Source organism: Benincasa hispida, chromosome 11 (genome assembly GCF_027475165.1).
Source record: "Benincasa hispida cultivar pf3 chromosome 11, pf3_genome.v1.1, whole genome shotgun sequence".
Taxonomy (NCBI): domain Eukaryota; kingdom Viridiplantae; phylum Streptophyta; class Magnoliopsida; order Cucurbitales; family Cucurbitaceae; genus Benincasa; species Benincasa hispida.
The window spans coordinates 18,058,529-18,130,617 of NC_143488.1; the positions used below are offsets into that span (position 1 = coordinate 18,058,529).

Consider the following 72,089-nt stretch of genomic DNA (forward strand, 5'->3'; position numbering starts at 1 on the left):
CACTGTGTATTAAAGAAGAGATGAAAAATGATTTCATGTTTCTCCATGCATGCATGCTTTTCCAATACCTTGTGTTGGAACTTAGTGAATGCAAATATCTTTGCTTACATTTCTAACTCAATACTGTGTTGAAATTCACCTAAAATTTAAAACAAAAGAGCAGAAAAACAGTGTTGTTGAAGCTGCTAAAACAAATTAGCCTCCTTAGACCTTCATATATTCTTTTTGTCCCTGTAAAAGAAAGTAAAAATAAAATCAATTATCAACTGATTTCTCCTTCCCCTTGTAATTTGTGAATATAAAAAGGGAGAAGAAAAATATTGATAGAGAGTTAGATGAAATTATGGAGAGAACTTAGTAAAAGAGAGGGAGTGTGGAGCTTATCTTGAAATTACTCAATTAAGAACTTCTAAATGCTTCTGAAAGTGGATGTAGTTATGAATATCAAATTGAACCACTATAAAAATTGATGTATCAATCTTCTTCTTCTCCTTTTTCTTCATCATCAATTTCGCTTGAATTTGAATTCATAGATGCTTGAAGCTTTGATTTTTGCCTAACTTTTCTTTTTTCTCTTGAGCTTTTGCATGGGTGAAAGGTAAAGGAAAATAATCAAATAAGAATGCCTCTTATATGTTGAAAGCATGTCAAGCACATGTCAAAGAATTGCCATATATGATGTTCTTTATTTTTAATAACTGGTATCAGAGCCACCAATAGACAGTCAATAACCTCCAAGATATAAGCAAGAATCGCCAAGAATCTGTCAAGAACATTCAAGAAAGTCATCCATTACTTCAACAAAATATAAAATTGACAAATTCATTGGGGCAGGGAACTTTACTCTTTTGGCAAAGAAGATCAAGACAATATTGATGGCAAGAAAAGCACTTAAAGATCCAAAAGATCTCCTAACTTCAATTTCAAATGAACAAAAGCAAACTATGGAAGAAACGGTTTGCACAATATTGATCTTGAATATGGAAGAACAGAGGCTTAATGAGCTATCAAAACAAGGCTTGATTTAGTCTAAAGGCACCAAGAGGCTAAGCTTTTGTGAATATTGTGTAAATGGCAAGGCAAAATGACTCAAATTCACAAAAAAGGGATCCATACATCTAAAGAAAAACACAATTACATACATGCTAATCTATGGAGACCAGCTGGAACTCCCTCTTGGAGTAATTCTAGGTATAACTTATCCCTAGTAGATGACTACTCTAGAAAGACATGGACTTATGTCTTAAAATCTAAAGATTGAGCTTTTGAAAAATTTAATGAATCGGTTGCAAAAGTCGAAACACAAGTTGAGAAGAAAGTTAAAATTCTTAAAACTGACAACAGTCTTGAATTTCTAAGTAATATGTTTGTTGATTTATGTAATGAGCATGGTATAATCAGGCATAAAATAGTAACCTACCCACCTCAACAAAATAGAGTAACATAGAGGATGAATAGAATTCATGAAGAAAGTGAGGTGTTTGTTGGTAGAAGCTAAGCTAAATGAAGTGTTTTGGGTAGAAACTTTAGCTACAGCCACCTACACCATAAGCATAAGCCCCTACACCTCTATTGAAATGAAAACGCCTAAAGAATTGTGGACAGGTGTACCTCCAAGCCTATATCAAATTTAAAAACCTTTGGTTGCATAGCTTATGTACATGTAAGGCAGAGCAAGCTTGAACCTAGGGCCCTAAAATGCATATTTATGGGGTATCCTGAGGGGGTTAAAGGCTACAAACTGTGGGACTTTATCTATAATAGAAGCATTGCAAAGACTAGTCTTCAAGGAAGATGAGATGTTAAAAAGCATCTAAAAAGTGATTTTATTACCTTCAAATTTAGAGCTACTATTGCTAGTTTTTGTTTGATTTGATGTGGTTTATTGAGTGATTTCAGAAAACCAAGCATCAAGAGCAGTTTGTGCGAAAATGATCAAAAACCCTGGGCAAAACTCCAATTTTGAGCAATTACGGGTTGACTGTGGAATTAAGAAGAAATCAAGGACCCAAGATCAAGAAGATAGGAAAATTTAGAAAGCAATTCAGAGGAGCCAACATTGGTCAAGCGTTCAATGCTGCTCCTTGACACTGCAGACCTGAGACCAATTGGAAATAAGGTAGTGTCACAACGCTGCTTGTAGCGTTGCCACACTACGAACTTTATGTGCTGCTGGCATGACGCCAGTGTTGCAATGCTGGTTTGTAGCATTGCAATAGTGCGAGCGTACTATAGATAGAACGTTGTGTTGTTAGGTCTAAAAAAAGAGGAGGTAGAGACAACTTTGGGGGATTTTTAGTCCGTACAAGAGCCGAAGTAGAGGAATTTTGATCGTTTTTGGTAGAAGACTCGAGATTTCGATTGAGAGTTGATTTGAGATCATCTATGGGCCAATCGTGACAGGAAAATTGATCGTGATTGTGTTGTTTTGTTGTAGAACAACACGAGATTCGCGGCAAGAGTCAAGGAGATCTTGATTGGGATTCGGACCTATTAAGAAAGATTGTTCTTCTACGTTTAATTTACTTTTTGCTTTAATGATTGATTATTTGTGGAATATTGATAACGAAATCATGTGTGGCTAAACTCTTTTATTCTGGGGTGTTGTGGATTTTAGGGGATATTACTTTAAATATTGAATTTACAGTTGATTTATTTTGTGTGGATTTCTAAATTATTTGTGTTTAATGCTTTTGATTAACTGGTCATTTACTGAATGAACCTAAGTAATTAGATGTCTCGAGAGAGTTTAATTCGCTGGACCCAATATTTTAGATTGTTATTCGAAATTTCGTGAGAATGAATTTAGAATAATAAGGGATGCGATCGAAGGATCTTAATGTTGTAACTATTCAAGCGATAGAAGATATTCGGGTTTATTGGTAGTTATTAGGAGGGTTTGAGCTCGAGAGAGGATTTTCTGATTTTAGATTTTCTAGCCTCAAACTATTCAATTTCAATCAATTGCATGTCATATTCACTATATTCCTTAAATGAAACAACACCCTGGAATCATTTTGCTTTGAATTTGTTTTTGTGTGTGATTGAGTTTTCGTTAGTCATAATTATATATAAAATTTATCTTTTGGGTTGCCTGAATAAAATTGATAAAGAATTGTGATAGCTAAGTTTAGGAAGATTTCGCTCATGTCGGTCTCTAAGGACGATACCCTTTTTGGGATTTATTACTTCGATTGCGTATGCTTGCGCACCACATCAAGTTTTCGGCGTCGTTGTCGGGGACTGGCAAGAAAATTTTTTCCCAAACTTAATATTGCTAAAAACTGAGTTGATCTAAATTTGGGCTTTTTGTTTTTGTTTTATTTTGTAGTTTTGGTAGACTTAAGTTCACCGCCATGGGAGAACAAGGGGAAGCTGACAGAGCCATTAGAAAGTATTTCCAACTAGCTGTCCCTACGACCCAGACAGACATTGCAGAGGCCCCAATTAATGCCAATAATTTTGAATTGAAACCTGGTTTAATTCAAATGACATGGGACCTTGCATTCAGAGGAACTCCACATGAAGACCCGCACAAGCATATTTGCTCTTTCCTGGAAATTAGCAAAACAGTAAAAATAAACGAAGTCCCTTCTGATACCATTAGACTGAGATTGTTCCTTTTTTCTATGCATGACAAGGCAAAAGATTGGCTGGAGTCACTTGCAATGGGAAACAAAACAACATGGGATGACTTGGCCCAAGCCTTTCTAAACAAATTTTTCCCTCCTGCGAAAACGAGCCAACTGAGGATAGAAATTGTCAAACTCAAACAGAAGAAAGATGAGCAGTTGTTCGAGTCATGGGAGCGCTATAAGGAGCTACTGTGGAACTGCCCCCAGCATGGATATCCTGACTGGTTACAGATTCAGTTGTTCTACAACGGGCTGACCAACACTACAAAATCCATTTTGGATGCTACTGTAGGTGGCTCAATTTTTGCAAAGACTCCAACCGCTGCTCAGGAACTGTTAGAAGATATGGCTACCACAAGTTATAACTAGACATCAGAACGAACAAGGAACATTTAGAGTGGTAGGCCTTTCCGAGCTCAATGAGATAGGGGTGTTAAAGAAACAAGTGGCGGCCTTGACTAATGTAATCAGTCATCTGTCTACAAGTACTCGACCATCAGTTGCTTCGATAGTGGCGTGCCATGCAATGCCATCATAGGAGGTGCCTAATACTGAGCAAGCAAATTTTGTGCACCATCACAATCAGTTTCAAGGAGCACAACAGAACCCATATCAGACACATCAACCCCCCTAGTGTCAATCAGGTTTGCGTAATCATGAACGCTTCCCTTATGCTAATACTAAAAATATTTTGCAGGGCCATCCAAGTTGTTCAACTCTTTCACCACCTCCTGAGCAGAAGCCTTTAATGGAGGAATTGATGAGGGAGTTCATCACAAAATTCAGAAGCTGGGTGAACTACTTCGAAAGTACCATGACCAGTCAGGGCAAGGCCATTCAGAACCTTGAGGCCCAGTTTAACCAGATGGCTACTACAATGAACGCCATACAGTCAGGTAATATTGTCTGCTATGCGGAGAAAAGCAATAAAGAGGAGTGCAAGGCAATGAATTTGAGAAGCGGGAGAGTTGTAACTGAACTTGAATAGGGTGGATAAGAAGGAGCAGAAGACCGATGATTCTGTGACAAGAAACACTAAGGAAGAATTGAAAGTAAATGCCGAAAATGAGAAAATTGATATACCCATGTCATCGAATTCAGGGAGTTTTTCTAGCCCTTTACCTCCTGTTTGTAACAACATCCCTTATCCTCAACGTTTTCAAAAAAAGAAGATAAATGATCAATTCGCCAAATTTTTAGGCATTTTTAAGAAGTTGCATATAAATATTCCCTTTGCATATGCGCTGGAGCAAATGTCGAATTATACCAAGTTCCTGAAGGATGTGTTGTCAAAAAAGAAGAAATTTGAAAATTTTAAGACGGTGAGCTTGATAGAGGAATGCAGTGCAATGTTGCAAAGGAAGCTGCCTCAAAAGGTGAAGGATCTTGGGAGCTTCACAATTCCCTGCATCATTGGGAGCTTAACGGTAAGTAGAGCTCTATGTGACTTAGGGGCCTTAATTAGTTTGATGCCTTTATCTTTGTACAGGAAATTGGACATAGGAGAGGTGCAACCGACGACCATATCTTTGCAACTAGCAGATTGTTCTCTTACTTACCCTCGAGGTGTAGTGGAGGATGTACTAGTTAAGCTTGGTAAATTCATCTTCCCAGCAGATTTTGTAGTTCTAGACATGAAGGAGGATTCAGAGGTTCCCATCATCCTAGGCCAACAATTATTGGCCACAGGTAGGGCATTGATTGATGTCTATGACGGTAAGCTTAGGCTTCAAGTGAACAAAGAGGAGGTAAAATTCAATATTTTCCGTTCTCTGAAGCATGTTGAGTCTAATTGTACTTGCTATAGCATTAGTGTTGTGGATAGACAGTTTGCTGAGTTTCAAGAACTGGCCTTAGCCACCAATCATTTAAGTCATAGTCTATTAAACTGTGAGTTACATATGATAGATGGGATAGATGAGGATACAGTGTTTACACTGAATGCTTGAATTATTTGCCTATGTGTTATGCTAAGCATGTACCTGTACCTCTACTGTCTGTTAGTGAGCCTAATGTTAATACGCCGCCTTTATTAGAATTGAAAGACCTACCTACACATTTAAGGTATGCTTTTCTAGGAGAATCTTCTACATACCCCATAATAGTTTCATCTGAATTGAACAGAGTAGAAGAGGAGAAATTATTTAGAGTCTTACGAATCTGTCGATCGGCTTTGGGGTGGTCAATCAATAACTTGAAAGGAATCAGTCCTTCAATTATGATGCATAAAATATTAATGGAGGATTCCTTTATTCCCTCGATTGAACCCCAAAGGAGGTTGAATCCTGCAATGAGAGAAGTTATAAGGGTTGAGGTGCTTAAATTATTAAATGTAGGAATTATCTATGCAATATCTGATAGCCCTTGGGTGAGTCTGATGCAGGTGGTACCCAAGAACGGCGAGTTGACAGTTATAAAAAATGAGAATAATGAAAGTATTCCCACTAGGACAGTTACAGGATGGAGGGTGTGCATCGATTACAGGAAGCCAAACAAGGCCACCAGAAAAGACCATTTTCCATTGCCTTTTATTGATTAGATGTTATATAGGTTGGCTTTATATCCTTACTATTTCTTTCTTAATGGCTTTTCAAGTTACAATCAGATCACTATTGCTCCTGAAGATCAGGAGAAGACAACATTCATGTGTCCTTATGGGACATTTGTATTTAGGATGATGCCACTCGACTTATATAACGCACCAACCACTTTCCAGAGATGCATGATGGCTATTTTTCATGGGTTGATTAAGGAGATCATGGAGGTTTTTATGGATGATTTTTCTGTGTTTGGGTACATATTTGATTCTTGTTTAGCTAACCTTTCTCGTGTCTTGCAGAGATGCCAAGAAACTAACCTTGTCCTGAATTGGAAAAAAATGTCATTTCAAGGTCAAAGAAGGTATTGTGCTAGGGCATAAGATCTCTAAGAGAGGGTTGAAGGTTGATTGAGCTGAAGTTTCCGCTATAGACCAGTTACCTCTTCTAGTGAACGTCAAGGGAGTGAAAAGTTCCTTAGGGCATGCCGAGTTTTATAGGCGTTTTATAAAAGATTTTTCAAAAGTTGCAAAACCCTTGTGTAATCTGTTAAATAAGGACTCGAATTTTGTTTTCGATGAGGCTTGTCTGAGTGCTTTTAATTCTTTGAAAGAAAATTCACTTCTGCTCCTATTATTGTCACACCTCTTAATAGACATAGAGTCAATAGTGAAAGGGATAGTAAAACTCCTTAGATCTTTTAATTTTGGAGGAAGCTTCTTTTGTAAGATTGCACTGCATTCCTTTGTCAAACCTCATCTCATACTGTTCAAATTTCTTTTCTTTGACAAAATATCCTTCATGAATTTGGCATGATTAGGTATCTATGTTAAAGCTTCAATGAAGGGAATGTTGATATGCAATTTCTTAAAAACATCTAAAAACATAGAAAATTGCTCATCTTGCTTCTTTTTCTGGAACCTCCGAGGATAAAAAATATTATTAGGCACAAAAGATATAGGTGAAGAAGACTTACCTAAAGATGACTCTGATTCACATACATTTTCCTTTGGTTGCTCTTTCTTAGCAACTTTCTCAGATTGTTGCATTTCACTAGATTCATCATTAAGCTCTTCCACTTCTTTTTCAAGTGGTTCATCATCATCGTCATCTATCAAATGAGTGGCTAGCTTTTTCCCGCTCTTCAATGTCAAGACTTTACATTCCTTCTTTAGATTCTTCTCAGGACAACTAAGGAATTTACCTTTTTGCATTGTCTGAAGGGAAATGGCGATTTGATTAAGATGCACTTCCATGTTTTAGATTGCTTTCCCATGAGCGTGAACTATGATCTCCAAATTTGTAGTTCTTTCTCTAGATTCCTTTATAAATTCCAACATTGCCTCCTCTAGAGAATATTTTCTCTCTACATTTGATGGTCCTGCACCAAAAAATCCAGGTGGTGCCTACAAAAATATTTTTATTGTTAGCATAGGAAAATTTTTCATGATTTCTCAAACTAGGATGATAATGAGTAGGAATTTGTGGGTGGCTTCTATAATGTCCTTATCAATGTAATTGGTCGTCTCATCTCCTGTCCATCCCAAACTTGTTGAGATTCTGCTACCATGGTTACTTGAGAAGCTATTGATGGTGAATTTAGTGATTGTCCTCCTACAACCAAGTTAGACAAAGTGTTAGTAATTATGGTCAATTGAGCCTGAATAGCACTTATCTCATCAATTCCATACACTCTGGCCGTTTTGGTGGTGGATTCTCTATCACTTGGCCAACTATAACTCGTGGTGGCTGTTGGAGGAAAACTATGGGGGTACATGCAATCATGTGTGGTACATGGCTTAAGCTATGCTTTTATGCCCATACGTCGGAGGTCATGCGTTGGAATGGAAAATATGTGTTAATCTAATATGCAATGACCATGCGTTCCTATCACAAGTTTTCTTACCTTCTCGCCAAGTGTAACGAGAACGCAAGTTTCTCGGGTAATCTGAGGTCGAACATAGGGACTTTTCACTCAATAATGCTTGTGAAGCAATGCGTTTGAGGCAATGAATAAACGTAAAAAGAAGAAGTTTAGTGGATTTACACATTACTCCTACTCCTAACTAAACAGATTAAGCAATGGAAGACTTGCGATGAGAATTGGTAGATGCACAACAACTATTAACACATAGTAATGTTTATTATCTTAAATCGCTCAAGTAATCCTAGCTCGTCATACTAACGCATCGCACACCTCTCGGTGGTCAGCCGCATGATTATATCTCTATAGTGCATGGTTGCATCGAGCATAAGATGGTGCCTATCTCTAGGAACAATGCATACTTTACTTTAGTGGGTTCCATCTTTTACCTTCTCAAGCAGTAGATGCGGCTAATTAACTTATAGACAAGCATTGCAACAACCCATTGGCAAGTGTTTCTACAGCCTTTCACCAAGTAAAGAGGATTAATTCACTATACTCGCACAACGCACACCTCTTAGTGGGTTGCTACGTGCATCCTATCTTTAGGCTACATGATTAAGTATGTGATCACCTTTGATAAATAAACGATGAAGGTAAACGATGATAAAGATAAAGATGATGAAGAAGATAGCATTGGAGGAATCAAGATATGCATTGATTACAAAATGTCTTAATATCTTAAGCTAAAATGTAATACAATATAAAGGTTAAAGGAGAAATGAAAGACTCTGCGTCAAGGCTACTAGTGGTGCCATGGATGAATAGTGGAGATGTCTCTCTCGAGCTCTATCTCCGGGGAAAGCTCCGATCGTCACTCGGTCTGGTTTGTGGAGATGAAGAATTCTAAAAAAAAATCTCGCCCATGCTCTCATCTGTGATCACAAACCTCTACCTTAAGGAAGAAATTCGAATGTCTTGAAATGAAGGTCCAAAGGACTATTTATAGAGTTTAACCGCCGACAACAATCGTGATTGCGTTATGTCTCACTGCTGCCTTTGTCGCGGTATGGGCAATGTCACTTCATCTTATCTTGTTGATACTTCCAAAGTATGCGTCCGAGCTTGATTCAACTGAAGTATCAACGCATTTTATCCATCTTGCGATCACCCTTCTATTTAAGGTTATCACTCCATGGTTGCAATCTCTAAGTGATTACTGCATTTGCTTGATCACCGCAACTTCCATGCGATGGACGCATTCGATCACCGTAACTTTCATGCGATGGACGCATGCGATCACCATAACTTTCATGCGATGGATGCATGCGTTCTTCTATGCGATAGCTCGGCTTTTAGCACATGTGTTTGTCTTTGTGGTCGCCTGGCTTCAGCACATGTGTTTGATTGTGATTGCTTATTTCCAGCGCATGTGTTTGATTCCTGCGATAGCTATAAAAATAGACACTTTGGCACGGAGTAACGCATAATATTGGGGTCAGTGAGGATTTAGGTGCTAATCGATGCAAAACTTAATTTTTCGCAAATTCTAAGTGTTATTGCCGCATTTTCTACTTGTTAGCCCTCATAATTCTAAATAAAAGGCTTATAATAACTGGCATTTCTACCAGTTATCAGTGGTCATATCATCCAATATAGCATAAGCCTCAATAGCATAAGCATGAGCTATGAGAAAAAGTGGTTGGAAATAATCCCTAATGGTCTTCTCCGCTTCTTCGGCAATCACTTCTTCCACCTCTTGTTTAACTCCAAGATTTCTTTTAAATGTACATTCAATCTCAGGATCAAGAGTCAAAAGAGGCTTTTCCTTATCATGGGGCATGCGCAAAAGAAAACTCCAAAAAAATTACCACAAAAATAAGCCCTAATCTAAAATTTCTCCAATTCTTGAATAGTAAGAAAAAAAAATCGTATATTAATCCCCGACAATGGCGCCAAAAACTTGACATGCAATGTGTGTGCGCAAGAAAAAGCAGTTAAGTCATAATATATTAAAATGGCTTAAACGACCGAATATTGTCCTCAAGGATCAAACTAATAGTTTCACTTAACTATTTCAAACCGTATTGATTTTAGCAAGGATATTGGAAAGTCGAATTGAGTGACTTTGATTTAGTTTTCAGCAAAGCAAGACAAACAAATGAAATTTTAGATTTTAAGAGTGTTCTAGGGTGTCGGTTTTCATTACATACTTCATTAAACAATAATTAGGTCAATCATGGAATTAAGCATACACGTTTATCTAAGTCTAGAAATTAAGTTCTGTATCATTGTCTTTCGAAAACAATTCTTTCTCATGCAATTCTAATTGATAACTAATGTCGTGACATCAAGTTAAAATTCATGGCATTAAACATTGTCATCATCAACTTTTACTACTCCTCTAACTACATACGTGATAGGTCAATAGCTTTAGTGTTACAAGTTCGATTAAACATATAATCTACCGAATTGAACATCAAAGATAATTAGCTATGGAATTTCATGAAATCTTTAAACATTAGTTCAAATTCATATGTAAATCCAAAAACACCCTAAAACAAAGAGTCTAGCCCAGCCACTCGTGGTTCTCAAGAAAATATTCTCATACAAAATTGAAGGCATTCGAGTAGAGAAAAGGAAAGAATAAGAGAAACCCTGTCTAGAATGCTCCTTCTCTGGTGAAAATCGTCAATCTTCTCTCCGTTAGCATGTCGGAAAGTTCAACGGTCTCACAATCGGTCTTCAATTGTTTCTCTTCGACAAGGACTCTCTCTTTTTCTATCTCAAAATTAGGTTTGAATGTCTTCCAATTAGGTCAGATTCTCCTAATCATAGAGTCGAAACTTGACACAAAATCCTTGCCTAAATTATCAAATTTGTCAAATAAGGAAAGTCGGTGTCGCAATGCTTCGACAGCAACGTTGCAACGCTGGTCCGATTCTATCAAAGTGTTGCAACGCTGCATCCCAAAGTGCAGCTACTGCCTTTTTCATCAAACCTCGTTTTCGGTCGAAGCATTGCAATGCTACAACCATCGTTGTAACTCTCCCCTGTTCTTTGGACCATTGAATTTTTCCTCTCTTTTTTTCATTTCGCCCTTTGGTCCATTGCTTAGTTTTGACTCCCCTAAACTTAATTTAATCCTTTTTGGCTTATTTTAAGTATAAATTTCGATCATAAATCATGGAAATCACTAGCAAATACATCAAATCTGATAAAAACATATTAAAAACAGTCCTAAATCTAAGGCAAATAATGCACATTTTGTGTGTGTTTCATACTGTAACAATAAAATACTAATAACAAGAAAACAAGTAAAGACACATAATTTGATAACCCGGTTTGGCGATAAACCACCCATGTCTGGGGGGCAGTATGTCAAGAAAGATAATCCTCTAATATTAAATAGTTAAGCAATTGTAACGTAGTACTTATCTATAACACATCGACTATTACAGTGACTCACCTAGAGCCTAACTCACAACTCACTTAAGCTCCCCTAGATGTGAGACTTCTACTCGATTGTACTTAGGCTTTCCCTAAGTGTGATAATATTAGTGTTGAACACTTCGCTTTTTAACAGTGTGTGAGACTCCTCTGCACTTTAGTATCTTCCTTGTAATTCAGTGAACTCTCTTTACTGATGAATCTTAGGTCCTCGTTAAGATGAAGAAATCCTTCTCGAGAATGAAGTCTTAGGCTCCCTTTAAGACCGAGAATCTCTTTTCTTCAGTATTGCCTTAGGCTCCCCTAAGACAGAAGTTCTCCAAGTTCTTGAACTTATCAATTGATAAAATTGCACATTAAATATAGTGAACAAAGATCAAAACACGATGTTGCACAATTCGACCACCAAGAACAAAGACACTCTCTCACTATGAACAAATGCCGCAACCCTAAATGAAAGTCATTATTCTCCTTTAAAAAACTGATGACCAACTAAGGAAAGACTTTTTAGAAAATATTTTTCCTTCAGTCAAAATAAATTGTGCCATAAATAAGAAAAATATCGGATAATATACATCTGCTGAGATTTTCCAGAGTAGGAAAGAAAAATATTCCGCATATAATTTCCATATTAGGAAAGAAAAAATATTCGGCAGAAAATAATATTGTTTGAGACATTTGTTAGGACTTCATTTGTGACGTCCGCAAAAACCACCCGAAGCTGCTTAGAAAAAATATAGAGAGAACCAAATAATCTCCCAGACTGGTGAAACAAATTAGCCTCCCTAGACCTTCATATATCCTTTTTTGTCCCTGTAACAGAAAGTAAAAATAAAATCAGTTATCAACCGATTTCTCCTTCCCACTGTAATCTGTGAATATAAGAAAAGGAGAACAAAAATATTGATAGAAGGTTAGATAAAATTACATAGAGAACTTTGTAAAAGAAATGGAGTGTGGAGCTTATCTTTAAATTACTTAATAAAGAACTTCTAAATGCTTCTGAAAGTGGACGTGGGTACGAATATCGAATTGAGCCTGTTGGGAATGTGACCAAAGTCCCACATTGATTAGATAAGATGGGGATCATAGGTATATAAGTGAGGATGACTATCTCTATTGGTATGAGGCTTTTTGGAGTGAAACAAAAAAAAGGGATATAAGGGTTTATGACAAAAGTGAATAATATCATATATTGTAGAGATTGTAGAGGGTAGTTTTCCTATCAAAGCTACTATAAAAACCGATCCCTTGATCTTCTTCTTCATTATTCTCCCTTGAATTTGATTCATAGATTCTTGAAGCTTTGATTTTTGCCTGGATTTTCTTTCTTCTCTCGAGTCGTGTCTCTTATATGTTGAAATGCATGTCAAGCATGTGTCAAATAATTGTCATCTGTGATGTTTTTAAATTTTAACAAGTGTCAACAAAAAAACCTACAACAATCTACTCAAATTAAAAGAAAAACTTGCAATTCAACATTGAATGCAAATACAACAATCTACGCAAAAACCATTGAATGTAAATGACATCATTCTTGAGTAGGAAGAAGATGATAAATTGGTTTTTCTTATAAATTTTCATTGCACAAACTGAATAAGAGGTTGGTTATTCCGTTTCGCTTGTCGAAACGTAGATAAATGAAAATAAAAAACGTGGATCTCATTTGATTATTTTTTGTGTTTACTTATATTCTGCATTTGTACTGACATATGGACCCCTACATCCCAATCTGTAATGAAAAATGCAAGTTGATTGATGAATAAAGAGTACTCAAACCAATTGCGCTTAAGAAGTATGTCTTATCATTACCGTTATCGTTATAGTGACGTTACGACTACCATTATTATTACTATTATAGCTGAAAAATTATCAGTTTTAACATCTTTATTGTTACTGTTACCATTACCGTTACCGCTTGACCCTTAGAGATAGAGGTAGAGGTAACGGTAACAGTAAATTAGACAAAATTCATAATTTTAAGTAAATGCGATCAAAATCAATTCAATTACGTTTACAATTCAAGCTTATTACAATTGGTCCATCAATAACATTTCATTACGATTACACCAACTTTTATTATGGTTTGGTAAATATGACCTAATTATAATCTATATATAAGACGATGTTGAATAATAAGAAGTCACATTTTTCCCTCATTCCTGTGTAAGATAGTATCAGAAGTTTTATGATTTTATCTCGCTTGTCTTTTCATCTCAATTTCTTATAATGATTTGCATCTTTCTTAAGTAAAATAGTTGAAACTTAGTAAAATTGATCTAAGGCCATATTTACCAATCCATAATGAAAATTAGTGTAATTGTCATAGGATTCTAATGATAAATTAATCGTAATGGACCACAATTACTAATGTAATTGGATTGCTTTTGATCAATATTTTTACTTACAATATGGATCTGTCACATTTATTGTTACCATTATCGTTGAGGGTTTAAAGATAACGGTAACAGTTAATAATTCTCATACTATAACATTAACAATAACGATAATTGTAACGGTAACGGTAACGATAACGATATGACCATGTAATTTTGAAACGCAATTGGATTGATCGCCCTTCACTCAATTGAATTGCATTCTTAAATTACAGACTTGGAAGTGGATCCCACATTTCATTTCGATTATAGAACACAGGTAAAACAACCATAAAAACAATCAAATGACCCACTTTCTAGATTACCATTGATTTATATTAGATTTTTCCTTCGTAAACATGACTCAAAAACAAAGAAAAATAAAAGTAAAAACTATGTTTTTTGTTTCTAAAATTAACTAGACTTTGTTTTTTAACATATTGGTAAAAAATAGATCACAAGAGCCAGAAATTTAGCAGTGAAAGTGTGTTTATAAGTTTAATTTTCAAAAACTAAAAACTAAAACCCAAATGATTATCAAACATGACCTTAACTATTTAGTCAAGAAGCAAGTGAAGTTAATTCTAAACAATTAGATCAGAAACTTAGGAATAAAGAATAACTATACCTCATTCTGGTATTGTATATTCTTCCCAAGTAGGTGAAAAGGTACATTTATAAATAAGGAAAGAGTACTGAACTTAAGGAGAAAATTAAGCTTTCAACGGTATGCAAATCACATAATCTCTAATTGCTCATTTATGTAGCTAGTCGTTGATGTTGAGGTCTTCATATTTGAGGTTATTAGTGTTAAGGTGGAGGCGTTATTACAATTATACATAATTTAATTAAGGTTAACACTCCAAAGTTTAAAGTATTTTTAACTTGAACAATTCAAAACTAAAGTCATAAAGTCCTTTTGTAGTATTCGAAGGTTATCACTTCTTTAAATCTTTCCAATATAAGATAATTATTCTTCTAATATTTTGAATTGTCATTTCATAAATAAATGAAATGCTAATTCATTAATATTGAAACCAGCATAAAAAGATTTCCCTGGCTAAACTAATTTCATTTTGAGCTTTGGGTGTGTGAATATATGAACAAAAACCAAATAGAAACAAACTAAAGATGACAAGAGATGAACAAGTTTTTTGGTATATCAAACTGATTCTGATTAATCAAATTACAACCACTTAATTTTGTTCCAAGTGGACCAATCAATCAAATTAATTATTCAACCATATATATATATATATATATAAATTCATTCTAATTTGGAGCTTTGTGATATTTTCAAAGAACAAAGGCTTATCCTCATGGAGGGTTGGTATAAAAAAGATTACTTTGGACTTCAACAACCCCTTTTAAAGAAGAAACTTTTCATAAACTAATTCACTAAAGATTGGCTAAAAAAGTAGAGTTAACAATGGAAAAAGGAAAGCACATTTTTTGGTTGTAATAAATGACATCAAACTTAGCAACCATGTTTGAAAATTGTGGAGTAATACCCAAGTGGGAAAACTTTTTTCTTCTTTCTTTTTTTGGGTCAAATTGTGCTTAAGTTCACACTTCATAATATTAATATTATTCATATGGTGAAGATTATTCTCCCTTTTATTACAAGACTCATCAATTGTCTCTTTTCTCACACTTGAATGTTGAATTTTGACCTTTAAAAGTGGTTGGCAAGTCTTTTTGTAGGCTTAAATGTTTGTTGAAGTACATGGCTGTGGTTTCCAAGTGTTGGCCTTGATTTAATCTTTACCATTGACCCTTTTATTTTATTTTATTTTTTTTAAGTTTTAGGGTTTAATTTTTCTCAACATATATATATGTTGAGAATTCATGTATAAAAATTTCAATAGAAATTTCAAAATAAAGCAGTTAACATGTTTTTGTTTTCGAGATTTGTAAAAAAAAATTAAAATATAACATTTACCAAAAATCTAATAATTATAGACATGGTTTTTGTTCGCATGGAAAAACATATATATAATTGAATTAGGATTTCACATATTATTGGATGCGTTCTAACAAAAACCATTGATAAATAAATAATCGGAGAAAAAAAAATCGTGGTTCACTAATGATACGATGGTTACATCCATATATAGGGAGAAATTATTTTATTATTTTGAGAAGGAATAAAGTATACAGAGATATTTGTAGGAAAATTTAGAGCAGTTAGAAGCAGCGATATCCTATACTTGGTCATTCAACTGGTTATATAACATATTCAAGATATTTCAATCTTGGATATTTGTTTTTTAAACTTCATAAATTATAACTCGTGTTATGAGATCGATAAATAAAGAACACAGAAAAATGTAAAAGTATAGAATCAACACATGAATTTACATGGTTCACTAGCAATGTGTTAACTACATTCACGAGACTAAGGGAGGACAATTTTATTAGATAGAATAATACATAATTACGGAATGAAGGTGCCTCTAGAATTTAGAGAGTTTATATAATCTAAATCCCTGGATCATACACTTAAATAACATAAAGATGACAAATATGTAAATAACTTAGGTTAACTATGAGACCCCGTACTTAGTCATTTGAAGCGTCAAAGAACATATTCAAGGCATTTCAACAACTCATTTATGAAAGATAAGAGATTTGGAGAAAATAGAAGATATTTTTGGATATTTCGATGATTAACGATGTGACATACCGAATTTTTAGGTAAATTTTTATTTAATTATCGCGAGTTATCGTCAACCACTAGCAGCATACTCTGTCCACCATCATCAACTCTAATAACATATTCAAAAATCAAGAAATATTGTGGATATATTATATATTAAATTTGTCTCTATCTATCAACTTAATCTTTTAACTCATTCGATAATCTAATTAATATGATAACAAAGTAGAAAGTTCTAAGTTCAAACTCTTATGAGTAAGGAGAGTATTAAAATGTTGATATAATATTAAATTTATCTTTACCCTTCGATTTGAATTTTTTTTTGGGAGGGGGTAAAAGGGTGATTTTACAAATATATAATTCAAATAATAAGAATAACAAAATTAAAAGTCATTATATTCTAATTTCTATTCATGTGACCCCTTTACTGCTTTTACTCACTCTTTTTTTTTTTTTATCATTTTTTATATGCTTTTGCTCCATATGTGACATGACATTTTTGGATTGACTTATTTCAGTTCTCATCACCTTCCATTCATGACAACAACATTCATCATCTATATTATTTATACCAAACCATCTCTTTTTCTTCAAATCTCACCTCTCTTTCCCTCTCTCTCTCTAGAGAGATTAGAACAATTAGAAGCCTTATCACCATGGGAAACTGTGTGAGCAACAAATTTTTCTGTGGAAAATCGTCAAAAATAAGCGATGAGGAGGCTTTGGAGATGGTCAAGAGAAGCCTTATGGCCTACGACGAGGCTCCGAGATCTCCGACGACGACAATGGAAGTAAAGATCAAGATCACAAAGAGGGAGCTAGAGATATTACTAGGTAATTATAAGGTGGTGGAGGTGAAGGAGGAGCTGCCTACATCGCAGTTCTTATCGCGGCTGATCGACATCGACGAGGCACTTGAGATGCAACCACGATCGTGGCGGCCTTCCTTGCAGAGCATCCCGGAGACGGATTGATCTCAGGAAAGATATTTCTTTTCGGATCTCTATTTTCTCTCTCTGGTTTAATATTTGGAGTTTTTTTTATCTCCAAATTATTTCTCCGATATACCTATAGACCCAAAGATTTGAACCTCAAAGTTTACGTGAAAGAATATACATGCAATTACTATTGAATTATGCTTACTTTAAGCAAGCTTTCAATATTATATTGTTGTTAGTTTAGGTTAAATCATCATGTTTTTTAAACTAGTCTCCATCGCTAATTAAAGTTGAATAGATATTGTTGATGAAGAGAGCGATTATATTTAGAGGATATTTTTTATACCAAACTTTAGAAAAGTGTAGAGGGATCAGTTTATTCTTTAGTTCTACTTTTCAATTAAAATAATAGCTGACCTCAATTTTAATGTGTTAGGAATGCGAACAAAGTCTCAGAGAAAAAAATCATAGATTTATAAATGAAGAATAATATCTCTCTTTAATAGATTATGAAATTGTGGAGACTTTTTGAGTAAAATAAAAAAACAAAAATATATGTGAGTTTATGCTCCAAGGTAGACAATATAATTTAATCTCATAACAAAAGTAATTTTTAGCACTTTAAATATATATTTTGACATTTTTTTTCTCTTTTCCTCTCTTTCCCTTACTTACTTACCTTAATCTCTTTCCTCACATTAATGGTTGATAACAGTATTTTCTTTTAATTTTGGATTGTATCAATTTAAATCTTAAATCAATAATTGTATTGATTTAAATTATGAACTTTTGTAAGTGTATCAATTTATCCTCTCTAATTCATTCTGTTTGGAAAAATCTTTTGTGAAACTTATAGTTATATCAATTAAATCCCTAAATTTTCATAAATGAATCAATTTAAGACTTTTAAATAAAATTTCGTTTGAACATCGTCCATTCATTTACTCTAATTATCCATTTTGTAAAACCTTTGAAAAAGTTTATACATATTTGAAAATTAATGCATAGATGATTTTAAAATGTAACCTTAATGTAGGATTTAAAATGATTGGCTTATAAAAATTTAGGAGTTTAATTTATTCAAATTATAAGTTTCTCACGATAATTGTCAAACTAAATTTGAAGGAGGGTATAAATAGATACAATTACAAAAGTTCAGGATTTAAATTTTGATACACCTCAAAGTTTAGGTCTTGTTTAAAAAAAAAAAAAACTCAAAGTTTAGAGGTATAAATTGATACTTGCCATTTTTTTTAATATAACGAAGAATGGAGGAGAGGGATGAAAGAACGAGAAAGAAATGGACCGACAGCTATTGAAGGGAAAAAGATGTGATGTAGTAGGATTAAATCAAATTGGGATATCTTTGTCACATCCTTAATTAATTAGGATTAATTTCTTTGATTAATTAAGATTCGGATTCATATGCATTCCAATGTTCTATAAGTAGAAGAATTAATTATCTTTCTTGTATTGATAATTTTTTATTTATAATAAAGACTTTGATTTTATTATTGGATATTTCTCTCCATCACAGAAGATGGATGAGAGGAAGAAAAATAAGGAAAAATGGAAAGAGAAATAAACAAATAAAGAAAAAGTAAAAAGTAAAAAGGTTAGGTTTTTTATGTTTAGAAAAATTATAAAATATATTTTTATTTTTTTAGAAAAATATTCATTGTCATGTTAGCTTCTGATAGATAATTAACGTTAAATTGGATGGAGAGATCAAAATTCTACCTGCTCAAATTTGAGAGGCTAAATTTTTTAATTTGAAAACTCAAGGACCCAACAATTTAACTTAGGCTAAAAGTATAATTTTTTACTCTTTTGCCCTATAATTCTCAAGGAAATAATACTAATAATTATAAATTACTTTGTATATATTAAAATAAAATTTACAAACAAGTCTACAAAAACCAATACTATAGTTTTTTCATTAAAAAAAGGCAGAAGAAGAAAAAATTGATAGTTATTTTAAATGTCAAAACTACTTAAAGTGTTTTCAAATATAACAAAATGTCATTGTATATGAGTGATAGATTCATTGACAAATGTTTACTAGTATCTATCACTCATAGACAATGACATTTTACTATATTTATAAATAAGTTGGTCCATGTTTCAATATTTGAAAACTATCCAAGAAAAAACCTACATGGGTACGCTTATTTCATATTGTTGAATGAGAATATTTAGACCAATCGCAAATTGTCATGTCGTTTTTCAAATTAATGACGAAATTACAAAATTTTAATTTGAGACTAACTACAAGTTGGCTATGAACAGTTATTGTTGAATTACAAACTACAAGTCAAACATTTTGCTAAATTACAAAATTATTGTTGAATGAGACGATCACAACATCGTTCCGATCCCCAATATTTTTTTTTTAAATGGATCATAAATCACTGCCATGAACAGTCATTCTCAGAATCAACAACACAAAACGCTTAGGGGAATATCTGATCATTGGCATCTGGGGCGCACCGTTAAAAGGGTCCCACCATACTTGTTCTTCAAAGAAGTACTATCAACCGATATAACAGGACGACAATGCTTCCAACCTGAAACACAAGCAGATAAAGCCATGAAGAAAAATAAAAACCTTCCATGATCATCAAGTTTATAGTCAATAATAGAACCTACAAATATATCATATATAGTGCGGTATATTAAAATTATGTAACATAAAACAATGGGATATATAAAACAACAACAATATATTAAGAATATGTCAGGGTTTCTCACAGCCAACTGAAAAGCAAATGCTGGAATCATCTTGAAAGATTCTTCAAGTGATCATCGAATATAATTCACTATAGCTTTAGGCGTGATCGAATGACTACCATCAATGCTAATCTTCTTCTTGATGCACTCCTTAATAACATAAAATGATGCTTGTCTATTGCCAGTCAACACAATATCCAAAGAGCATGAACGCTCATGATCAAAAATTATAATTATCCACGTAGAATTCCCATCATCTCCATTTTAACGAGCACGAGGCAACTATTTACATCCATTCATTGACAAGGCAACATAGTACCAAAACTTGCTTATTTAGTTTAACAATCTGGGATTGAAAGTTATCTCTAATTGCAATAGCTCGTATAGGATTCAATAATACATCTTTGAAAGGAAACATATTATAAATATTAACTTGTAACTTAAGGGAAATCTTCGAGAAATAAATTATTTCATAATAACGACCATCATCATCATTAGTATTACTCATAGCTTCATTGGGATGTATACCATCCAAGACTATTGATAGGTTATTTGAAAATACAACAATCAATGAGCAAAATTTTTCAACACCACTAGAAATCATACAGAACAACCATTTAACGTCATTATCTTCTCTAAGTTTCAAATCCTTCTTCATAAAATCCTTAGATCTAACGCATGCAAAAATCTCAACGTTACCACAATTTCCTACACTACTTATCTTATCGATCATGAAAATCAATTTCAGCTACTTTGTAATCCATGTAATTATCTCTCTTGTTGAAACGACTGTTATATAAAATTGGAACAGTAAGAGTACCTATAAAATGCAGTACATAATAAGACATAAATGCATAATAATTATTTAAAAATTCTCTATATCATAATAACGATCATTCTCAGTATACAAACACATATAACAATACATTCAATATATACCTCAGTATGAAATTTTTCAAATAACATATATGTCATATATACATACATGATATAACAAAATTAATATACCCCAGTATATAAATTTTGAGTAGTAAGATATCTATAAAAGGCAGTACATAAGAAAACAGATTTCTCATAACGGTCATTCTCAGTACACAAATTGAACAATATATACATAATATATATTATACAAACACAATGTATACATAATATATACAGAAAAAAACAGAAATAACAAGAAAAAAACGAAATAACAGAAAAATCATTAAAAAAAAAAAAAAAAAATCGAATGCATGAAGAAAATGCATGCAAAAAACGTAGATAAAGACGAGTGGAGAAGGATAACTAATACATGAAGACAACGGAAAAAAAAAATGCATACAAAAAATCGAGAAATGAAGAAAAAAAAAACACAAACCTTTTTATTGCCAAATGAAAGAAATATGTAGAGCAAAAACAAGAATCATTGAAAAGAGTTTTAAACAAAAAAAAATATATTAAAATGCATTAGAATATGAAACATCATTCTTGGAAATATTAAATATACACAAAGAACAATAAAAGGTGGCTCAATTAATGATTACACACAATCCAATAAGGAAAAATCAGGAAAAAAAAAAAGGAGAATAATTTAAAAAAAAAAAAAAAAAAAAACAATTATGCACGAAAATTAAAAAAAAAATGTAAAACTATCTACAAAAATTAGAAAAAACATTTTTAAAAATTATAATCAAAGATGATTTTTTATGTAAAAATCTCTAAACTGAACCAAGCTCAACAATAGACTCTTTTGGCCCAAACATCACTTAAATCCAATGGTTTTGGACTCAAAGACCATCAAATCTAAACTCAAATTGCCTCACATAAGTTTCATAAATAGAGGAGCTCCCATTAATTATGGGTTCAAAATTTTAAAACTTCATAGAGAACTTAAAGGACTCAATGTTTTTGAAAAATCATTCTTGTCAGAAAACTCAAAGCCTTCCAAAACAGTGAAATCAAAACTTTGTTTTCATATGGGAGACATTGATCCTTGTCACCATGAAGCTTTCAATATACAGAAACTTGTGAAGAGATATTTTCATCTACAATCAAATGTTATTTACATTCCATATTTTTTAAAAAAAAAAAAAAAGAAAAGAAAAAACTGATTACTTTTGTTGGGTGTATTTTGAATTTGGATGCTTATTGAAATGATTCTATATATATAATTTTGAAAATTGAAGTTTATGGTTTATTCATTACTACATTGAGAATTATTTAATCTTGCTAACAACTATCAACGGAAAGAAATAGTCCAAATTTTCCTTCATAAATTATATATTTATTTAACCGTGTTTTAATGAAAGAAAATTAAGTTTGTCGATGCATGAAATCCCCCTTTTGAGATAGTGTGTGGAAGACAACGACTTTTACCCCTTGTTTTCGATGATCTATATGTACGAAATAGCCCTCAAACCTATAATTTCGGTAAAAAGTAAAAGCAAACATCTAAAGTAGCTTAGACCTATTTCGAGCTATTAGAAAATTTAGATATTTATTTGTTAATTGATTCACATATAAATCATACTTGTTTATTCCTTTCTCGATTTGTCAAAGTGTAATGAAATTAACATCATTAATTAGAAAATTTGCACTAGGAATTAACCATGGAAGGAATGAGAAGGGCACTCCAAAACCAAGACATCTTCTATTAGCTCTATTTCCACTTCCACAGCTTAGAAAGCATATGTTAGTGAAAGTAAAGTTATTACAATAATAATGTTGGTAACAAGATAAAGCCTAAGGTAAATAATACACAAACCAAACAGAATTTGGTGCATTTTCCCTTGATAAGCTATCTCCAACTTATTAAATATTTATGATAACGATGCATTCAAAAACTAGGTCATGTGCCCTTAAAATTATATAATATACTTCAAATCACAGCTATTGCATCAATTTTAATCTTAGCATTTTTGGGTAATGCTCCAGCTTGAAATGTTGATCGAGATGGTGCAGGGGAATGTGGAAAATCTGCACAAAAAAACACCATATTTCAAAATTTAAATTTTGTATTCTCGATTAGTAAGGATCGTTCATTTGATAGAACTTACATTTAGCATAAATTTGATTCACTAATGTAAAGTCTGCTACATTAGCCAACCTGCAACAAACAAAGTATGAAGTAGGAACGGTTACGAGCATGTTTGGGAGTGATTTTGAAATTGCTAAAATCACTTTTTTATCATGTTTAATAAAATCGCATTTAATAGTGTAAGGTTAACCAAGAATTAAATTGATTCTAAATTATTAAATTCATATTCTGAGTGATTTTGGATGTAGCCAAAATTTATTTTAACAATTTCAAAATCATATACAAACTTGCTCCTGAAAAACATGGACGACTTGAGAGTTACAATTTTGTAGTTAAAAGATCTAAGAGTTCATTTTTCTCATTTTCTTATTTTGTTTGTCTACACATCGACAACCTATCTTTCAAAAATAGGCATAAATATTATTTTGATATTTAACCTTTTATATTTTGTTTTCATTTAGTTTCGGTTAAACGGTTGATATAATTAAACTTATCACAACTCGTTAACTTAAATTTTTGGGTTAATTGATGATTTAATAATTTTCAAATATTTTAAATCATGAATACTAGCTTGAGAGAAATCGTTTGATCTTAAATCTTAGAGCCTGTTTGAAATGACATTTAAATCACTTAAAAGATCATTCAAAGTCATTCCAAATAAGCTGTTAATGAGTTACTTAACCCCAAATCCCAAGACCATATTCCAAAATACACAACTTTGGATGGAAAAAAAAAAGTCATAAATGCAAAAAGATGTAAAGATTTCATGCATAATAGTTGTCTTAACCACTCTATCATAATCAGCCCCTCCAGCTCTCAATATTGCACCAACATTTTTGAGGGCCTGCATAATATTTCATTTGCTTAGAAATTTGGTCTACAAAGAACAACAAAATTTACCACCTGCTCAGTTTGGTCTGCAATATCATCTGAGATCAATTCCCCTGTCTGCATTAAACCATAAACATTCATACTCAATTATACCTCATAAAAAATGTGCACGAACCTGGGACAAGTAATTGTACCTAACTGATTACTTGAACTATGTTCGAGTTAGACATTGAAAAAAGTTACATAATTTACTCAAAAAAGAAGCTACCTCAGGAACTAAACCTAGGGAGCCAGACACATATACAACATTGTTGGCTATGATACCCTGAGAATATGGCCCTAATGCTTCTGGAGCCTTGCAGTTTCAATAACTATGATATCTGCCATAAAAATTAACATTGATATTAAAGGGGTGGTAAAATCTGTAGGGGGTAAAAATTAAATTTTACTCTTAAATTTAACTTTTTTAGTGTTTAGAGATTAAACATGTGATTTGACCTACTTTACTTTATATAAACTCTATATTAAAAAAATGAAAAATTACAATTTAAATGATGAAATATAATTGAGCAAGCAATTCTTATTTTACTAACTTCAAATTTAAGATGAGAACTCAATAAGTTTCCTTTCCATTTTTTCAATTAAACAAGGGGGAAATAACACTAAATTACCAATCAGTTGAACCACCAAGTTTGAATCTAATAGCAAAGAAATGCTGGATTTTAAGGGTTTTAGATCCCAATTAATAAGTATTCTAATTTTAGGGGTTAGACTCATATTCTAGACTTATTGCTTTTACAAATATATATATATATATAAAATCTCAAACCATGTGATACACTTGATACAATTGATGCACTTGATACTATTGATATGTTTGATATACTTGATACATTATTGATATACATTTGATACACTTGATACATTACTAATATATGTCTGATACATTTGATACATTACTAATATATGTCTGATACGGATAGACACTTAATACTCTTGATATAATATTGATAAACAATTGACAATGACTAGTTATTTAAGTGTTTAAAAAATCATAAAAATGATTTTTTTAAAAACATTTTTTTCTCTAGTTATTTCAAATACATCCAAATTATCAAAATGAGTATAATAAACTTAGTGTTAATGAGTTTTAGGTTGAATCTCTCCAACTTATTGTACGTTTGTACTTAAGAATGAAAGAAACAACATCATTTAAAAGGAAAAACTACAAAATGGATAAAGAAAAAATGTAACAAATACAAAAATCAAAGTGAGTAATAACTCATATGGTTGGAAACAAAAAATACAAAAAATATACATATCAATGGAAAAAAATATACAACGGATATACTTTAAATGTGGTATATTAGTTGACTAATATATCGAAAAACATTGGTTTGTTAAGAGGACAAAATTGAAATACGAAATAAACGAAAATTTAAATTTGAGAATTTTGTCATATTTATAATTTTTCATAGGTTAAAATCACGCTTCTAATTATAGATTTTGTATTTACCGCCTATTACTAATTTCCTTAAAAAACCAGGCCATATTTTTTAAAAAAAAATTATGGAAGAAAAGTATGCGATCTTATGGCTTTTTCTCACATATTTTATGTGGTAACAAATTTCCTATTTATATATTTCTTAGATTTTATTTATCCACAGATATGGGTTGCTTGTGTACTTTTAAAAATATAAGGAAAAATACAGAGCATTAAATCTCTCTCAAATTTAAGTTTTTTTTTTCCTCTTTCTTTCTTTCTTTCTATGATGCCTTCCACATCTCTTAATGGTAGTTAGCTTTGCTCCTTCTCCAACACAACTAATACTGATAATTTGGGTAAATTAAAGTAATATTATAATTAAAAATAAACGTCGAAGTGAGCTTAGTTCAATGATAGTTAGCTTTGTTCCTTCTCCAAAAGATCAAAGATTCAATCCCTCTACTCGCATTTGTTGTAATAAGCTGGCTTATGTTATTGATTCCAATATGAGACCAGAAGTATCCTTTTTAGTGGAAACTTACTATGGTCCTTGATAATTGTGGGTCATCCCTAATAAGTTACAACTATTTAAGAAAAATAAGTCCTTTTATTTATTTTTATTAGAATTAGAATGGGTCTCAAGATTCAAGACACATTCATTAAAAAATAAAAATGAAAAAATCATTGACCATTTTTATTGCAAATGGGTTTTTTATTTTTTTATTTTTAAAAAATACTTTAAAGCAAAAAAAAGTTAACGAATTTCTTTAAAATAACATTTACAAAAAGAAAAAATCTGATGAAGCAAAGAGAGAGTGAGGGGGGTATTACCAGTACATGACTTGGAAATGGCAAAGCATTTGAAGGACATTTGGCGGCTTGAAATAGATGGAATCGAAGAAGGTCGCAGCCGCAGGAAGACCGCAGTGCCGACTGAGGGAGTGACGGATCGCCGCCGTGAAATGGTGTTGGAGGCCGGAATTTGGAAGTTGTGAGCTGCGGATGAAGCCTTATGTGTTTTGCCTTCTTAATTGAATCCTTCTTCCTCAGAGTTCAATTTTAGTCGCCCGATGGAACTCAATGCTTTATTTACCCACCTTTTTTATTGAGCTCCAGGAGGTCCACCCCCAATAATATTCCTTTTTTTTTTTTTTTTTTGAGTTTCCAATAATAAAAATTATTTTTATGAAAATTATTATTAAGATTTAATGGAATAAAAAACCTAATTTTATATTAAAAATTAAATTGTTACAAATTTTAAAGTACATGATGTAAGTTGTTACGAAATTTAAAGTAATTTAAAAACTAAATTGTTATTTTTAAGAAAGTTCTGGAACCAAAAATGATTTTTTACCTTATTGTTTTTAGTATAACAAAGTGGATACGAGGTTTGAACCTCCAACTAGGGGTGTTCTAGGTTGGATTGGGTTGAAAGACTTTTTAGACTCAATCCAATTGTTCGAGTTGTAAATTTTTTCAACCCAAATAACTTTATTAAAAAATGAACCCAATCCAACCATGAAATATTTGGGTTGGGTTGGTTCGAGTTAATCAGGTCATTTATTTAAAATTTTATTCAAAACGTAAATATGTAAAAATCTAATTTGATTATTTTCATATATTGAATTAAGATTAACAACTCAATTTCAAATTATATAGTAAAAATTTTCTTTCTAAAGTACAAAGAAACTATTTTTAAGAGTTGTTAAATAATAAATTATTCAAAAAAATATTATAATTAAATAAAATTAAAATCAATATATGTATAAATAATTATATTATAAGTAATAAAAATATAGTTTAAAGTTTAATAAATTCGGGTTGGTTCGGGTTTGTTTGGGTTATATTAAGTGAACCCATTAACCAACCCAACCAACAACATTTTCATTTATTTGAACCTAACCTAATCCAAATGAGTTGATAACTCAACCCAAACCACACGGATTAGGTTGGGTTGATCAATTTTTTCAGGTTATCGGGTTTTTTGAACACTCTTACCTCCAACACACATATTATTAAAAAAGGAAAAAAATATTTATTTTTTCAATTTTTTAGTACAAAATTTATATCAAATTGAGTTATGTTTAATTCGATCATGTCTTATTTACATGAAACACATAAATAAAATCAAATGATGTGACATATGTACCTACCACTCAATTAGAATTCAATCAACACTTTTTTTTCAAATAAGTTATCATTCTCCTCTTAATACATCATCAATGTGAACTTTTTTTCTAGTTATACGTAGGGTATGAGAATCGAACCTCTAATCTCACGATTGATAATATAAACTTATGTCATTTAACTATACTCGTGTTGTCATCGATCTGACTCATTCCTTATTTGATCTCAAATTTTTAATTAATTACTAGTTACAACACAAATTTTTACATTTTTACCATTTTTCAGGGACACGCGACCTTTTCATCTATTTTTTAATTTAAAAAATCCCAATAATGTATTCTGAACATGTTATTTGTTTTGTATGATTAATTTAATTTATTATTTTTTTAGTACATGTATTTTTTGAAAATATCAATTTACACTCTTAAACTCTATTGACTATATCATTTTAAATTATGAACTAATAATTATATCAATTTAAATTCTAAATTTTAATACATATTTTAATTTACATCCTCTATGTTAGACTTTCATATACAAACTTTTATAAACAGGTCAATTTAGACTCTCAATTAATATTTGAAAATTATCCATACATTGGTTTTGATTTTCCATTATATTAATCCAAAAATTGAAGAAGTATACATATGTTTAAGAATTAAATGCATGAACAATTTTCAAATATAATCTTAATAATAATAAGGTTAAATTGATTCACTTATTAACCATCTACAAATTTACTTGAAACAATTATATTTTGCATAATATTTTTCAAACCACGTATGAAAGAAAGTGTTCATTGTCTAATTGATACACTTATAAAATTAAAACTTAAAGATTAAATTGATATATTAGTTCATGATTTAAATACAGTTTTTTTATTATCAATTCAATGCATGTTTTATTTGATTTGTTATTGAGGTTAGATTTGACTGATTTAAATTGATACAAACCTAAACTTTGTAAGGCAATTGACTTTCTAGTTTTTTGTTATAGCCATTTTTTTATCAACCAAGTTTCTTTTTTCTTTTTTTTCTTTTTATCAATTGAGTTGTTTTAGCCATTTTTTATCAATTAAGTTTATTTTTTAACAATGGATTTTTTATTACCTCATAGTCTTAATCTAATTATGGTCTTCATAGTTTTATTATTAAATGTTAAATAGATATATTTAATACTACTTGATATCAATAATTATTTTTTTGATGAAATAACTATATAAATATATTTAGCTGATTTAATTTTATTTTTATTTGTTATTATTTATTAAGGTCACATAAAATATTCAAATGGAAATCATTGTTATTACATAATTGTTTTTTTTTTTTTTTTTTTTAATATAATTGTGGGGTGGAGACCAAACCTTCGACTCTTAAGAAAGATCACTTAGCTAAGCTTACTTTAGCTATTGTTATTTCATAATTGTTGATCGAATGAAAAAAAGATTAAATTGGTTATTATGGGTTAACATTAAAAAAAAAAAAAACTGAAAGTTAGCATAGCTTAATCGACTTACAATGTGTTGACGATCAAAAAAATTTGTAGTTCAAATTTTCATAATTCAATTGTATTAAAAAAACTAAAACAAATATATTAAATAATATAGTAATAAGGTGGATTTAAACATAGATTAATGTTTATAATTAAAAATCATAGTACATATCCATTTGATTTTATTTAATTAGTCATTATTATTGATTTCATTATGAGTTTGTGATCTCAAAGTTGTATCTAATAGGTATTTAGATATTTTTTAAAAAAAAAATGTTAAAAATGTTATAAAAACTTTTACTACTGGGTCTAATACATCAGTAAAGATAGACAATTTTTTGAAAAATAAAATATAAATTTAACTGAAATAAAACGTGGATAAAAATTTGAATACACGTTTAAATTTAGAATATTGATTTAATATTTTTGGTATGAATACACTTCAGTTTGGAGATAAACTCCTTTTCACTCATTGCATGAAATCTCTTCTTTTCCAATGGCAACGCCTGTAAAAGCGTCGGGAAAAGTACGGTAAAATCTCCATCAAGAGAAAAGAGTTATCCTAATGCGTTTTTGAACGTCGTTGGGATAGGTTGGTATTTTCGACGCCATTTTTGTAGGCGTTAGTCCAAAATTGGAAAGAAAAATATATGTTTTGGGACTTATCTGGATGCCAAGTTCATTAGCATCGAGTTAGGTAACTATGCCTAACACTATCTTATATGGCGTGGGGTAGGAAATTGATGTTAGCATAAATTCTTTATATCTATATTGAATAGATAAATCATAGGATCATTATGTCAAATTATCAAAAATAATATACCGGATTTCATTGCAAAATTGATGATAGCTTCAAGATGATGATGGATTATTCTGGTTTTCCTCAACTAAAACTCCGAATGCCCTTAGTGGATCTCTCTAGATGGGATTCAAGAAAGACTGAGTGCTTATTGTTAAGGTCTCTTTAACATAGAAATGAAATTAGGATTCCTATTAAACCCTAATTAACTAGGAATGAGCTTCTACCCATTAAGTCCATACTCAATTAGGAATCGAGGGCCTTAATTAATTAAGCTCAATCTAATAAAATAAGCCAATGTGATAAATTATTAATTCACATACATAGTCCATATTTTAATTAAATATATTATTATTTAAATATGTCTAACAATCTCCCACTTGGGCTATGTCTATGTACCTAATATAATTAAATCACATAAACCTTAAACGCGCATAAACAGGTTATTTCAATAATAGAATTCCCCTTTAGTTCAATCTGGTCCATCTCTTGTATTAGCACGGAATCAAGGCGGCTTTCGTCACTACCCTTATAACTAAACCTTCCTTGATCACCAATTCCAATACATTCAATGACATAGAACAAGTATGGATGGATAGCATGGAAACTACATGCAAAGTGATCTAGATCATGCCTGTTTCCAACTAGTCCAAATTCCTTAATGAGATCATTCTAAAAAAAAACTTTATGCTAAACTGCATGCATGATAAACAAGTTCAGATAATAAAACATAAACCATCAACTTTATTCTATATAGAAAATAAACAAAATAAGATCAAAGAATATCCTCAATAACAAACTCCCACTAAACCATGGAATCAGAAAAGTGACTAACACCCATGTGAGCAACATGCTCATGAAAAACTTTAGGTGGTAAACCTTTAGTCAATGGATCTGCCACCATAGAGTTTGTTCCTATGTGTTCCATCGAAATTTGACCATTTTGAACTCTTTCTTTAACAACCAGAAACTTCACGTCTACATGCTTTGACTTCATATTGCTTATGTTGTTGTTGGAATACATTACAACCGACTTATTGTCACAAAATAATTTTAGTGGTCTTTCTATGCCAACCACTATCCGCAGTCCAGTGACAAAATTTCGCAACCATATTCCATGATTGGATGCCTCATAACATGCTATAAACTCCGCAACCATGTTAGAAGAAGCCATAAGTGTTTGTTTAACACTTTTCTAAGATACAGCTCCTCCAGCCAACATGAAGATATAGCCTGAAGTGGATCGCAAAGTGTCTTGACATCCAGCATAATTAGAATCAGAATACCCAATGATCTCCAAAACTTCTGATCTCCGATAAGTGAGCATATAATCTTTTGTTCTCTTTAAATACCTCATAACCCGTTTGGCTGCTTTCCAATGATCCATCCCTAGGTTACTCCAATATCTGCCTAACACTCCAACTATGAACGCAATATCTAGACGCGTGCATATTTGAGCATACATTAGACTTCCAATGGCCGATGCATAGAGAACCTTCTGCATCTCATTAGTCTCGAGTGTGGTCTTGGGGCATTGACCTAAATGAAATTTATCACCTTTAGCGATCGGGGTATCTCCTGGTGCACAGTCTTTCATGCCAAATCTACTCAAGATCTTTTCAATGCAGTTCTTTTGTGACAATCTCAAAATACCTTAAGAACGATATCGCAGTATTTCAATTCCTAATACAAAAGAAGCATCACCAAAATCCTTCATCTCAAAATTTCTTTTGAGAAATCTCTTAGTGTCATGCAATAAACCTACATCATTACTACTATGAGTATGTCATCAACATATAACACCAAAAAGATTGATTTACTCCCACTGAACTTGTGATATACACAATCTTCCACAATGTTCACCTCAAAACCAAATGAGGTTATCACTTCATGAAATTTGTGATACCATTGACGAGAGGCTTGCTTGAGACCGTAGATGGATTTCTTTAATTTGCACACCATAAACTTTGAATTATCAGACACAAAGTTTTCTGGTTGCACTATATAAGTCGTCTCATCAATGTTCCCATTGAGAAACATAGTTTTTACGTCCATCTGGTGTAGCTCTAAATCAAAATGAGCTACCAATGCTACGATTACGCTGAAAGAGTCTTTCGATGAAACTGGAGAGGTCTCTTTGTAATCAATGCCTTCCTTTTGAGTAAAACTCTTTGCAACAAGACGAGCCTTATATCTTCCGATATTGCCATGTGAATCCTTTTTAGTGTTAAATATCCATTTACAACCTATGAGTTTTACTACTGATGGCAATTCGACAAATTACCAAATGCCATTGTCTTTCATGGATTTTATTTCCTCTTCCATAACATTTCTCCACTTTTGAGAGTTAGAATTTTGTAGAGCTTGTTGGAAGTTGATTGGATCATCTTGATGTTCTTGAAGAAACACAATATAATCATCTAGAATTGCACTTCTCTCTAGTAGATTTCCGTAATGACACTTCTTGAGGTTGTTGAGTTTGAATCTCAGGTTCAACCATGAGGACTTCAATGTTGTCTTAATCTATAATTGGTTCAATAGTGATGTTAGGAATTGGAGCCTGAACATCATCTATAACTACATTAGGAAAAGAAACTAATTCTTCTTCCAAGACAACTTTTCTTATATTATCTTCCCCTCAAACTCAACATCCTCAAGGAATCTAGCATTTCCCGTCTCAAACAATGATCTAGAAGTGGGATCACTTGAAACCCCAAGAGTGTTCATAATACCCAATAAAATAGCAGTTAATAGTTCTTGAATCCAATTTTCTATCATTAGATCTTTAAGGCCTAACCTCAATTGGACAACCCCATATGTGAAGATGCCTAATACTAGGCTTCTTTCGTGTCCATGGTTCGTAAGGGATTTTAAATATTGCTTTACTAGGTATCCTATTGAAGATATATGTTGCGGTCTTTAATGCCTCACCCTAGAGAGATTTTGATAAAGAAGAATGGCTAATCATACTTCTTACTATATTCTTAAGTGTTTTATTTCATCTTTCTGCCACACCATTCATGTTGGGTTTACCCCGCATAGTGTATTGTGGGACAATTTCACATTTCTTTAAGTATTTGGCAAAGGGCATTGGACATTGTTCACCTAATCCATCATATTTATCGTAGTATTCACCACCACAATCAGATTTGACAGCCTTAATTTTCTTTCCAAGTTGAAGTTCAACTTCAACTTTGAAAGATTTGAAAACGTCCAAAGATTGTTACCCATATTTTGAATAGTTGTTTATGAACGTAATAAAATATTGTTGTTCATTCCAAAAAGCCGTAGGGAATGGACCACAAATGTCTGTATGTATTAGTTCTAAGACGTCTGAGCATCTGTTGGCACCTAAATTTATTCCATATCAAATGCCTTTAATTTACCTACGAGATTGGACATTTCCATAATGTACTCCCTTATGTTCCCATTGCTCTTATACCTTATGGAAGTTAAAGAAGTAAAAAACACTACTTGCTTCCCCTTTTTTCATTTTTTAGCAAAATATTTCTCAATTTGAGCTAGGAACTTATTGGCATTTTCACTTTTCGTGATAGAGTCCTAAAAATACTCCAGAATGGAGTGCCTAATGTTCATCAGACACATGCAATTTGACCGTTCTCACTTCTCTTTATGAGTCGTATTCGGTTGTTCCTCAGTAGAAGTAGGTTTATTGATCCTTAATGCAAGGTCCAAATCCATACACCCGAGAAGTATCTCTAGGCTTTCCTTCCAAATCTTGAAGTTTGATCCATTCAACTTAGGGATTGAACTCAGATTTTCAGACATTTGAGTAAGACCAACTGAAACAATAAACAACAAAACATATGCTCACAATTAAAATATAACAAAATAATTTTATATATATGGTGGGCCCCTTTAACAAGATACCTCTCAACGTAATAATCAAAGTACTGACAATTAACTCTTTAAAAAAAAATAGCCTTTCTTTGGACCGACTACTTTTCACATGAGTAATCCTTATAATTGCCACATACTCATTACCACATGCATACCCACAATTTGGCCAAATAATTATCTTCCTTTAGGCCGATAATTATCCGCATAAATTCATGAATATGCACATCTTATATTTCATAATTAAAACGATCTAGATAATAGATGCTACTTTGGTAACATATTATTTTTTACCAATTCAATCTAAAATATAAGATACAATAATATAATAATATTATTATACAAAAAATAAAAGAGGAAGAACACCAAATGGTCTTTTACAAAATTCACTTAATAATTGCATACACATAATACAATTAAAGTAACATAAACATGTGAATATCACAAAAACAATCAAATTGTAGATTTTAATTCACAAACTTATCAATAAAAAACTGAGAACCTTTTCCAAGAATTTCACCAAGTTATAAATCAATAAAACTTAGAAATGCGGGCAAGAAGTTTAATCAGCAATTAATCCAAATAGTTGACAAATTCAATATTATCAAACTATTAAAAAATAAATTCACTAAATTCAATCAGTTTTTTTTTTTAACCTTAAAAAAAAACCACCTGTGTCCAAAATTATCAATCACAATTCAGTTTTTTTTTTTTTTTTTTTTTGAAACTCATATTCATCAATTAAGTATTAACATAACTTTTCAGTTAAAAAAAAAAGAAAAAAAAAACAGCGACAACATTAACTTTTCCATTATTAATCAAATTTAAAATCGAACTCATAAAGTCATCCATTAAGAATTAAAGAAAAAAAACTGATAATTAAAACCAAGAACCGCCGGCAAGACTTTAATCGGTAATTGACCGATACCTTCGCCCAACGGCAACTCCAGTCAGTCATTAACCGAAAGTCTTGATGGGTAAAACTTGCAGCAACTAAAGACCTAACTCCTTCGATCGGTCTTTAACTTTTTTCCAGTGGATTTCATCACATTGGTGGACTTTTGTCAAGAATGTTGAACTGAACATCCTTAATTTTGACAATAATAGAACTAAGATTTTTTTTTTTTTTTTTAAAAAAAAACTTTAGGAAACCACGTTCAATCAAAATAATCAACAAAAAAAAAAATCACTTTAATCCACCACTAGCACATCATTCATAATCGGTGATGGGTATGCCAAATACCACAGACAAGAATACGGGTTGCAAGAACACATATTGCCAAAGAAAAAAATGACCGCCGAGATTTCCATCCTACCGTCGATGAGTTTACAACGCTGCTATAGTAAGCCGACCATTTTTTAAAAAAATTCTTTAAATTCTTTACCGAAACCAAAATTTAATCAACAATGCCAATGGAAAATGCATAAACTAACAATCCAACATGAAATTCATGCTCTGATACCACTTGTTAGCATAAATTCTTTATATCTATATTGAATAGATAAACCCTAGGATCATTCATGTCAAATTGTCAAGAATAACATACGGATTCCATTGCAAAATTGATGATAGCTTCAAGATGATGATGGATGACTATGGTCTTCCTCAACCAAAACTCTGAATGCCCTTAGTGGGATCTCTCTCTAGATGGGATTCAAGAAAGACTGAGTGCTTATTGTTTTGGTATATCGGGGACCATAGCCTAAGGTCTCTTTATATACTAGTTCAATTAGGGTTCCCATTAAACCCTAATTAACTAGGAATGGGCTTCTACCCATTAAGTCCATACTCAATTAGGAATCTAGGGCCTTAATTAATTAGGCTCAATCTAATAAAATAACCCAATGTGATAAATTATTAATCCACATACATAGCCCATACTTTAATTAAACATATTATTATTTAAATATGTCTAACAATTGAAACCTAGCTTCATTTTTGGCTAGGATATCTTGACAATTAATGAAAAAATTGTCAAAAAGACGACTTTTCTTGATGTCATTCACGACAATGGGAGAGGATTTTTTAAAATTGTCTTCTCCCTTTTCTTTTATTTGTGTCGCCCAACCGCTCTATCTTTCTTTTCCCTCTTTCCTTTTTTGCTACCACTATCCCCACCTAACAGTAGTCGACCTTTCCCGCACCCCACCTCCTTTGTCACTACTCCATTTCCCCTTCCATGTTTATCGCCTATCTGCATTTCCTCTTTCCATTCTTCCTTTATCACCTTACTCCTTCCCATTCTATGCTTTACCACATCCCCTTCCCATTTCTGATTGAAATGTTATATCGATAAACATCCACAACACGTTCAAACTTCAATACGGGTGGTAATGAAACTCTACCCACCCCCCACGACAAACATGTAACCTCCCGAACATCAAAAACACACAAAACGCCTCAAGAATGACCAACACACATAAAACTCAAATTTGTCCCCAAAATGGTTTATCTCAATCCCCCCCCCCCCAACACATTAAACTTCGTAAACATTCATAAATACACAAGATAGCCAAGTTCAAGGACAAGACGGGTGTAATGAAACTCTACCCACCCCCCACGACAAACATGGAACCTCCCGAACATCAAAAACACACACAAAACGAGTAAACAATGACCAACACACATAAAACTCAAATTCGTCCCCAAAATGGTTTATCTAACCCTCCCCCCCCCCACCACAACACATTAAATTTCGTAAACATTCATAAATACACAAGATAACCAAGTTCAAGGACAAAACGGGTGTAATGAAACTCTACCCACCCACCACGACAAACAAACTCTACCCACCCAATCTCAACCCCCTCCTCCCCTTAAAAGCGCTTTCTTTTGATGCAAACAATCGTTTTAATCTCGGTATCAATAGAAAATGGTGCAATACCTTATGTGGTATTTTTTTACCCTTGCCATCATTAACTTTGTACCGAGACTCACCACAAACAGGGCATTGTTGCAAATCTGCAAACTCTTTCCAATACAATACACAATCATATTTGCATGCATGAATAGACTCATAATCTAGGCCTAAATCACACAATTTTTGCTTGGTTTTATAAAAGGAAGTAGGTATAGAGGTGCCAGCTGGAAACGCTACTTTTAACAATTCCAGCAATATGTCAAACGATTTGTTACTCCAGCTGTTTAGAACTTTGATATGCATCAATTTCACTAAAAAGTTCAAGGACGAAAATTGCGAACACCCAGGGTATAATTCATTACGTGCTTCGGTCATTAAATCCTCGAATAAGTTAGTGGTATCTCTTTCTTGACCATTAAAGGACATTTCATTCTCAATCCTTCCTTCATTTGCATTTTCGTTTTCAATTGGAACTTGTAAATCGTTTATAAGATTCAACATCTCATTTTCTTCGACAGCCTTACTCTCTATACTATCTACTTCAACATCCTGTATTGAATGACTTGTATGACTTCTAGATAAGTTTACTGACTCTCCATGATATACCCATTCACAATATGAGGGATATATTCCATATGTTAATAGATTTCGTTCCACAATATCTATCTTTTCCCAAATTGAATTCATACAATTCTTGCATGGACATCTTATTCGTCCGGAATCATTAACATGAAATCTTGTCATATCTAAGAACTGTGATACTCCTTCTCTATACTCCAATGATAACTTATTCCTTAGTTTAACCCATTCTTTATTCATCCTTAAAAATAAATATTTTCTGACCAACTTGTAATCCAAAACAATAACCTGGATTAGAGGACAAAGTACAAAGTATTATTAAGCATTGAGTTCCATAATTTTCATTTTTTAAGGCAAAATAAACACATAGGTCCCTAGACTGTTTAAATTGTCTTAACAACTTTCAAATGTTTTATTTAGTACGTCTCCAAGCTTTTAATTTTGTGTCTAATATAGGCCTTTCATCTATTCAACATCTTCTAAAATTTACAAGCCTATTGGACACAAAATTTGAAGTTCAATTTTCTATTAGACACAAAATTTAGTTTTATGTCTAATAGATTCTTTAAACTTTTTAAAAATATTAAATGTGTTTAGTACCAAATTGGAGGTTTAAAGATTTATTTTATATTTTTTAGATTAATATAGGCCTTTCATCTATTCAACATCTTTGAATATTAAATCATGCATCCTTAGGCTCCAAATAACCAACATCATATGACATGTTCGTTATAAAATTACTCTCAACAATTTTAGAGAATTGTAAAACAAATATATTCGGTCAAATTGACGAGATATTAATGGGCATGATTTTAATGGACATGATTTATACAATAGTTTCAGCGAATTAACAAAAGCGAATACAATATTGAAATACATTTTAATAGGCATCATTTGTACAATAATTTCAGAGAATTAACAAAAGCGAATACAATATTGTTAATGGGCATGATTTGTACAAAAAAAAAAGTGAAATAATGATTTAAATAAATATACAAGATAAAATAAAATGAGAAGACTACCGGTAAGGAGACGACGGTGGTGGCGGGCAGTTGATTGGGGGAGCGACGGCGGCAGCGGCTGAGGAAAATGGATGAAAAATGGAGGGAAAATGGGAGAAAAATGGGAGAGGGAGGGAAAGGAGTTGGTGGAAAAACACTAAAGGGAGAAATGAGAGAAAAATGGGGTGGAAAAAATGGGAGAAAAATGGGAGAAAAATGGGATGGGAAAAATGGAGAAAATGGAAGGTAAGGTGTAAAAGGATGGGAAAATGGGGAGAGAGAGGGAGAATGGTGAAGAAAAATGAGGAAAATGGGAGAAGGAGAGAAAAAATTGAGAGGGAGAGGAAGAAATAGCTTGGCAGCGCCAGTTAGGTGAGGGGGGAGATGGGGTTAGGGTTTTATGAAAATGGGGAAAAAAATGGGGGAATGGGGAAAAAGAAGGGGTCTGGTTTAAACCAGACCCCTCTCCCAATGCTGCCCGACGGGTGTCAGGAGATCTGTTGGGAGTTCCCTGGGGAACTCCCGACGGGCTTTTACGTCGTTGAGAGAGACCGTCTCTCCCGACGATCTAACTCCCGACACTCTATTTAGGCGTTGGGAGAACTTCTTTTTCTTATAATGAAGGTCAGACGACAAACGCCGAGACAAGGAGACTAAGTTAAAACGAAAAGACAAAGCCGAGGTAACCAATGTCAAGACCAATGAAACCAATTAGAAGCGAAGAGAAAAGGCCGAAGTGACCAATGTCGAGGCCGAGGAGACCAAGTAGAAGCAAAAAGAAAAGGCAACAATGTTAAGGTCCAGGCCGATGAGACCACGTAGAAGTGAAGAGCCAAGGCCAAGGCAACCATTACTGAGGTTAAGAAGACAAGTTGGAGTGAAAAGCAGAAGTCAAGGCTACTGAGGCCGAGGCCAAGAAGACCGAGTTGGAGTGAAGAGCCAAGGTCGAGGATTAGGCTCAAAATTGTTAATTGAATGTGAATTTACGATCAAAATTTCATTTGGAGTTGATCGAGGTCAACCCTACGTACATCAAGGTAAAATATTTTCACCATCTATATGCTCCAATTACACTATACGCACTATGGAAAGTGGTCAAGGTCGACCTTAAACACATAAAGGTCAAAGATCTCTACCAGCCTCATCCTAACATCTAAAAGATTGTATGAACCCTAAGTTTTCAAAGCAAGGGTCGAGGCTCAATCTTACCAATAAGAAGCTTAGTTGCTCGAGATCTAAAGATAGTCCAAGGTTAAGGTTGAGCCTGAGGTCAAGGAGCACCACCTAGGGTTGATATACCGAGGGCGAGGCAGACCTGCCAAGATCAAAGTTGGCCTACTGAGGCTGAGGCTGAGCCGACCAACCAAGTTTCAAATTGATTTTATCTTAGGGCATTTTGCTTTTTATGAAGGATGCACAAGGGATATATTTTCTTATCAAACAAAAAGTAACCTTCCCTATCAAACAAAAAGCATAAGTTACAGGGAACATGCTTTCCTATTGAACAAAAAGCACAAGATCTCCAAAATAAATTTGAAGCATTAATTTAGAATATCTCTATAGAAATTTCAAATAAAAGACAAGTTAGCTAAAGAATTTCCAACAAAGCTTAATTATTCAAGAAGAGAAATATTGCTATTAGGACCCATACAAGTTTTTGAGTGGAATAATTATTTGGTGGAAATTAAAGGTTGGTCACCCAAAGTTGAAACCAAGGATAACTACATTCAACTAAATACATGCAAGTCACATCATCTCTCAGAAATCAATTATCATCATTCTATAGAAATTCTCAAGCTCCATAGATAGTCATTTACTAGTCACATCATTATTTCAGAAATCGAGTATCATCTTTCTAGAGAAAGTCGTAAGCTCCAAAAATGATCATTTGCTGGCCACCTCGCCTCTCATAAATTAATATTCATCTTTCTTGAAAATGTGCTTATAATCTTAAAGAAATTGATTTTCCATCTTTCTGACAACATTGTCACTGTTGCGTATAGAATATGCCCTAGGATACATGTCTTACTGACTATGTCTCATGGGTTTTACTATAAGTGGAAAATTATTGGGATTTATACCCTAAAGCCTCATAATTTATTAGTTGATTAATTTAATTATTAATTATGCAATATTCAATTCCATTAACCGAAAAAAATCAAGGTTATTGCATGAAGTCTTGAACATTATATAGTTGACCTACGAGTAGATCATGTTTAAGAAATAACCTAAAGCTCCATAGTATATGGATAAGATTGGTGCCTTATCCTTGTGGCACTATGGATACGACCCATTTTGTAATAGTTACAAATAGTTTGATCCAGACCGTTCATGTAGAAATATGTGAGTGTGGTGAAAGAATCAAATTCCTTGTGGGAAAATATGTGTTCGTTGTTTGCCTTGTGTTATATAAATTTTAACTAGAACAATAATAAAATTGTAGAATTAGACATGCTCTTAAAGATTTCTAAGGAAAAATAAATATTACTTTTGAAACACAAGCTTCAATTTCTTCACTTAATAGAATTGATCCTTCACAGCACTGCACGACAAAATTTCACGAGCAGGACACTACCAAGATATCTTCTCTGCTATCTTCTTTGGACAATGAGGTTTGTGGGAACCTTGTGGAAGAGAAGGGAAAAAAACAAAGAACTCCTTTCTATGAGAGTATGTAAGATGGAGAGAATGTGAGAGACAAAGTGAGAGTATAAAGTTTTTCATATGAATCTTATCCAAGCCACCACAAAACTGCACGCTTTTTTGCAGATTTAAAGACAGAAAGGGAGAGGGTAACTACCCTCTCTTCACTCTCCCACTCTCATACTATCCTATAATGCAGAGGGTTTAATTTAATTAAATAAAATCAATTAATTAATTTAAATATCTAATATTTAGTTTAATTAATTTTAACCATATTCTAAAAGTGAGTTCTTCACATTACATATAGTTGTAATATGAATCTTATTCATATTAATTATAACCAATAGTTTTAATATAAATATAATTTATATTAGTTTAATATTTATATCTTATTCAAATATTAATACTCTCATATTATATAGTTTAATTTTAAATCTAATTCAAAATTAACTTTATATTATAATGTATTTTAATTGTATCATATGCAATTAATATTATTTTTGTATCATATACAATCCATTCCTTTTATAATAATTTGAACTCTTCAAATTCTTTCCACTTAAAAATCCTTGTTTAATCTATTTGTGAGCTAGTAGAGGGACCTAATGGACTTACAGTATAAGCTCCAATGATCCATGATTAATTAGTTAAACTCTTTAATTAAGTTATTTAATTGAGCCAATCATTATTCATTAACTATAGGGGCATTTCACTAAAGACTCATAGTTGCACTCCTATGAGCTGTAGTATATTTACGTGTCAATTGAATTAACCATATTTTGTAAATTAGCACTTCACGAATTGTTCGTAATTACAGTTGGATCAAATTACCGTTTTACCCCTATAGTTACCTCTTGTACCTGAAGTACCACTGATCCTCTAATAAACAATTATGTTTATGGTCCAAACATAAACAAAGTTTCTCTCAGGCCAGTGAGAGGGTGAGGCCTCATTATTCAAGTCCCGGAGTTAGCACTTAAAGGAACAATTAGTCTACTATCCCTAAAGTCGAAAAGGAGAGAATTCCATCTCGTGGAGCTATATTCCAAACTCTTCACTCGGTATCCTTCTCAAAATGGTAGGCATATTGAGTCAGCAGCTAAGGTCACTCTCACCCATACAAATCAAAGAACGACCCTTATGAATAGGAGTTCATAACTCACTCAGGATTAAGATCGAGTTACGTGGTTATCGTTTGAAATATAAATCTCTTCAATTAACGGTATTATAAAGAGAGATTATATTCTGTGATCCGGTCTTATACATACTCACTATATAGGACCTCGACTTGCATGTCATCACATGAACAATTTGGATCAAATCATTTGTAACACTTACAACTGCTGTAACATTTACAAACTAGGCCATATCATAGTATTACTAGGTAAGGTATCCAACATTATCCACATACTATAGACCTTTCAGGTTATTCCTTGAACGCGATTTAGTTATATGTCAAATACAAATGGTTCAAGCTATATTAAATAACCTCGGATCTTAGTTTATCAAATTTTGAATTATGCAAATAATGTAGAATATTTTATTCATTAAATAAACACTTTATTTATTTATTATTAATTTGTTTACAAAATACACGGACTATGAGATTTAGGACATAAATCCTAACATGTATCCTATGTATAAGATTGGACTACGAAATATTTAATCTCTCTTTGTAAATCTGTTAATTGATTAGATTAATATTTCATAGGATGATCATGTGCGACTTGATCTTAATCCTAAGCGATTTATGAACTCATGTTTGTGAGGCCAATCATTTGATTTGCATGGATGAGAATGACCTAAGTTGTCGACTCAAAAAGTCTACTATTTTGGGGACTTGACTAAATAGGGAGCTGGGAACATAACTTCACAAGATGAAATTCACTCCTTCCCGTATAATGTAAGTAGATGGGTAGTTCATTTAAGTGCTGATTTCGAGTCTTAAACATAGGGCCCCACACTCTCACTGGCCTGAGAGGGACTTAGTTTATGGTTGGACCATAATCAAATTATTCATTAGAGGTATCAGTGGTGGTTAAGGAAAAGACGTAATTATAGAGGTGAAATGAACATTTTGACCCAGCTGTAATTATTAACAACTTCTGAAGGATTGACATACTTATATTGATTATATCCATGGACACAAATTGTTCTACAGTGCATAAAAGTTCAACAATGAGTCTATAGTGGTTTTTCCCTATATTTAATGAATGAAGGTTAATTTAAATAAGAATTTAATTAACTAATCTTGGATCATTAGAGCTTATAATCTGTAGATCAATAAGTCTCCCTTGTTAGCTCACCACGGACCAATAAGGATGTTGAAAGAGAACTTTGACATGTTCAAATTTATGAAGAAAAATATTAATTATATTGGGTACAATTAGTTATATGATTTATTATAAAGTTTATTTGAATGATATTCATATTATAGCCTTATAATATGGAGATTAATTTATTTGAATATGATTCAAATAGTTAACTATTTATTTGGTTGAGATCCATATAAATAAACAAATTATTTAATTTGAATAAGATTCAAATTAAAAAGATAATGGAGAATTAATTTATTTGAATATGGTTCAAATTATTAATTATTTGAATGAGATTCATATAATTAATGTAACGACCCGACCCCCTAGGACTCAAGTTAGGTCGTTACTAAACACATGCATGCATGGAACTTAAACAACATCCTTTTATAGTGAAATAAATGCTAAATAAATAAGTTGAACTCAAAAGACCTTCATTAAATTTAGATATTAAAAACAGACGATAGGGTACCCATAAATCATAAATGATAACAAATCTTAATAGTAATTTTCAAACATCAAATTAAAAGTGGAAAAACATGGAAAGAAATCTAAATATCATGAGCGAAAGCATAAAACAGGTCCCAGTGGCTCGTTCAAAGATTCATCTTGTCATTCGCCAGTGCGTTCTTGCCCTTACCTGAAACATAAACATGAGAAAGGGTGAGTATAAAATACTCAGTAAGTAACCCCACTACTGGGGTCGGGCTAGGCATCTATGTCCTCTAGATGCCTACCTTTCCATTCTCTCTATTCTTTCAAGAAGTGGTTCTCATAAATTGGATTTTTGCCAGAGTCATAGAAAGGAAGATCGTGTGGAAATTGAAGATTTCGAGGAGGAGACTACCAGTTTGAGGAGAAGATTTTGCTGATTTTTCGATTGACAAAGATATGGTGCTTATTTTTTATTCTTTCAAGAAATCAAAGAACGCGATCACATGCTTCCGTCAGGATTCATTTCCCTTCAATCACCTCACCTCTCAAAAATTGAGTTCATCTTTCTCTAGAAGGTGCTCATAATCTTAAAGAAATGGATTTTCATTGTCACCTCACCTCTTAGAAATTGATTTTCATCTTTCTCGAGAAAGTACTTATAATATTAAAGAAATCGATTTTTATCTTTCTGACAAGATTGCCACCTCACCTCTTATAAATTAATTTTCATCTTTCTCGAGAAGGTGCTCATAATCTTAAAGAAATTGATTTTCATCTTTCTGACAAGATTGTCACCTCACCTCTCAAAAATCGATTTCCATTCATCACATAAGATTGCCACCTCACCTCTCAGAAATAATTTTCATCTTTCTCGAGAAGATGCTCATGATATTAAAGAAATCAATTTTCACCTTTCTGACAAGATTTAAAAAAATACCCAACACCGACCTTACAGTTTTGGTGGGACAATCTGCGATACCTCACATGGACATTAGTGAGAAGCTCAGTCTTGCTGAAAACCAACCAACTTAGCCACGAAGCAGCACAAGTTAGAAGAAATTAAACTCTCAAGTAAGACCTAGAATGTTTAGTTCATAACAGTAAGAAGCCAAACCTCGAGACCCAACATGAGAGTGAGGGCTAATGTTATGGGTGATTTTGGATCGAATGATATAATTGACATTTAGTGCAAATAGGAACGACAAAGTTAAGAAGAAGCATGATACGAGCTACAAATTAGCAATTGAAGACCAAAATGGGCCAAGGAAAGGAGCGCTGGCCCAAGCCAGTGTACTTAACCTCGGCCAAGGCTGAGCCCGAGCCTTGTCAAATGCCTAACGGGGTATGCTTTACACATACCCCGACCCAAGAGATTGTTTTAGGTCTGAGATATGGCTTAAACAAGATGCTCGACCTTGGCTGCCAAAGCCAACCTCAGCCAAACATGAAACTGGGTCTGCCTCATGGTTAAGTAGGTTATCTAATTATCCTGAGGTGACTCTGGAACTTTAGGGAACAACTTAAGTTAACTTTCTCTATAAATACATCATCATCGCTTCATATAATGTAGTTTGAGTCCTACTCTCAAATTCTCTAACTTCCACACTCTTTTACTCTTTGACTTAGGCATCGGAGTGTGTGTGACAAACACTACACCATGTGCAGATTCTTTCTTTTGCAGGTCACCTTACTTTTCTTTTCAAATAAATTTATTGGTGATGTCACGTGAAGGTCAAATATATTTTCCTCGATTCAAAATTTGGCATCGATAAAAATGATTTGAATGAAGTTGATTGTTATTGTTGTGAATTTGAAATGATTCGTTTTTACTCCTTTTATTTGATTTACAATTCTGTGGCCCTTTATTTTTGGCTTTAAATAATCATAACAAACTTTATGAGTGTGGAATGAAATGATTTTATGAGCACACGTTTAAATTTAGAATACTTATTTAATGTGTTTGTACGAATACTCTTCGTTTTGGAGATAGACTTCTTTTTATTAGCTTTGAGGAAACCACGTGGTGGTGATTCCCCATATTATAAGTTTTTCATTCGTTGTTTGGACCATTTTTGTCTTAAATTTTAGCTTTGGTTCTATTCATGGCAATTATTGAAGGTAAAATTTTCTCGTTTTAATAGATATTTAATTTGGAACTTTTTTTTTTCATGTTGTTAAAATATTATTTTGATCTATTTATTGAGGAGTAAGTTTAATTTTAGTGATATAATTTCAAATTTCAAATTTTAATTATTAAGAGTATAATTCAATTGATATAAATTTATACTATCAATTTTAATTTAGATTAGAGATTTGATCTCCTCACTCTACATTAATAAAAATTAATATTTAAGTTTAATTCTTGTTCAATTAATTGTTCGTAAATGTAATTCCTAAAGTTAATTTTTATCAAAATCGATTAAATAATAGTAATAATTTTCATACTATAAAAATTGTAAATATGTTTTAAAATGCTAATAGTTATAAGATATCTTTGGAAAAAAAAAATCAACAACAAACTAATAGTACCAAATTAAATGTTTATGGACAATATAGAGGTTATAACAAATATTTAAAAGTATACATACTAAGGGTTCGTTTGAAATACCTTTATAAGTGTTTAATTTTTTTTTAAAAAAAGTTATTTTGGAAAAAAATCCAAGTGTTTGGCCAATTACTCTAAATAGATTTAGTAAAAAATGAGTTTATAAAATAAGTTAATTTAGGATAAACACTTGAAACCACCACCAACACAGCCAACTTTAGTGACCACCTCCGATCGTTGGCAATTTCGGCTGCCAAGATCATCACTGACAACCTCCCGTCACCATCATCGATGACTAACTCTGACGACTATCAACCATTGTTTTAAATTATGTTTTAAATACATTATTTTATTATTAATTTATAGTATTTTAGTCATCCTTGATAGTAATGCAATATTAATAAAAAATAATTTTAGTATATAATAAATTAAAAAAAAATGTAATAAAATTACTTTTAAGAAAGAGATGTCAAAAAATAAGTGTTTTTATCATAATTGTTTAAATGAAAATGATTTTTTGAAAAAAAAAAAATTTCTCTAAGTTAATTCAATGAAAACCCTAAGATTAGAGAAGTCTCAGAGTAGACGAAAATGATATTTTAATTAATTTATTTTTTAATTGTTTGTAGGTCAAAATACTAAAAATGTGCCTTAAGAGTCATTGCCGACCTTGGATTACGTGGACCTCTCCTTTATATTCAAAATCAAGATAAGAAAGAACCTTTATTAACTATGTTGTCTCTACCCTATTTAATATATTTTATATAATCACATGTTAATTTTCCCATTTTCTTTTCTTTTTTAAAACGTGTTGTGGTCCTTTCCTTTTCTTGTTTTATCTAATGTATGAATTCAATTCATATAAATATTCTTTTTTTTACTATCAATTTTTAGTACTGTAATTGTGGGATAATGATTAAATCACCGTTTTTCTATTTATAAAAGATAGCCCGTCAATTACCATTAAGTTATATTTACTTCGAATCACATGTGAAGTTTTAATTATGAATTAAGAATAAATTAATGATATAACCTGTTTGATAAACATTTCGTTTTTTTGCTTTTGGTTTTGAAAAATTAAGTCAATTTCCTTTTTATTTCTTAACAAGATTTGTACCTTCATAAGTACAATGGTTGAATATTTAGTCAAGTTCTAAAAACAAAAACAAGTTTTTAAAAGTTACTTTTTTTAGTTTCCAAATTTTGATTTAGTTTTCTTTTAACCAATTATAAAAAGTAGATAATAAAGGAAGAAATTTGGAAGGTGAAATAGTGTCTATATGCATAATTTTAAAAAACAAAAACAAAAAATAAAATGATTACCAAACGGGACCGTAGCTTTTAGTTTTTGTTGAAATACAAGTTTAGTTCCTAAAAGTGTTTAATAGTTTCTAAAATTTTTAATTTTTTTTATTAAGTCCATAAACTTTCGATTTTGTGTTTAATAATAGATTCCTAAGTCTATTAAACTCCAAAAAATTTCTAATAGATTCTTAAACTTTCCATCTTATGTCCAATAGATCCATAAGTTTTTCAATTTCGTATCTCATAAGGATTTTTTTTATACCTATTTAACATTTCTTTTTTAAATTCACGTGTCTTCTAAATATAAATTGAAATTTTAGAATTTCACTAGTTATAAAAATCGATTTTATATCTAATAGATCAATTATCGATTGAATTTTTTAATTGAAAAGTTAAGGAATCATTATATATAAGATTAAAAGTTCATAGATTTATTAGACACAAAATTGAAAGTTTAACAATCTATTAAATAGTTTTGAAAGTTTTTAGGGAACCAAATAGATAAAAACTTTTTTTAAAAAAAAAAAAAAACCCTAAAATTCTAATTTAAGTAATCGGCCTAAATTGCACTCCTAATTTTCCATCTTTCAATTCCCTTTTTTTTCTTTTTGGACTGTTTTCAAATAAAGGAAAATGCGGCAACTAATTTATAAATATAGCAAAATTTCACTATCTATCAGTGATAGATCATGATATACCTCGAATTAGTATCAATAATAGATGTCTATCGCAGTTTATCACAGTCTATCCCTATTGATATTTTTACCGTTTGATTCTTTTTTTTCTTTTGCTCGTTTCTTCTTCTCCCAAAAGCTTCAATAGGTTTTTTTTTTTTTTTTTACTCCTTTTTTAGAAATAGGAATTTCCTCCACTATTTATATCTATATTAGCTATCTTTTCTCTCACTTTATTCCTTTTATTTATTTTTTAAATTGTCGATGAACACTTGCCCTTCTTTTCTTTGTTCTTTTTTTTTTTTTTTCATGTTTATGTCTTCCTCCTTAACCTTTTGTTTAATATATCTCTATTATAAATAGAAAATAGATGTCCATTAGATGCTCATACTTAGTGTCCATTGATCATGTGTCATGCCCCTATTTTCCAAAGTGTTGTCCATGTGTCTTGTAAATACTCATTCTTAGTATCCATGTAATCCACCTTCTACTTGTCAAATTGCCTATAAATAATGGTATTTAATGGGTTTTGAAAGACACAAACATTGGGCAAATTCCAAAAGGTTTGAAGAAAGTGGAGAAATCCATAATTGTTACTTATTTTATTTTATATATTTATATATATTATGTTTAATTTATTTTAATATTTATTTATTTTATATATTTATATCATAATAATTTATTTTAATATTATATTTTATTGTCATCTGTGTTCTCGTAGTGCTTCTCAAATTCACAACACGTTATCAGCACGAGCTCTTGTCGTTTTTTCCGCTAAAGGTAGGTCCTAAAGGCATACTGGTTTTTTCCTCTTCATTATAATTAGTAAATTTAATGTTATTTTGCATATTTAATGTCTATTAAATTGATAATAAAAATACAATATTTTGCGATAGTGTTGTCATGACAAATCTAAAAAAATTAGAATTTTTCGCCCTTTGATATTAATGACAATAATTATTTATCATGGGTGCTTGATGCCGAAATCCTTGGGAGCCGCCTGAACTTGACCTGGGAAAGAGATGCAGGGAAGATGAAAACCGTGAATTCTGCAGCCTTACCGATTACGGGGATAGCGAAGAGAACTCCGGTGAAAGTCTTCAGACAGATCGGTTACCATCTGAAGTATTGCTTTTTGGGAGCCGTCCAACTCTTCGACGCGCTCCTCTATGTGTGAATAGAGCCCGATGAGCTATCGCCACGTTCAAAGTTGCCGGACCGTGCTGTTTTGGTCTCGAGGGTCTCTACCCTCATCATCAATTCTCTGATGGGTAATCCATCTGGCGGCCCACTACCGCATCAATTCCATCAGCTTTCTCAGCAACTTCTTGTAGCCGAGTCTTTAGGAAACGGATATTATCCGGGAAATCTCTCAGGTAGAGCATTTGCTCTTCCATCTCTACCAACCTATCCACATGGGACTTATTCAGGTTCTTTGTCGCCGACATGATCACTGATCTTTCCCTCTGTGAGCCAACCTGGCTCTGATACCAACTGTCACAATCACTCTTTCGGAAGCTTCTCTTAGTGATTGTGCGGCACTTGTTCTCGCCGCCTGAACAAGTCAGCCAACTCGAATACGGACTGCCGGTGGCACACCGAGTGCCTCTCGCAACCTCCACCCCTGTTTTAGGGAAAACAGTTTTAGAAAACGGGTTTGGAGAAAAGGTTTTCGTAAGTAGTTTTTTAGAGTGTGAATAAAGAAAGAAAAGATTGTAGTAGGCTAGAAAGCAATAAGCAACAACAACAGCTTTATAGAGTAGTACTCTGGGTATGAGGAAGTGATGATTAGTCTTATCCCCATATAGTGCATTCTGAACAAAAAGCCAACTGGCACCCTTGCATATGCAAAAGAGCGAGTGGTCACTTACAATGAAAATGTAAAGAAAGCAAGCTAACTTAAGCTAATACATGATATGAAAGTATGCTAGAAGAGGGTTGGATCGGGCATGTGGCCATGGGCAACAGGCCCTGGACAAGCATGACCGTGACACTATGAATCTTAGAGAGACTATTAAAGAAGGAAATACGACATCTAGTCAGGACAAAGAAAAAGCTATGATTTTCCTTTGTCATCATCTCCATGAGGGATTGAAAATGGAGTATTTTACAATAAAAAATCCCCGTATCTTGTGAAATTTTTTGAAAAAGAGGTATGATCATTAAAAAAAAAAACAATTATTCTTCCTAAAACTCATTATGATTTGATGCATTTGAGGCTACAGGATTTCAAACTGTAAGTGATTACAACTCTACATTATTTAAAACCAATTCGAAATTGTTGTTATGAAGAGAGCAAATTACAAATGCCGATATGTTAGAGAATATATTTTCTACATTTCATGTCTCGAATATGCTCTTAAAACAGTAATATTGAGAGAAGGGTTTTAAACAATATTCGGAATTAATTTCATGTCTTCTCGTGGCTGAACAAAATAACGAGTTATTGATAAAAAATCATGAATCTCGACCATTCGGAATGACACCGTTCCCTGAAGTAAATGTTGTGAATTTTAACAATAATCGTGGTCGAGGTCATGATTGTTGCAAAGGAAGAAATAATTACTATTTCATAGTGGTCGTTCTAATCATTCAAATTTCAAAAGAACCACACAAAATGATGATCACAAAGGAAAAGCTCCACAAAATAAGAGTTCAAAAAGTGTTGAAAATAAATACTTCTAATGTGGAATGACTAGGCATTGGTCACGTACCTGTCCCATGTCAAAACACTAAGTTGATCTCTATCAAGCCTCCTTGAAGGAAAAAGAGAAAAATGTGGAAACAAATTTTACATACCAGGATAGTGACATATTTGACCCATCTCATATGACAAATTTGGATGTGGCGGACTTTTTTGAATCTCTTAAAGAGAAAATCGGTTGAATTGATGGAACATCAAGTGTTTCATTTGACTAAATACCTAGATTTAATGTTGTTTTTTTCTTCTCTTAGTATTATTAACCTTTGTATATTCCAAATGTTGTTTTTCTTATTGTAATTATTTCCTTTTTATGAAGAAACTTGGATCATTTTCATATGTTAGGCTACTAAAAAATGAGCAAAGAAGATATATGCCTGGTAGATAGTGCAACTATACATACAATACTTACAAGTAGAAAATACTTTTCCAAACTGACAATGCTAGAAGCAAAAGTCAATAAGATATCAAGTTTTACAAACCTTATTGAAGGATTTGGAAAAACAAATATTATTTTACCTAGAGGAACAAAATTTACAATTGACAATGCATTGTTCTCTAGTCAATCAAAGAAAAATCTACTTAGTTTTAAAGATATACGTTTCAATGATTATCATATTGAGACTGGTAGTAAGAATAATATGGAATATTTATATATCATTAAGAATAATGTGAAATATCTATATATCATATCTATTGTCTCAAATGAAAAACGTATACTGGAAGAGTTGCCTACTTTATCTTCTGGATTATTCTCATATACGAGTAATTGAAACATACGTAACAATGAACCTGAAGTTCATGAATCCAGACGTATTTACAATTTGGCATGATCGATTCGGTCATCCATGATTTATAATGATGAAGAGAATTATTGAGAATTCAAATAGACATCCATTGAAGAGCCAGAAGATTCTTTAATTTAATGAATTATCGTGTGATGCTTTCTCTTAAGGAAAATTTATAATTGGACCATCACCAGCTAAAGTGCGGATTGAATCACCTGCATTTTTAGAATGAATTCATGGTGATATATGCGGACCTATTAACCCACCAAGTGGACCATTTAGATATTTTATAGTATTAATAGATGCATCCAGTAGATGACCATACGTGTGCTTATTATCAAGTTGAAATCTTGCATTTGCAAGATCACTTGCACAAATAATTAAGTCAAGAGCACAATTTTCTAATTATACAATTAAGACCATTTGTCTTGATAATGCTGGTGAATTAACATCCCAAGCTTTTGATAACTATTGTATGTCAATTGGGATAAGTGTTGAAATCCTATAGCTCATATTCATACACAAAATGGTTTAGCAAAATCATTCATAAAACGTTTATAGTTAATTGCTAGACCATTGCTTATGAAAGCTAAGTCCTACATCTGTATAAGAACATGCTATTTTGCATGTAGTGTCACTTGTACGCATTAGGCTTGTAGCTTATCATAAGTACTCGCCCTTATAATTAACTTATGACCATGAGCCAAATATTTTCCATATGAGAATTTTTGGATGTGTAGTATATGTTCCAATTGCTCCACTACAACGTACTAAGATGGGTCCTGAAAGGAGGTTAGGAATATATGTTGGATATGATTCCCCATCAATTATCAAATATCTTAAATCCTTGACGGGTGATGTATTTATTGTACGATTTGTTGAGTGTCATTTTAATGAGACAAATTTTCTAACATTAAGGGGAAGAATTATGAAATTGAAAAAAGAAATTACATGGAATACGTTGTTATTGTCTCATTTAGATTCCCATATAGATCAATGTGAACTTGAAATTCAAAAGATAATTCATTTGCAAATGATAGAAAATCAGTTACTAGATGCATTTATAGGAAGAAAGTAACTAAATCACATATACCAATTACAAATGTTTTATCGAAAATTGATATCCCAACACAGCAGGTCGTCACTAATGAGTCCGGAACACGCCAGGCGTGGTAGACCAGTGGATTCCAAAGCTAAAAATCATTGAAAAAAATAATTAATAGTCAAAAAGACTTGGTTGAGGATGTAAATACCCATAAAAAAATCCTTGACATGACTTGTGAGGAAGGTGAAATACCTAAAGATAATAATGAGATTTCAATAAACTATGTCATGAAAGGAAAAAAATGGAACCCAACTCATGTAGTTATTGACAACATTTTTGTGTATAATGTTGCACTTGATATTATATGTTGAAAGTAGGATTTTTTCCCTAGAGGTATTTTTGTAATTATCTTCTACCCTAATGCTCTCTACTGTCTATTTATTCACCCCATTCCCTTGTATTCAGTGTATCAATTAAATAATAAGAAAAAGATCTGTCTCGTGGTTTTTCTCCCTGTTCTAGGGTTTCCATGTAAACTGTGTGTTGGTCTCTCTTTTCTTATATTTCATCATGGTATCAGAGTATGGCAACAAAACCCTAGCCATCATCGACGAGAACCAACCATAGACATCTTGTACAGACGAGGCTCCAATCATGGACATGAAATCTGTCATCCAAGAAGTTGTAAAAGAGTACCTTCAAGCTACCCTACCGCAACTTATCCCAGCCACCGTCGCCATCGTCCAGCCGCCACAGGGAGTGTTGTCGACGTCGTCCCAGATTGAGGGTTCCTTCGAAGGATAGAAACGTGAAATCGGGCCTAGACGCGTCGATAGGATGCCGCAAAAACCCTTGTTCGTGCCGACCATGCCGCATGAGTTAACCATTCCTGTCTCTGTTCAGCCGCAGTCGTTTCGAGAGCCGACCCGACGCAGCCGATCGTGTCTACTTCTGTCCAACCACAGCTTTCCCAGGCGCAGATCCGAGCTGCCGACCCAATGTAGCCATAGTTTTTCCAAACTCCGATCCGAGCTACTAACCAGACACAGCCTCCGTCATGCTCCCTCCAACCGGCCCTCGATTCCAGCATACACAGCTGGTTCTTCTTACAACCAGCCGACGGTCGAAGCTCCCTTTCCAGCCGCACCAAATCATGGTGGTTTGGCTCAATGCCCTGATTATTTCCGACGTCGATTGTTCTATCTTCAAATGAAGATTTCAGATTTGGAAACGGCTCTTGGCCCAAACCCTCAATCAATCACCACAGAGAATCTGGCAGATTCGTTCTCTATTTTTCCCAATATAACTTACTTAACTGGCTCAATGAGAAATTCTGCAGGATTTCTAGTAGGAGGAAAATTGAATGGCCATAATTATTTCTCCTGGTCCTAATCGATCAGATTGGCCCTAGAAGGAAGACACAAATTCGAGTATATGACAGGAGAAATTTCGAAACCTATTCTAGGTGATCCTCAAGAAAGAATCTGGAAAGGGGAGGATTCTCTATTACGTTCTATCCTCATCAATAGTATGGAGCCACAGATTGGCCGACCCTTACTGTATGCAGCAACTGCTAGAGATATTTGGGAGGCAGCTAGGGATCTGTGCTCAAAGCGACAGAACGCATCTCGGCTGTACACGTTACATAAACAGGTCCATGAGTGCAAACAGGGGACCATGGATGTTACTTTCTACTTTAATAAATTATCAGTGTATTGGCAACTTAAATTGTGTGCAAGATGGGGCTCAATACTTGAAACTTGAAGAGGCAGACCGGGTGTATTGTTCCTGGTAAGATTGAACCCAAAATTTGATAGTGTTCGGAGTAGTATATTGGGTCAACGACCTACTCCTTCTCTCAGAGAAGTTTGTTCAGAGGTTCGATTAGAAGAGGATCGGTCACATGCTATGAACAATCTTGTTGTTGTTTCCATTGATGCATCAGCCTTTGTTACAAAGGCTTCCAGTGCCGACAGTTATAAAAAGCCCACACCTATTTGTGAGCATTGTCAAAAGTCATGGCATACGAAGGACCAGTGCTGGAAGTTGCACGATAGACCCTCAAACAGTAGGCGGCAACAGTCACATGACAAATCAAACTCTGAGTGTGCACTCGTAATTGACTTGGTTAATGAAAATACACAGGATTAGCCTTCAGCCAATAATAAGACCAATTTGAGTGTTGTCGGGTTGACTGTCATTGCACAATCAGGTACATTTCCCTCTTTTGGCTTTATTAGCATTAATGGCAAAAAACCTTGGATTGTAGATTCAGGGGCCACAGATCATCTCACCAGTTCTTCAGATTTGTTTGTTTGATACTGTCTGAGTACGAGAAATGAACGTATTAGAATTGCAGACGGGTCTTTTGTCCCGGTTGCAGGGAAAGGACATACCTCCCCGTTTGATGGTTTAGTATTACGTGATACACTTCATGTGCCTAAAATTTCATATAATATTTTATCGATCAGTAAAATTACAAGAGATCTGAATTGTAAGGCCATTTTCTCACCATATTCTGTTGTGTTTGAGGATCAGAAGTCGGGGATGACAATTGGCATTGCCTGACACGATAGGGGGTTCTACTTCCTTTCTGACGATGCTTCTTCTAGGGAGGATCATAGAACTGGTTTTATGTCTTTAAATTTTTCTACTTCCGAAAATGACCTTATGTTATGGCATTATCGTTAGGACATCCAAAATTTCAATTTATGAAATATTTGTATCTGCATTTATTTCGCAATATTAATATAGCGTCTCTAAATTTTGATGTGTGTATTCGTGCCAAACAAAGTCGTGTTACTTTTCGTTCTTAATCTTATAAGCCAACCAGTCCCTTCTACCTCATTCATAGTGATGTTTGGGGACGTTCACCTACTACTACCTCCACTGGTAAACATTGGTTCGTCACCTTCATAGACGACCACACATGCCTCACTTGATAAGTCTGAGGTGTCTTCCGTCTTTCAACAATTTTATACCACTGTTGAAACCTAGTTCCATGCAAAGATTGGAATTTTAAGGGGTGATAATGGACGAGAGTTCTTTAACAGCTCTTTCCGTGACTTTCTTGTGTCTAAGAGGATTGTCCACCAGAGCTTGTGTGCTTATACTCCCCAACAGAATGGAGTAACCGAGCATAAAAATCGTCATCTGGTGGAAGTTGAAAATTCTACAAATTCATTTGGAACATTAGTGAAAGTACGCCATCGTACTAGAAATGTAAATCTGACGAAGACCAATCACATTATTAAATCGTACAGAATATTGACAAATCGACTTCTTCTCCCCTTCTTTGATCACGATTGGAGTTCTCCTATATTTTTTGACGTATTTTTCCAACTCGATATTTTCGAGAATGCTCGCAGTTCCTTCGAGTGGATGGAGAGCTACTATCTGAGGAATAAAAATTTAAAACAATTTAGGATATATTTCAGTCAACAAAATATGTGTACGAATACTAACATGAAGTATCACCCACAGAAGATCCTGTATTGCCTAGATATATCTCTTGCTCTCGAAATTCTTCCTCTGCCTCATGTTGCCTATTAGGGATTGACATCATATCTATACAAACACAAAAAAGACAAAACAATATAAAATCAATATTAAATATGTGTAAATAGAGAAAGAGAATTGAATAGATACATGATTAGTCATTATTGTCATCTAAATCAAATTATTCGTCAACACTTGAATCGTTATTAAGAGATAATTGCTCTTCATCATTGTTTATGAAATCATCATCAGTATGCCGAATAATTGGTCATTCCACAACTGTAGGATTAACGTCGACTCTGCATAAAGTAACCTCAATGGATTCATTCACTCGAACTCCACGACAATTTCTAGTAAATCCAGTTGTTCATTTTCAACATCTCCCACTTCTGGTACATCTCATATTCGCTTATTTTGGACTACTTGAACAATTTTTCAATTGCTACCATATTTTATATCCTTGAAGTAAAAGACTTGTTGTGCTTGGATAGCAAAAATGAAAGGTTCATCAATATACCAAAAGCGAGATGTGTTGATTGATTTGTATCCTAAATCCTTGTGTGTCCTATTACTTTTGTTGTTATCTGTATCAAACCATCTACATTTGAATATAAAATCCTAAATTAACTATATGAATACTACACTATTTTCATCATCAAAACTCATCTTATTAATTAAAGAGAAAATGATATTATAAAATTTTAATTATTCAATATTGTTTGGAGAACACGATATTTAAGTTTAGACAACACGTTTAAATGTTAAACTACAATAAATGAAATTAAGATTTAAGCATTCTTGATTAGTTTTAATAATGGTGAACAACACTCAAAGAATCAAGAACAAATTCAAAGTAGAGACATGTTTGATATGTTTGATAATTTTGTTTTGTTTGATTAAGATGTAATTAAAGAATATACAAAATGTGATTCAATAATATTAAATTTGTTGTCATTGAGGGCATTTATGATATTTATAAATTATTAATTAATACTTATTTTTTTTTTTTTTTTTTTTAGTATTGTTTAATTTGCTAATTTTACATTCCTAAAATGTTTGATTTGATTCTCTTGAAATTCAACTTATAATATAAGTGTGTTCGAATAAAAGATTAACAACTTATTAAAAAGATGGTAAGGAAGCAAATCTAACTTTTAATTTTAAAAGGCCAAAAAATAAAAAATCAAAATCAAAAAAGAAAAAGAAAACATAATTAAATGAGAACTATGTCTAAAATTTTAAATTAATTGAAATGTCTATTTATTTGAATAAATAAGTAAAATTAAATAAAGAAATAAATATAGTTTCTTTGCTTTTTTTTTAAAAAAAAAAATCTTTCCAACTTAAATTTAATACCAAACACAAATTAAATTTTTTAATCATTTTTACGGGGGAAGTGATTATCAAAGAAGCATATAAATAGATAAATAAACTCTAAATTGGTCAAGATTAAGCCCTATAAATAAAGAGAAAGAACAAAATATCCATAAAATACAGGACAACTACTGAGCTACATTTCAAAAAGACAAAAATAATTATAAAGGCATCAATTTCTTTTTTTTTTTCTCTTTTCTTTCTCACCAAAAAAATGACCCAAATTTAGCAAACAAAAAATAGAAATAAGACTGCAACAAAAGAAAAGTAATATTTTCCACCCAACCAAATCTAACCTTACTTATTCATCCTCATACCATTGGTCTTTCTTCAACATTCAGTCTCTTTTCCCTCGATTTCACTATCAAATCCTTAAACAAGCCCTGATTTCACCATCAAAATACCTTAAACACAACCATGAAAGAGAGAGATTACCCGACGATGAGGAAAGGGGATTTTGGGGAGGCAGACAGAGTTTGATGGCACTCGATGGCACATAGCATTCAATATAATTTGAAAGCGACAAGCTGATCGACAATGTGAGAGGATTTTCATTTGAATGGAGGGGAGTGACAGAAGACGAAATCGAATTTGGGGATGAGGGATTTCAGATTTGATATATTAGAGTTACTAAATCTTGGCAGATATTTTGTAGCTGTCGGGAGTCAACACCAACTCGATGCTTAAGAACTCATTAGGAGATATGCACGTATCTCCCAATGATGAAAAAGAGCCATCAGGAGTTATGCATAACTCCCGACGGTTAGTTAACTCGCCGGGAGTTATGAATCACTCCTAACTATTATTGTACGGCATCCAGTGATATTACATCTCCCGATGATTGTACTCCTGATGGTTGTTTTTAGCGTTGGGAGATCGTCTTTTTTTTTTGTATAAGACCAAACTGTGAAATATTTAATCTCTCTCTGTATATCCATTAATTGATGAGATCAATATTTCATAGGATAATCATGTGGGACTCGATCTTAATCTTGAGTGATTTGTAAACTTCTATCTATGAAGTCGGTCTTTTGATTTGCATGGATGAGAGTGGTCCGAATTGCCGACTCAATAAGTCTACCATTTTAGGAACTTGACTAAATGGGGGAGCTGGAAACACAACTTCATGAGATGAAATTGTCTCCTTCCCATATAGGATAAGTAGATGAGTACTTTCCTCAAAGGTTGATTTCGGTCCGCCCTCTCATTGGCTCGAAAGGGATTTAGTTTATGGTTGGACTATAAACAAATTTTTCATTAGAGAAATCAATGGGACTTAAGGAAAATATGTGATTACAGGGGTAAAACGGACATTTGACTCAGCTGTAATTATGAACAACTCGTGAAGGATCGACTTGTTTATACTGATTATATCCATGGACAGAACTTGTCCTATAATGCATAAGAGTTCAACTATGAGTTTATAATGGTTTGCCTTGTAGTTAATAAATGAAGGTTAATTTGATTAAAGAGTTTAATTAATTAATCTTGGATCGTTGAAGTTTATAATCTGTAGGTCCATAAAGTCCCCTTACTAGCTCACCATGGACCAACAAAGATTAATTATGACTAAAAGAAAATTTGAAGTTCAATTTTTTTAGGGAAATATTAATTGTATTGGATATTATTAATATATATCTTATTATAAAGTTTATTTGAATGAGATTCAAATAATAACTATATAATATGGAAAAGTGATTATTTATTTGGATGAGATCCATATAAATAGGTTATTTAATTTAAATAAGATTTTAATTAAATGAATAGAGGAAAATAAATTAATTTATTGTAATTGAATTCAAATAATTAATTATTTAATTTGGATGAGATTCAAATTAAAAATTCTACCGAGAATAAATATTTAAATGTGATTAAATATTTTATATCATTCAATATGAAATATTATTTGGTAGATATTTATTGATATTAGATACTATTAAATATTTAATTTAAAATCTCTGCAAAGCGTTATCTCAATAGGATTAGGAGTAATCGACGGAGTTCTATAAATAAGACCCTTGACAACCATCATAGAACATACACTACATTCTCTACAAAAATAATCTCTATGTTTACTCTGAAACTCTCCCTCTAGAAATTCTCCCAATTTTCTTAGAAAAGTTCTGAAAAATTCTTCTTTCATATTCTCTCTATTTTTCCAAGAAGCGATTCCCACAAGTTGGATCCTTGCTAAAGTCATAACAAAGAAGAACTCATCATTACAAGAAATCTAACTTCTTCCGACGTCACAATTCTTCAGGAAAGAGTGGAAAATGCATTGGGAGAGGCTCTCCCGACGAATAACGAGTCATCGGGAGTTTGGTTGGGAAAAACCCGTCGGGATAGGAACTCCCGATGCATGAAAAAACGACGTCGGGAGTTAGTCGGGAAACTCCCGACGCCCTATACATGCGTCGGCCGCGACTAACTCCCGACATCGTTTTCTATGCATCAAGAGTTCCCAAACTCCCGACGATTGTTTCATGCATCTGGAGTTCCGAAACTCCCGATGGTTTATTTGATGCATCGGAAGTTACAAGAACTCTAGACGCAGTAATATATGCGTGGGGAGTTCATTAGTTGAAAATTGTCTATCAAATATTTTTAATTTATAGTTTGTAATTTTTTAAAATTTGATCTAAATATTTTGTAAAACATAATTAACCAAATAAAGATTCACATAATAAATAAAACAACAAAAATAAAGTTCATACTATAACAAATAAATAAAAAATTACAATATTCTAAAATAAAACAAAGTCGATACTAGAACTTCATAAACATTCATATCACAAATACATAGAAGAAATAAAATGAAAACAACGTCTAGAACACGTCTGGAACATAGCATCTTCAACAATTGTCCCAGCTTATCTCCGAACAGCATTCTACAATAAAACAAAAACATTCAAATGTCATAATCGGTAAACATCCATAACACGTTCAAACTTCATAAACAAAACATCCACGACACATTAGAACTTCGTAAACATTCATAAACACACAAGAACTCCAAGTTTAATGACAAGACGAATGTAATGAAACTCTACCCACCCCCCACGACAAACATGGAACCTCCCGAACATAAAAAACCACACAAATTGAGTTAACAAGGACCAACAAATATAAAACTCAAACTTTGTCCCCAAAATGGTTTAAACCAATCTCAACCCACCCCCCACAATACATTAGAACTTCGTAAACATTCATAAACACACAAGAATTCCAAGTTCAACGACAAGATGAGTGTAATGAAACTCTACCCACCCCCCACGACAAACATGGAACCTCCCGAACATAAAAAACACACAAATTGAGTAAACAAGGACCAACACACAAAACTCAAACTTTGTCCCTAAAATGGTTTAAACTAATCTCAACTCACCCCCACAACACATTATAACTTTGTAAACATTCATAAACACACAAGAACTCCAAGTTCAATGACAAGACGAGTATAATGAAACTCTACCTACCCCCCACAACCTCCCGAACATAAAAAACACACAAATTGAGTAAACAAGGATCAACATACATAAAACTCAAACTTTGTCCCCAAAATGGTTCAAACCAATCTCAACCCACCCTCCACAACACATTTGAACTTCATAAACATTCATAAACACACAAGAACTCCAAGTTCAATGACAAGACAAGTGTAATGAAACTCTACCCACCCCCCATGACAAACATGGAACCTCCCGAACATAAAAAACACACAAATTGAGTAAACAAGGACCAACACACATAAAACTCTAACTTTGTCCCCAAAATAGTTTAAACCAATCTCAACCCACCCCCCACAACACATTAGAACTCCGTAAACATTCATAAACACACAAGAACTCCAAGTTCAACGACAAGACGAGTGTAATGAAACTCTACCCACTCCCCATGACAAACATGGAACCTCTCGAACATAAAAAACACACAAATTTCATAACTGCGGGATAACACATAAAAAAACACACAAGATGACAAAAATCATATCAAAATCAAGTTGTTTAGCTACCATAACTGCAGGATAGTCAACAATTCTTTATCATAAAGCTACTTAAGACATAACTACTTTGCTACCGTAACTGCAGGATAGCAACATATTAGACAACTAAATAATGTAGTAATCATACCTAATTCGATGGGTCTTCTCTTTGTGATCGTATCAAGTCTTCAATCATTTTTTCATTTCTTCCATTTGTCTTGCATGATCCTCTTTCATTTATTTTTTAACGTCTTCAAGTTCCTTAATCCTCGACTGATACTGTTCGAAATTGGCTCTCAATTCCTCTATTCCCCTCTCTGTTCCTTGAGTAGATGTCGAGCTTGATGAGATGCTACCCCTTTTTGACTTAGGCTTAGGGCCCAAACCTAGGCCTTTTGAATATTCAGATCGTCTACCCAAAATCATTTCACAGATTTCATCCCTTGCTAGTGGTTGAGAACCTTCTAGAGTGGGGTTGGATTGTAATTCCAACATTTGATTCTAAACATATTAATTAAATGGGTAAGAACGAGCGACTAAAGTTAGAAATAAAAAACAACACGATAGTAAAGCAAAAAATGTTACATGTGCATATTCAGTTGCCTTGTTCACGAATTTGCCACCTTTAGAGTGTGTTTCCCTAAATAGTTCAACACGTCCTATTTCTCGACCTTCCTTTGCCTGCAACTCTGCCTGAATTTGCAAGAATGACTTCGATCCACCTACGTGGTCGAACGGTAATTTCTCTCTATTCTTCCTGTTCGTCATAGATATTTCTTACATTTCAACAAAAAATAAATGTCAAAAGTGTGATGTATTAGTAAATGCAGCAAATGATACACGCCCTAAATACTCTACCTGAAACGTTTCACTCTCGAAGCGGTCACACAAAAAATACCAATCTTCTAGCCTATTTTTAAGCCAGCTAGGCAAGTTGACACGTGTTTGCTGAGGATCTCTACATTTCCTGTAATGTCTGTGCAAATCTGCTCTAAATTCTTTGAAGGAGTTTTGCATTTGATGTTCTATAAAACGGTTAAGTCGTTGACTGGACAGATCAAGTTCAAAATGAGGCTACAAAAGAATGAAGGAAGAATTAGCATAGATGATGTTCATGACTCTTAATTTACAATTGACTTTAAAAGAATAAACTTATAATTACTTACCAACAATTGACTCTTAGCCAATTCTATAAACTCGTTTGGAACCTCAACAAAAGTACGACATCATATTGGAAATGCAAATCTCACGGCGACGTCAATCGCATTACTAAATCGTACCGAATGTTGAGATATCGGTTTTGTCTCCCTCTTATTTATCACGATTGTAATTCTGCCATGTTTTTTTACGTATTTTTCCAACTCGATATTCTGCGAATTCTCGCATTTCCTTCGAGTGGATGTTGAGCTACTATCTAAGGAATAAAAAATTTAAAACAGTTTATGATGTATTTCAATTAACAGAATATATTTCAAAATATATTAACCTGAAGTATCACCCACAGAAGATACCGTGTTACCTAGATATATCTCCCGGAATTCTTCATCAGCTCATGTTGCCTATTAGGGGTTGACATCGTATCTATACAAACATAAAAAAGACAAAACAATATTAAATTAATATGAAATACGTGTAAACAGAGAAAAAGAGAATTGAGTAAATACATCATTACTCATCATCGTAATCTAATTCAAATTATTCAATAGCACTTGAACTGTTATTGGGAGATTATTGTTCTTCATCAGCATCGTTTATGAAGTCATGATCGTCATGTACAATAATTGATCTTTCCTCAATTGTAGGATCAACGTCAATTCTGCATAAAGTAACCTCCTCAATGGTTTCATCCACCCAGACTCTACCAACAATTTCTAGTAAATCTAGTTGTGCGTTTTCAACATCATCCACTTCTGTACATCCCATATTCGCTTATTTTGGACTACTTGAACAACTTTCCAATTGCTACCATATTTGATGTCATTAATGTAAAAGACTTGTTGTGCTTGGATAGCAAAGATGAAAGGTTCATCGACATACCAAAAGTGTGATGTATTGATCGATTTGTATCCTAAATCCACATGTGTCCTATTAATTTTGTTGTTATCTGTGTCAAACCATCTAAACTTCAACAAGAAAACACGTCTTCTGTTCGCACATTGGAAATCTAATACTTCGTCTACAACACCGTAGAAATTGTTATCCACACTTGCGTTCTCATTGATCTCCTCGGCCACTAGAACTCCACTATTTTGTGTAGCTCGACGATTATCACGCTCTCCAGTATGAAATCGTACCCCATTAACAATGCATCCATTGTAAGAGCGCACCTCAGACAAAGGTCCCATTGCAAGTGAAAAGAAATCATCGGAGATATCTTCTCTCTCGCGCCGTTGTAGAACCTGATAATTAATTATACATTAAAAATGACTACGAAAAATAAATCATCTCTCAACTGTTGCCTACAAAATGACTATGTATACCTGAGATCTGAACCAATCGAGAAATTTGCGTTGATGGTTTATATATAAGTCAGAAGCGCTTTGAGCTTCAAGACGAATTAACCTTAAATGTTGCCTACAAAATTGATCATTTAAATGTTATATCAAAGGATTTACCCTAGAACTTAGAAAAGGAAAAAGTTTAAAACGTACTTGTGATAGTCTATTATTTCTTTACAATTGCTAAGAATGTACCAATGTGTAATACATTTTTCCTCCGCTGATAGCGTCCGTAAAGTTGACACCCCTAATGGTCGTACCCTATACCTAAATAATTCAAATTCACCAAATATCTCATGACCGGAAATGTTAGCATCATTTCATTCATCTCTATTGAATCTCGTTTCAATCCCACTTAGATATCGCGAGCAGAAGTTCCATGATTCATTCATTGCATATGCTTCCGCTATAGACCCCTCGGGACGTGCTTTGTTCCGTACAAATTATTTTAATGTTCGTAAACTTCTTTCAATAGGATACATCTAACTGTAACTAACTGGACCCACCACTTTGGTTTCATATGGTAGATGAATTGCAAGGTGTACCATTACATCGAAGAAGGCAGGCGGAAATATTTTCTCCAACTTACAAAGTATGACTATGATGTCTTCTTGTAGTCTGTTCAAATCACTTACACATATTGTCTTTGCACATAAGTCACGAAAGAATGTACACAATTCAACAATAGCAGTGGATACGTTCTTTGGTAGGTATGCTTGAATACCAATAGGGAGTAGTCTATGAAGCAACACATGACAGTCGTATGTTTTCAGCCCCGATATTTTTCCATCTTTGTCATTCACACATTGTGATATGTTAGACACAGTTGTTACCATCAACACCAAATAAAGAAGCCTTCAGCGCACTCTGGCACCAATTGATTTAGCACCTTCTGAGACCGACTGGTCTAATAGAGACGAAAGTCGGCCATAGTGATCTGGGATTTCTGTGTGGAAGGGCTCTCGCTCAATGGATCAAAGGTATGCTGGGGATAATAGGCTGATGAATCCCAAGAGCTCTTATCGACGGAGTCGTTTGGCACCTCGATGTTGACTCATCACATCCTAGGGTTAAAGAAGGTCCCAAGGGTTCGGTCATTGCACGAGTCTATGCAAGGGTTAAAAGTGGTAGATAGTCTGGTTCCAGCAACGACCATGACGTCGACAAACAAAATATCAGAATCCGCACAGTTCCACTGTAGCCGGAACCCTTTATCCAAAATTGGACGGGAGCCACTTCCTTATTACCATTTAGACAATCTCCGATCCTTACTACCTTTTGAAAAAAATTCATTCAAACAGGAATGCTTTCAAAAAAAAATATTACTACTACTATTTAGATTATGTTAGCAAGGCTAATAACAGCAACAACAACTAGTTCATTTACGGATATACTACACTAGTAAAGAAGAGAAAGTATTTACTTAAAGCTACTAGAGCAACTGCTAGTATTTCATTTTCCAGATTCGGGAAGGAATACGAATGGTTTATGCTTTTGATTATACTGTTTACTTTGATGTTTATTAACCAGGCACAAATGGGCAGACTCAGGAAAAGGCACTTACAGACTTCAGAGGGCTCTAAAGCCAAGTGCTTGCTTCAGTTACAGCCCTAAATTGAATGGGGTGGGTTCAGTTCGTTCGAAACTATTCTTTAAATCTGAATTTAGGAGTGGCTGTGCAGCATGCTCCGGAGGAGATTGACTCTGAGAGTCAGTCAAGTTAGAAAGGGGATTGTTCACCTCTAATGTGACACGTTCCTCCCAGTTACATGATCAACGGGATCAGTCGTCCCTCGAGCGGGGCTCTTTTTCTTCTGGGGAGGTAAAGTCAGATCTCCAATCTGACTTTCTCAAGTCATACGTCTTTTGTTCAACCTTGACTTTGACCTTGTGAAACTCTCCTACTTATTGAGATTGAAGCAGCGGAGTTAGAGTTTTTCTTTTCGAATACAAGCTTGTAAATGCTCCAAAAAAGCATGTTTTTTTTTTTACCGCTGCACAAAGAAAATATTTTGTTGCGAATGAACATAATTGTCCATACGTAAAATTATAATTATTGATAAGGGCCTTTTCCACATAATCCACATAAAAAGGGAAAATTTTGTTACAATGGTGTATTGTGGCACTAAGACAGGTATTTTCACTTGTCAATCCTTGTTTTCAATCAGTACTCTGTTGATGTAAGATCTGTTAGTTCGCAGATTCCATTATCAAGAAGTGTATCCATGGCTTCATGTACTAATTTCTCTTGACACATTTTCTCCCCTTCCGGCGTAGATCTAGCGACGCCCCTTTTTTAAGATCACTCCAAAAGATCAACCTAACCTAGCCCAACCTACTTAAACAACCCAGAACTCTGAGAGTCACATCTGCCACCTTGCTAGCCCATGAAGGCTGGCTTTTCAAAGAGATACTTCAGCGGGTCCATCCTTGCAATCACCATAGAAGAAGCAAGTCGTAGATTTCTAGATCCTGGACACAATCTTCCTAGAAATGGAGAGCCCTTTGCCTCGCCTTTCTAGCCTCTTCTTCTTGCTTACCCTTGATCCTTATTCTTGGTTTCAATTTTTCCCGGTTTATCAGAACCTTTTTTTCTGATTCGCAACGTCATCTCGCATGCCCGGCCAATAGTACCTCCGCTTTTGCAAGGCCAACCGGTTACCGGGAACCACAAGGTTGCAAGGTTCCCAGGAAACGACGTTCCCTTTGTAAAGTCGACCTTTTGATAACTAATTAGAGTTGGACCCTGATTTCTTTCTTCATATTGTAAAGGGGAGCAAAGCCCCTTTGTGGCATTCTTGCCTTGGCTGCAATCAAAGAGTTGCACTTACAAATCTATTATCGACCTGTATCAAGTGTAGGTCCTTTCTTATATTCAAATCTTGTAAGTCTAATCGAGCGTTCGTTGTATCCTTTGTCTTTCCTTCAATATTTAACAATGTGCCCACCAAATTGTCGCATATGCTTTTTTCAATATGCATTACATCCAATTTATGTAACAATAGTCTGGACCAATATGAAAGTTGGAAAAAAAAAAAATACTTTTCTTAGTCCAGTTTAGAATTCGTTTTCTTTTTTTTATCTTGCTTCGATGGATGTTTGCTAAGCACAGAAAAGTTTAACGTATTTATTTGTTGTAAGATCTTTTCTCCATTCATTACGACTGGAGAGGATCTACGTTCAACTTTTCCATCATGTTGTCTACTTCGACGTTAACTATGATTCTCTGGAAGATAATATCGACGTCTCATAAATGATATTTTTCCTCTTATCCCGAAGGACGAATTATCTTTTTTGCATATTGGACATGCTTAATAACCTTTTGTACTCCACCTAGATAGGTCACCGTACACAGGGAAGTCATTAATCGTCCATAATAAGGTAGCATATAGTTGAAAAAACTAACCAGTAATAGAATCATAAGTTCACACACCAATTGTTCATAACTCTTTCAACTCTTCAATCAATGGCTGCAAGTAAACATCAATTTCCTTTCCAAGAGATTTTGGACCAGGTATGAGCAAAGACATGAAGAAATTTGTTTCCTTCATGCATTTCCAAGGGGCAAATTATAAGGAATTATCAACACAAGCCACATACTACAAGAAGTGCTCAAATTTCCAAACGGATTGAACTCATCTGAAGCTAATCCCAAACGAACATTTCAGGGATCTAAATCGAAATGAGAAAATTCACGATCAAAATGTTTCCACCCCTCTGCATCAGCTGGATATCACAATACATCCTCTGTTTCAACTCGCTTATCTTTATGCCATCTCATGTCAGAAGCGCCTTCTTTTGATGCAAACAGTCGTTTAATATCGGTATCAATGGAAAATGATGCAATACCTTATATGGTATTTTTTTACCCTTACCATCATTAACTTTGTATCGAGACTCACTACAAACGGGGCATTGTAGCAAATCTGCAAACTCTTTCCAATACAATACACAATCATATTTGTACGCATGAATAGGCTCATAACCTAGGCCTAAATCACGCAATTTCCGCTTGGCTTCATAAAAGGAAGTAGGTATAGAGGTGCCAGCCGAAAACGCTGCTTTTAACAATTCCAACAACATGTCAAACGATTTGTTACTCCAGCCTTGAGAACTTTGATATGCATCAACTTCACTAAAAAGTTCAAGGACGAAAATTGCGAACAACCAGGGTATAATTCATTACGTGCTTCGGTCATTAAATCCTGGAATAAGTTCGTGGTATCTCTTTCTTAACCATTAGAGGACATTTCATTCTCAAACCTTTCTTCATTTGCATTTTCATTTTCAATTGAAACTTGTAAATCGTTTATAAGATTCAACATCTCATATTCTTCGATAGCATTACTCTCTATACTATCTACTTCAACATTCTGTATTGAATGACTTGTATGACTTTCAAAACTTCTAGATAAGTTTACTAGCTCTCCATGATATATCCATTCACAGTATGAGGAATATATTCCATATGTTAATAGATGTCGTTCTACGATATCTATTTTTTCCCAAATTGAATTCATACAATTCTTGCATGGACATCTTATTCGTCCGGAATCATTAACATGAAACTTTGCCATATCTAAAAACTGGGATACTCCTACTCTATACTCCACTGATAACTTATTCCTTAGTTTAATCCATTCTTTATTCATCCTTAAAAATAAATCTTTTCTGACCAACTTGTAATCCAAAAAAATAACCTGGATTAGAGGACAAAGTACAAAGTTTTTATTAAGCATGAATTTTGATTAACTTAATACAAAATTCTAAGTTTGTTCGGAGTATTTAAAATTTTGACTAATTTACAATACGTGATTTGACTTTTTTTACCCCTAATGTTATGGATTTTTTTCCCTAAACTAAGTCCAAAATTAAGTAAATTATAAAATCCATATATAATTCAAAAAATTGCATAAGTTGAAACATCCACAATCCATGGCTTAAATAAAAAACAATACTAATTAAAAACAATTCACAATAACATCCATACTCTAAAAAATTGCATAAATTGAAACACCCACAATCCACAATAACATGCTATAAATTAATCCAAAATTCACAAAAAAATTGCATAAATTGAAACATCCACAATCCATAATAACAACTCAATCCACAATAACATGCTATAAATTAATCCACAATCCATAAAAAATTGCATAAATTGAAACATCCACAATCCACAATAACAACTCAATCCACAATAACATGTTATAAATTAATTTACAATAACATGCTATAAATTAATCCACAATAACATGTTATAAATTAATCCACAAGAACATGCTATAAATTAATCCACAATCCACAAAAAATTGCATAAATTGAAACATCCACAAGCCACAATAACAACTCAATCCATAAATTAATCCACATTCCACAATAACAACTTAATCCACAAAAATTGCATAAATTGAAAAATAATGATTTAAATTAATATAAAAATATGAGAAAATAAAATGCAAAGATTACTGGCGGGCGGTTGAAGGAGGCGGCTGAACGAGGGAGGCGACGACGGCGGCGGTGGGCTTCTTGAAGGATCAAAACGTGAACGGAAGGGAGAGGGGTCGACGCGCGAGGGAGCGGAGCGAGGGGAGGAGATCAGCGGGGAAGAAGGAGGGGGAAAATGGGAGAGATCAGCAAAGGGAAAGGGAAAAAACGCGGCGGCGGCGTGGTTAGGGTTAAAAATGGGGAGAATGGGGAAAATGAGGAAGAAGGGATTGGAAGATCCGTCGGGAGAATGGGGAAGTAGGAAGAAGGGAACTCCCGACGGTTAATGTATGGTGGGAACTCCTTACGCCTATTTTGTTCGTTGGGAGTTCCTCATTTACGGCGTCGGGAGTTCTCGAGGAACTCAAACTCCCGACGATCGATTTAGGCGTCGGGGAACTCATTTTTCTTGTAGTGCATAGAATTAGAAGAATTTAAGAAGGAGACCACACGCTTCCGTCAAGATTCAAATCTCTTCATTCCATGCATCATCCACCTAGCAAAGCCATCAACAATAATTGTTTTATTTATGTTTCTTGTTTTTGAGAAATAGTTTTTTTTTTTTAGAAAAAATCATCTTGTTATTATTTTTAAAATGTGAAAAATGTTTCTAAAATTGAACTTGAATATTATATAGTAATATAAGTAGTTTTTTTTCTTCGATTTCAAAGACGGTGCCCGTTCGACAAATTTTAAAGGGAAATTTTCCAAAATAGAAAAAATAAGAGAAACTATTTACATAAATAAGCAAAATTTAATCCTCTTTGATATAGGCAGATAAAATTCTATCAGTAATAGAAACTGATAGAAGTCTATCAGTGTTTTTTTTTTTTTTTTTTGCTATTTCTGTAAATAGTTTGACATTTTCTTATCTGTGAAAATTTTCCAATTTTGTATTGCATTTTCTTTTCTCTCTTTTTTTTTTAAAAAAAAATATATTGCATTTTCAGTCCTAGATTAGTTTCCAAGGTAATATATTTTTGGTTAAAATACTATTTTGGTCTCCATATTTTGAAGTTTGTTCAATTTAAGTTCCCGAACTTTCAATTTTTCAATTTTAGTCCATGTAATTTCAAAAATCTTAAATTAAGTCCCTCAAAATTAATAGTTATTGAAATTGTTTAAAAATAAAATTAATTTTCATGCAAAAAATACAATATGTGAGTATGCTTTAAAAATTTATAGTAAAAATACTAATATATAACAAAAAAAAATTAAAAATCAATGATAAACTAGCATTGAAGACTAAAAATTTCAGACTAATTGAAAGTATGGAGACTGAAATTGGATATAATTTCAAGTGTAGTGACTAAAATTGAACAAACTTCAAAGTTTAGAGATACCAAAATGATATTTTGAACGAATGTAAAAGTATAAAGATAAAAATAGTATTTTAACTAATATTTGTTTATTTAAGTTTTCAATATGCATATTTAGATTGTAATTATACATTATTTTTATTCATTTCTTAATTTATGTAGATTTACATACTACTTGAATTTTGAATTTTACAATATACATATTTATCTTATAAGAATTGTGCAACATATATATTTATATTTTATTTGGATATTAAATTTTGCAATATAATATGTATATATTATTTTAATTTTGAATTTATTTTGCAATATATATTTATAAATCATTTTAATTTTGTATTTTAAAACATATATGTTTATATATTATTTTAATTGTTAGTACGCTTAGGATGAATTCTAATTTTGCAATATAAATATTCTTGCTAATACAAGCATTTAGTCTCCCTTTAATAATTTATCAATCCAAAATTTCTACAACAATATAATTAAATTGGACTTGAGTTGACATCTTTTAAAATAAATTGACTTAAAGTGAGATTATAACATAGAACAAATTTAAGCTAACATCTGAAGAAAAGAAAGAATTTAATTAATTTTGTTAATTTTGCATGGAGAATTATTTTTTATTAGATTATCTTTTAACTTTTTACAATTTCTTTTTATATGTTTTAATGCTTTGTTATACATTTTCATATTATACAAATAAATTATATTTTAAACTATAAATAAACAAAGAATAATAAAATATCAAACAAGTATATGTTGTTTATGTTTCTATTTTTTAAAAGAAAAAAATATACATAGTTATCCAAAATTTTGTTGTTTCTAATTCTTAGGAAACAAGAAACAATGTCAAAATAAGTAAGCTCATCTAATATGAAAATACTAAAACCCTCAGATCAGTTTGAATACAACTCTAAAGATTGGGTTAGACATAATTTATCTCATGATCAAAGCTCTTGAAACAAATAACAAATTTTTTGACCCAAGATTCGAACACTTCACAAGATAGAATGATCAGGTATTCTTGGCATGCTCAACATATAATTGCAAAATTCAATAAGCTTTCCAGACTTAACTTGAAATCTACCAAAACAATTTTGTGTTGAGGATTGGGATAGTCTCCAATGAAACCTAAGGGTCAAGCTTTAGATAGTCTCTAATGAAACCCTAATGTCATGTTAATCATATAAAAAAAATACAAAAATATCCTACTTAATGTTATAAAAATAATAAAATTGAA

At 32.9% G+C, this 72,089-nt stretch overlaps 1 protein-coding gene and 1 pseudogene across 2 annotated transcripts; one reads left to right on the forward strand and one right to left on the reverse strand.

The window, feature by feature from the left end:
* Window positions 1–4,720: 4,720 nt before the first annotated feature.
* LOC150032453 (uncharacterized) lies at window positions 4,721–5,584 on the forward strand. The gene has a single exon (XM_090306914.1). The coding sequence runs from the start codon at window positions 4,721–4,723 to the stop codon at window positions 5,582–5,584; it is 864 nt and encodes a 287-aa protein (XP_090163040.1).
* Window positions 5,585–22,902: 17,318 nt separating this feature from the next.
* LOC120091727 (uncharacterized) lies at window positions 22,903–36,039 on the reverse strand (annotated as a pseudogene). Its single transcript, XR_016524501.1, has 7 exons — window positions 35,904–36,039; window positions 26,353–26,547; window positions 24,304–24,415; window positions 24,108–24,152; window positions 23,975–24,048; window positions 23,224–23,273; window positions 22,903–23,143 (listed from the first exon to the last, which is right to left on the reverse strand). The product of XR_016524501.1 is annotated as an uncharacterized LOC120091727 (transcript).
* Window positions 36,040–72,089: the final 36,050 nt, after the last annotated feature.

Excerpts from the sequence above, each read along its gene's own strand:
- LOC150032453 (XM_090306914.1), top strand. The coding sequence starts at position 4,721 with ATGTCATCGAATTCAGGGAGTTTTTCTAGCCCTTTACCTCCTGTTTGT.